This window comes from Triticum aestivum, chromosome 7A, assembly GCF_018294505.1.
Source record: "Triticum aestivum cultivar Chinese Spring chromosome 7A, IWGSC CS RefSeq v2.1, whole genome shotgun sequence".
NCBI classification, from domain to species: Eukaryota; Viridiplantae; Streptophyta; class Magnoliopsida; order Poales; family Poaceae; genus Triticum; species Triticum aestivum.
The window spans coordinates 66,343,725-66,414,332 of NC_057812.1; the positions used below are offsets into that span (position 1 = coordinate 66,343,725).

Sequence of the window (70,608 nt, forward strand, 5' to 3'; positions counted from 1 at the left end):
AGGCCGCTTCCTCGCGCCTCACCGCCCCTCTCCTCGGCAAGGAACGTGAGCCGCGCCTCCTCCCTCTTTCCCCCTCGGTCGCTTTGCCGCTCCCTGCGCCGCATCGCCCGCTGCCCCGCTACGTGACCACTGCCGCTGTTTAGCTCCTCCCCGCGTCGCCCCCCTTGCTGCTTGTTGCGGCCCCGCTTCCCCTGGCCGGCGCCCCACAGAGCCCGGTGGCCATCACCGTCCACGGCTTCGCCGCTGCCACCTCAGGCGACCGGCCTCGCCGTACCGATGGCCGCCCATGTTGACCTGGGCATATGCCCAATCGGGCTGGGTGCCCGCGCCCGTTAGCGCTAACCCAGCGCCCGCAAGGCCCCTCTGGCCTATGACATGTGGGGCCCTACCCCCCCACAGAACGTTTAAATAAAAATAAAAATAAAAAATAGAAATTAATTAATTAATTAATTAACTAATTAAAGAATTAATTAACTTAATTAATTTTGATTATTTAAACTAATCAAATAACTAAACTAATTAAGCTGTTAGTCAATTAATTAATTAGTATGACAGTGGCCCCCCCACCTAATTAATACTAATTAGGTTAATTAATATGTCTAATTAAAATGTGTCACTGACCAGTGGGACTCATTGGTCAGGTTGACCAGTCAACCCTATTGACTGCTGACATCAGCATGACATCATGCTCATGTCATAACTCCTTTTTCGAATTAAATTAAATAATTAATTAAATTCCAAAAATTAATAAAATCTTTAGAAAATCATATCTTTTAATCCGTGACTCGGATTAAATTATTTTTAACATGAAAGTTGCTCAGAACGACGAGACGAATCCGGATACGCAACCCGTTCGTCCACCACACACCCCTAACATATCCAACTCGCAACTTTCCCCCTCCGGTTCAGCTGTCCGAAAACGCAAAACACCGGGAATACTTTCTCAGATGTTTCCCCCTTCGCCGGTATCACCTAATACCGCGTTAGGGCATACCTAGCACCGCGTATTGCCTCATTATGCTTTGTGATACCTTGATTGCTCTATTATTTATTGTATTCCCCCTCCGTTACTTCTTTCCAGTAGACCCCGAGGCTGACGGCGACCCCAGTTCGACTACGGTGTTGACGACCCCCCTCTCTTGCTAGAGCAACCAGGCAAGCCCCCCCCCCTGATCACCAGATATCGCCTACTCTTCTCTCTACTTCTTGCATTAGAGTAGTGTAGCATGTTACTGCTTTCCGTTCATCCTATCCAGATGCATAGCCTGTCCTTGCTACTATTGTTGTTACCTTTACCTGCAATCCTAATGCTTAGTATAGGATGCTAGTTTATCATCAGTGGCCCTACATTCTTGTCCGTCTGCCATGCTATAATATCGGGCCGTGATCACTCGGGAGGTGATCACGGGTATATACTATATACTTTATACATGATACATGTGATGACCAAAGTCGGGTTGGCTCAAGGAGTACCCGCAGTTGATTTACGAATTGGGGGCTGGAAGGACATACTTTCCCGACGGCCCTCTGTGTGGATCTTTGTGGCGAAGCGACAGGGCAGGTTGAGACCACCTAGGAGAGAGGTGGGCCTGGCCCTGGTCGGCGTTCGCGGTTATTTCAAAATAACACGCTTAACGAGATCTTGGTATTTGATCTGAGTCTGGCCACTGGCCTATATGCACTAACCATCTACGCGGGGACAGTTATGGGCACTCGACGTTGTGGTATCAGCCGAAGCCTTCGTGACGTCAGCGACTGAGTGGCGCGCGCCGGATTGGACCATAAGCCTGCTCTTGTATTAAGGGGGCTAGTTCTGCTTCCGGCCGCGTATGCAACGTGCAGGTGTGCAATGGGCGATGGGCCCAGACCCCTGCGCCATAGGATTTAGACTGGCGTGCTGAACTCTCTATTGTGCCTAGGTAGGGTTGCGACGTGTTGATCTTCCGAGGCCGGGCATGACCCAGGAAAGTGTGTCCGGCCAAATGGGATCGAGCGTGTTGGGATATGTGGTGCACCCCTGCAGGGAAGTTAATCTATTCGAATAGCCGTGATCTTCGGTAACAGGACGACTTGGAGTTGTACCTTGACCTTATGACAACTAGAACCGGATACTTAATAAAACACACCCTTCCAAGTGCTAGATACAACCGGTGATCGCTCTCTCACAGGGCGACGAGGGGAGGATCATCGGTTAGGGTTATGCTATGCGATGCTACTTGGAGGACTTCAGTCTACTCTCTTCTACATGCTGCAAGACGGAGGCTGCCAAAAGCGTAGTCTTCGAAAGGACTAGCTATCCCCCCCCCTTATCTCGGCTTTCTGCAGTTCAGTCCACATATAATAGCCTTATTCCAGTTGATACCAATGCATACATATGTAGTATAGCTCCTTGCTTGCGAGTACTTTGGATGAGTACTCACGGTTGCTTTCTCCCTCTTTCCCCCTATCCCTTCTACCTGGTTGTCGCAACCAGATGTTGGAGCCCAGGAGCCAGACGCCACCTTCGACGATGACTCCTACTACACCGGAGGTGCCTACTACTACGTGCTGCCCGCTGACGACGACCAGGAGTAGTTTAGGAGGATCCCAGACAGGAGGCCTGCGCCTCTTTCGATCTGTATCCCAGTTTGTGCTAGCCTTCTTAAGGCATACTTGTTTAACTTATGTCTGTACTCAGATATTGTTGCTTCCACTGACTCGTCTGTGATCGAGACCTTGTATTTGAGCCCTCGAGGCCCCTGGCTTGTAATATGATGCTTGTATGACTTATTTTATTTGTAGAGTTGTGTTGTGATATCTATCCGTGAGTCCTTGATTTTGATCGTACACATTTGCGTGCATGATTAGTGTACGATTGAATCGGGGGCGTCACAAGTTGGTATCAGAGCCGACTGTCTGTAGGAATCCCCCTTCCACACTCCTTGGCCGAAGTTGAGTCTAGTCGATGAAAATTGTTTTACTAACTTGGCTGTGCGGCCCTTGGGCCCACGTCGCCATCGGGTGTTATTAGGATCTTTTATTCCTCGATCTATAATCTGGGACTCTGATCTCTCTTCTATTCGGGTTAAATGATTTTGCTAAAATCTAACTCTAGGTTCTCGTTACCACTTCCTGCCGGAGAACCCTTTCATTACGGATGATCGACTGCTTCAACAGAAGATTCTAACAATACTCTCCGAAATTTTCTCGATACCTTGTGCCTGTTGCTTTTGCAATTCCCTACCACCGAAAAATCCCTATGGATAAATACTTACACCTGTCGTTCTTACTTTTATTCCCAGTTGGTCTTGTTATTACAAGATACTCCGAAATACTCGTCGTTGTTTCGATAATCCTTTGAGCTTACTGCCTTGCTGTTCTTTGTCACCTGAATACCCCTACGGATAATTCTCGCACTTATCGAGTATCCGCTCATTCCCCAGTTGTTCATGTGTTTCACAATGGTCATCGAAATACTATTCGATCCTCCAAAAATCCTTAGTAGCTTATTGCTCTACAATACTTGTCTGCTTGCATGATGGATGCTTTCCATATGTCTGGCAATATTCATTAGTATCCTTAGGCACCATCATTTTGATCCTTCTGATTCAACATGAGTGTGAATGCACGCAATCATCGGTTGATCCTTTTAAATTATCTTTCCGGCTCAGATGTCATTTTGAACATGAGCTGGTTATCGACCAATCAAATTGCTGTCGAATGTACCCCTAAGTATATTCAACTTATCCATTCTTAATCAGACCGTTGGCTTCTGATCCCTTGATTTGGAAATCATAATACCTCTAATTCTAAGCATCGAATCAGTCAGTTGTTTCTATAACCCAATGTCTTTGCATTGATTCTTCCTCTGGTTGTGAGCCGATACTCACATCAGATCCTTTATGGACCATCAGAACCTTGTTGGATTTTATCCGACAACGTCCTTCATATTCAATCACTCTGGAAGTTCTTTCCCTGTTACATAATTCCTTTGGTAAATCTTATTTCTTGATTTGGCCAACCATGCTCTACTTTCGAGCTGGTGATATTTAGTATTGAAGCTTGTGATATATGTTTCCACGATCCCTCGATGGGTTGAACCAACGCCTTCCCTAATCTATGTGAACCTGAAAGATTTCACGGGTCATACTTGTCTGGTATTGCACCAGGTAAAACTCCCAACAACTAATGTCATTTTCGAAATACGAGGAGGTGAATGGAAGGTTATGCATTGAGGAAGTGGGAGTCGACCTTGAACCTTTGTGTTCATGCCCATGGACATGATGTAGATCCTAGCATGGAAGCTTCTTGTAATAATAACTATTTCCTTGATATAATATCCTTGGTATCGGTGAATTGATCCTTTGCAATCGTGGTTCCGACCATATGTTCTTCTTTGATCCCATTTCTCGGGCAAGTTTAAGCACTTGTCTTCCGTGGATCAATACACCTGTCCAACCTATACTTTGATCTTTCATCGAGTACTACACCCTGGTATCTCGAGATCATCACGGGACTGCATAACTTCTTATGGGTTCTTCATCAACTGTCATTTCTCACCGATTTCAATTTTTCTGGGTTCTGGGTTGTCTTCAACCGAGAACACCGATATGTGAACCGATGCCTCATTCCGGTTCGATAACCCTAATTAATTTTCGTTGCTTATGAGTTTAATAATCCTTCCCGTCATTCCTAGCCTGATCGGCTATACCATTATTGGGCTAAATTTTTAACTGTGCTACCTGGTCCTTATCTCCGGAGCACCACTTTTGACGATGAGCTAAGCTTACGTCGATTTTCCTAGTCATATCATTCGCCTTGAACAACAAGCTTGATTTCGAGTTTGTGTCGTACTCGTGGTTCCAATAATTTTCGCTTCATCATTCCGTTGACTTGATGTCATCGCCGACCGGTTACATCTTCTTGAAACCTCTCGACAACTGTGTTGTGATCATCATCAACATTTTGAGGTCTTCCAAGATATCGGTCGAATTCATGGTGAGAAGTACCATCCTTGCCCCTCGATGATTCGTGTTATCACCGACAACATTATTGCTTTCCCTCCAACACAAACTTGTTCATGTTTTGTGTTATACCTGGAGATCCGTGCTATTCAGTAATTATTCTTCTTTACCTTGGAGTATTACCATCTTTGATGTCAAGGATGTTGTGAGAATTTCACCACCTCTTGAGAATTCTTGATATAAGTGATACTTCACCATCACCATTAATTCTTGGTCCCCGTGTCGATTCTAATCGGAATACCGGCAATTGAACTTTGAGGTGTGAATTCAAAACTTCTAGCAACCCTATTGCTTGAAGTGAATGATCGACAGTTTCATTCTAATTCTTTTGTTCATTAAGTCACCATTTTAACATTGTTCGTGCGACCCAGCCCATATTTTGGGTGCACCTTTCAACCAATGTTTAAATGGGTATGTTTCCTCGAGCATACCTCATTGTATCATTTTAACTGACAATTGTCATCCCCTTGTTCACCTAATTGTGGAAATCCATCCTTTGGAAAATATCAATGAATTGTCGCTGAGTTCATTAGCCACCCCTTCATCCTCTCCTTGGTTAAATGGTGAACTCATGATTCAGGACTTGCCTTCATAGTTCATTTCACGAGAATCTTGCAACGCCATCCCGTCAATGTGTTGCACCTCTTCTTCTCATCCCGAGTCTGAGGTATCCTGACACCAATCAGATCTGAACCCCGATCAGATATGATGGTTGGAACATATTTCAAAGAGTTTTCTACATTATATCATGTCATGGATATTATGCTCTGCTTGTCCTTGGGAAGGATATACCCTTGAAATATGTCTGTATACACATTTTCCTTTCCATTGTTCTGTTTAAACCTAATAAATACTTTTCCTTTCCATGGGTTTGTTTAAACCTCCTTGTGATCTATATTATATAAGCAGTAATATTTCCCTGCTTATGTAAACACCTCGTTGTACCACTCTGTCAGTAAGACCCTGTTGCTATTGTTGACGACATTTCGGTAGCCACCGATGAACGAGAACTTTGCCTATTGGTCCGCCTCGATCCACGAGCAGGAAAAATGGTTCTCTTCGTCCCTCGCCCTTGGTACCGACGTTGTTGCCGACATAACTCACGTGCCACGCTCTGACATGCCTTGCTATCATGACCGTGCAAGATGTCACTGCTCCTATTAAAAAAAAGAACCAGATGGTGGGCCCATAACCCACAGTTTCACAGGATCGAAACCTGACACTCCTGTACACCACCTGTTCCCAAGGTTGTTCCTCGCGCTTGACTTCGTATGTAATTCACGGACCACTTGTCTAGTGATCTATTCTGGTATGTGGCACAATACCTATTCTCGTTGCCCTGAAACCCTTTCACCTTCTGATTAGGCATCGAACGATTGCCTATTAGTTTGAAACTTCTCATGGTACCTTCTTACTTTGCTCTCGATATCTTCTTAAGTTTCAATTCGAGAGATACTTATGCTTCTTCCCTGAGTTAACCGTCTGTTGCTCGATCTTGTTAGAATCCATCCATATAGAGTTTTCCCTTCTTACCATTTTGTAAGTACGATGGAGTTCCCGAAGAAAGGACGACAACTTCATCATGATGCATTGATGCATAGGAATGAAGACATCGACGCTATGGATTGACCTGTTCGAGAAGAGCAACCAAGACCGAGAAGATCCATTAGGTTTTTCGTAACCCAATCCCTCCCCCTTACTCCCTCCTAAATCTCAGGACGAGATTTCTTATAGTGGAGGAGAATTGTGACGCCCGGATAATATTGCTACAGTAATCCCACGCTAATCGTGCCATGACACCTCAGTTACTGTTGCTATCCTCGCAAAATTCGAAACCGTTCAAAATTCAAATTCAAATTAGTGACAACAATAAAAGTTTTCAAAAATTGAAACAAAAATGTTTAGTGGTTGCCAAATATTACCAGGGCAATTATGATGCAACAAGCACATTTTTTTTTAAAATGGCTAGATGGTTTTAAGTTAAATAAAACAGAAAGAAAATAAATAAAAGAAAGAAAATACAAAAGGAGAAAACAGAGAACAAAAATAGAAGGAGAACACCCCCTTCCCTGGGCCGTGGCCCAACTGGGCCAACCCACCTAGCCCAGCCGGCCCACCCCCAGCTATAACCCCCCCCCCCACTACCAGAAACCCTAACCCCATCCACCCCACTCTCCCCACGACACCCCCACTCCCCCCCGCAAAAACATCTCCCTTCCCCCCCATCTCTCCCGATTGGATCGGGAGGAGACGGTCGCCCCGACGCCCGTCGTTGCCGGCCCCGCCAATCGCCGCCGCGCCCGACGCAAGCCACCACTCCGCTACGGCCACCGCAGCCGGCGCCGGTGCCGCCCCCAGTGCCTCCTATGCGCCCCTGCGTCCCCATCGCCAACCCCGCCGACCTCATCGCCTCCCCATCGAGAATGGCGCATCGGTCCTGTCGCCAACGTCGCCCGTCACCGAACCTCCTCGCCGGATCACCGCCGTCCTCCTCGTCCTCCTCCCCAGGCCGCTTCCTCGTGCCTCACCGCCCCTCTCCTCAGCAACGAACGTGAGCCGCGCCCCCTCCCTCTTTCCCCCTCGGTCGCTATGCCGCTCCCCGCGCCGCATCGCCCGCTGCCCCGCTACGTGACCACCGCCGCTGTTTAGCTCCTCCCCGCGTCGCCCCCCTTGCTGCTTGCTGCGGCCCCGCTTCCCCTGGCCGGCGCCCCACAGCGCCCGGTGGCCATCACCGTCCACGGCCTCGCCGCTGCCACCTCAGGCGACCGGCCTCGCCGTACTGATGGTCGCCCCTGTTGACCCGGGCATATGCCCAATCGGGCTGGGTGCCCGCGCCCGTTAGCGCTAACCCAGCGCCCGCAAGGCCCCTCTGGCCTATGACATGTGGGGCCCTACCCCCCACAGAACGTTTAAATAAAAATAAAAATAGAAAATAGAAAATAATTAATTAATTAATTAACTTAATTAACTTAATTAATTTTGATTATTTAAACTAATCAAATAACTAAACTAATTAAGTTGTTAGTCAATTAATTAAGTAGTATGACAGTGCCCCTCACCTAATTAATACTAATTAGGTTAATTAATATGTCTAATTAAAATGTGTCACTGACCAGTGGGACCCACTGGTCAGGTTGACCAGTCAACCCTGTTGACTGCTGACATCAGCATGACATCATGCTGATGTCATAAATCCTTTTTCGAATTAAATTAAATAATTAATTAAATTCCAAAAATTAATAAAATCTTTAGAAATCATATCTTTTAATCCGTGACTCGAATTAAATTATTTTCAACATGAAAGTTGCTCAGAACGACGAGACGAATCCGGATACGCAACCCGTTCGTCCACCACACACCCCTAACATATCCAACTCGCAACTTTCCCCCTCCGGTTCAGCTGTCCGAAAACGCAAAACACCGGGAATACTTTCTCAGATGTTTCCCCCTTCGCCGGTATCACCTAATACTGCGTTAGGGCATACCTAGCACCGCGTATTGCCTCATTATGCTTTGTGATACCTTGATTGCTCTATTATTTATTGTATTCCCCCTCCGTTACTTCTTTCCGGTAGACCCCGAGGCTGACGGCGACCCCAGTTCGACTACGGTGTTGACGACCCCCTCTCTTGCCAGAGCAACCAGGCAAGCCCCCCCCCCCTGATCACCAGATATCGCCTACTCTTCTCTCTACTTCTTGCATTAGAGTAGTGTAGCATGTTACTGCTTTCCGTTCATCCTATCCTGATGCATAGCCTGTCCTTGCTACTACTGTTGTTACCTCTACCTACAATCCTAATGCTTAGTATAGGATGCTAGTTTATCATCAGTGGCCCTACATTCTTGTCCGTCTGCCATGCTATACTATCGGGTCGTGATCACTCGGGAGGTGATCACGGGTATATACTATATACTTTATACATGATACATGTGATGACCAAAGTCGGGTTGGCTCAAGGAGTACCCGAGTTGATTTACGAATTGGGGGCTGGAAGGACATACTTTCCCGACGGCCCTCTGTGTGGATCTTTGTGGCGAAGCGACAGGGCAAGTTGAGACCACCTAGGAGAGAGGTGGGCCTGGCCCTGGTCGGCGTTCGTGGTTATTTCAAAATAACACGCTTAACGAGATCTTGGTATTTGATCTGAGTCTGGCCACTGGCCTATACGCACTAACCATCTACGCGGGGATAGTTATGGGCACTCGACGTCGTGGTATCAGCCGAAGCCTTCGTGACGTCAGCGACTGAGTGGCGTGCGCCGGATTGGACCGTAAGCCTGCTCTTGTATTAAGGGGGCTAGTTCTGCTTCCGGCCGCGTACGCAACGTGCAGGTGTGCAATGGGCGATGGGCCCAGACCCCTACGCCATAGGATTTAGACCGGCGTGCTGACCTCTCTGTTGTGCCTAGGTAGGGCTGCGACGTGTTGATCTTCCGAGACCGGGCATGACCCAGGAAAGTGTGTCCGGCCAAATGGGATCGGGCGTGTTGGGATATGTGGTGCACCCCTGCAGGGAAGTTAATCTATTCGAATAGCCGTGATCTTCGGTAACAGGACGACTTGGAGTTGTACCTTGACCTTATGACAACTAGAACCGGATACTTAATAAAACACACCCTTCCAAGTACCAGATACAACCGGTGATCGCTCTCTCACAGGGCGACGAGGGGAGGATCATCGGTTAGGGTTATGCTATGCGATGCTACTTGAAGGACTTCAGTCTACTCTCTTCTACATGCTGCAAGACGGAGGCTGCCAGAAGCGTAGTCTTCGAAAGGACTAGCTATCCCCCCCTTATCCCGGCTTTCTGTAGTTCAGTCCACATATAATAGCCTTATTCCAGTTGATACCAATGCATACATATGTAGTATAGCTCCTTGCTTGCGAGTACTTTGGATGAGTACTCACGGTTGCTTTCTCCCTCTTTTCCCCTATCCCTTCTACCTGGTTGTCGCAACCAGATGTTGGAGCCCAGGAGCCAGACGCCACCTTCGACGATGACTCCTACTACACCGGAGGTGCCTACTACTACCTGTTGCCCGCTGACGACGACCAGGAGTAGTTTAGGAGGATCCCAGACAGGAGGCCTGCGCCTTTTTCGATCTGTATCCCAGTTTGTGCTAGCCTTCTTAAGGCATACTTGTTTAACTTATGTCTGTACTCAGATATTGTTGCTTCCGCTGACTCGTCTGTGATCGAGCCCTTGTATTCGAGCCCTCGAGGCCCCTGGCTTGTAATATGATGCTTGTATGACTTATTTTATTTGTAGAGTTGTGTTGTGATATCTACCCGTGAGTCCTTGATTTTGATCATACACATTTGCGTGCATGATTAGTGTACGATTGAATCGGGGGCGTCACACCCGTGGAGTCCATCGGTGTCCATGCTACCTCTTGAGAACTGCGTTGGTTTTCCCTTGAAGAGGAAAGGGTGATGCAGCAAAGTAGCGTAAGTATTTCCCTCAGTTTTTGAGAACCAAGGTATCAATCCAGTAGTAGGTTACACGCAAGTCGCCTTGTACCTACACAAACAAATAAGAACCTTGCAACCAACGCGATAAAGGGGTTGTCAATCCCTTCACGGCCACTTGCAAAAGTGAGATCTGATAGAAATAATAAGATAAATATTTTTGGTATTTTAATGATATAGATTGGAAAGTAAAGATTGCAAAATAAAATAGATTGGAAACTTATGTGATGGAAGATAGACCCGGGGGGCATAGGTTTCACTAGTGGCTTCTCTCAAGATAGCATATTCTACAGTGGGTGAACAAATTACTGTCGAGCAATTGATAGAAAAGCGCATAGTTATGAGAATATCTAGGCATGATCATGTATATAGGCATCACGTCCACGACAAGTAGACCGAAACGATTCTGCATCTACTAATATTACTCCACACATCGACCGCTATCCAGCATGCATCTAGAGTATTAAGTTCATAAGAACAGAGTAACGCATTAGGCAAGATGACATGATGTAGAGGGATAAACTCAAGCAATATGATATAAACCCCATCTTTTTATCCTCGATGGCAACAATACAATACATGTCGTTTCCCTTTCTGTCACTGGGATTGAGCACCGCATGATTGAACCCAAAGCTAAGCACTTCTCCCATTGCAAGAAAGATCAATCTAGTAGGCCAAACCAAACTGATAATTCGAAGAGACTTGCAAAGATATCAAATCATACATAAAAGAATTCAGAGAAGATTCAAATATTGTTCATAGATAATCTTGATCATAAACCCAGAATTCATCGGATCTCGACAAACACACCGCAAAAAGTATTACATCGAATAGATCTCCAAGAGAATCAAGGAGAACTTTGTATTGAGATCCAAAGAGAGAGAAGAAGCCATCAAGCTAATAACTATGGACCCGAAGGTCTGAGGTAAACTACTCACACATCATCGGAGAGGCTATGGTGTTGATGTAGAAGCCCTCAGTGATCGATTCCCCCTCCGGCGGAGCACCGGAAAAGGCCCCAAGATGGGATCTCACGGGTACAGAAGGTTGCGGCGGTGGAAATAGGGTTTCGTGGTGCTCCTGGATGTTTTCGGGGTATATGAGTATATATATAGGTGAAAGAAGTCGGCCAGGGGAGCCATGAGGGGCCCATGAGGGTGGGGGCGCGCCTCCCTGCCTCATGGCCGCCTCGTTGCTTCCTTGACGTCCACTCCAAGTCTCCTGGACTTCGTTTGTTTCAAAAATAACTCTCCCAAAGGTTTCATTCCGTTTGGACTCCGTTTGATATTCCTTTTCTGCGAAACATTGAAATAGGCAAAAAAAATAGCAATTTGCACTAGGCCTCCGGTTAGTAGGTTAGTCCCAAAAATAATATAAAAGTGCATAATAAAGCCCATTAAACATCCAAAACAGATAATATAATAGCATGAAACAATAAAAAATTATAGATACATTGGAGACGTATCAGTCCACGAGAGCACCCACGCGAGACTGGCCGCCGCGCCGAAGCGCTCGAGGAGCCGCCGCTGGTATCACTCGGGACGAAGGTATGATAGTGTGAGGGGCAAAAACCACCCCGCCGCCACCATCCCGGAGCTCGGCAGCGTGGCGGGAGGAGAGGGGGCGGGGACGTGTGGAGGCGGTCGGTGTTTTCCCTTGACTTGCCAAATGCGGGCGACGCGGGGGCGGCGACGGTGTTCCTTTTACCGACGGCTTTCGTGCATCGTGTACAACTGCTACTACGAGTTACTCAACTAGAATTCATCTTAAGTACCAACACAAAATTAAACATATCAAACTAGTTAAGAGGGCCTTAGTAAAGGATCACATATAGTAGATTTAAGCACTTTTCGAGTGGGGTTCACAAATGTAGCTCGATAAACTACTAGTTTCCTAATAGCTCCCTACAAATGCAATTTTACAAATGGAAACATCAAGAAAAGTAGATTATGCAAAGCAGAAAAAGGGAGAGCAAAGGGGAATGCAAACACAACGATGTAGTTCCCCAAGTTCGGATTGTTTGCATGATGTATTCATTTAGAGAGGTTTGAATACCAGTTTGTAAGATCACCAAGGTCTTGGCCACCAAGGCATTTGTATCTCCTTGAGATAGCTTACCATGGGGGGGCCCAATTTCGTAAACTAGATAAATGTGTGGTTACATGTAATATTCATCTTTTTTGAGAAAGGACGCCTTATTACTTAAAAGGTTTAAGCATTATACTCGGCCTCTGCATATCTGAGATGCATGCAGTCATAACCAAGTCCAAGTTGCAAATAAACCAAAAAAGGTGAAATAAACGTAATCATATGGAGATTGTATAACGCCTAAGACGTAGGAGGGCCAATCCGAAGATCATTCTACCATCCATGTCGAGTAAAAGTATCCCTTGACGTGGCCTCCAAGCATGTACATACCTTCATAAATAGGTCTCGATTCTCCACATATTGTAGAGACGACCATAAACGAAGTGTACCGATACATCTCTAGATAACCAGCATAAGATAAGTACTTTTATTGTCAACAACCTTATCATTTCTACATAGTCAAAGTGACCAAATAACGGCAAGCGCTCCCACCCTAAGGGGAATTATAAGCCTGTAATCAATCTCATGTAACTAGTTGTCGAAAATATTAGCAACACTACGTGGAGGATACAAGCCAGAAGCTACTTGGATGACTGACAATATAGAACGAGCCAATTTGCATTGAAAAAAGTGTTTCATTTTCTCATCGTGATGACAAAACACACATTCCGTACTTCCATGTCAATTCCTCTTAATAATATTATCTTTGGTAAGAATACTCCTCGAGAAGATACCATACAAAGATTTTATTCTTAAGCGGTATCTTCATCTTCTGAATCTTCTTATTGTTATCAACTGGCACCTCTGGCTGGATCAGAGCACTATACATAGAGTCTACCGTGAATTTATCATTCACTTGTAGACTCCATTATATTGCCGAGGAGGGTAGTATTTTTAACCTCAAGGTCATGAATACCCAGCCCTCCTTGGTTTGGGACGGCAAACCACACTCCATTTAGCCAGTCAATGTTTCTTTCCTTCACTATCTCTTTGCCAAAAGAATCTTGATCGGAAATAATCCCATCTATGCAAGACTCCTTTGGGTAGTTGCAAGAAAGAAATCATATATAGTACCATATTATTTAGCACTGAATTTATGAGCACCAATTTTCCACACGGAGATACAGTTTACCTTTCCAACCACTTAACCTTTTTTGCAGCCTCTCCTCGACGTGTTTTCATTAAACATTTGTGAGTCTCTGGCACGTATCGGCATCCCCAAATAACTGATTGGAAACTGGCCTATCCCGCAGCCAAACAATTCAGCGTACAGGTGGGCCTCTTCTTGGGCCTTGCCAAAACAAAATTAATTTCATATTCCTCGCTTTTCTATAGGTCATGATCCATAAAGAGAATTGTATCGTTGGCATATTGAAGGATAGAAAGTCCACCATCAACGAGATGATTAACTACCCCTTCAATTTAACCATCAACCTTTGCCTGCTCAATCATGATAGCTATATTAGCCACTATATTAAATAGCATGGATGATAATGAGTCACTTTGTCTCAATCATTTCTTCATTTGGAAGTAGCAGTCAACGTCATCATTGACTTTAACGGCCACACTACCTCCGGAAACAGAGCTATGGATCAAAGCGCGCCACTCCGTGGAGAAAGCTTTCATTCTGATAGTTTCTTGGAGAAAAGACAACTTGACTTTATCATAAGCTTTCTCAAAGTCAATTTTGAGGACTATCCCATTCAACTTCTTCCAGTGTAGTTCGTGAACCATTTCATGAAGGATTACCACCCCATCTAGGATGTTTCTACCTTGCATGAAAGCAGTTTGGGAAGGGCGAACCACATGGTCAGCCACCGAGTTTAGCCTAATCATCACAACTATCGTGAAGATTTTAAAACTAACATTAAGGAGGCAGATAGGCGAAAATCGAATTCGGTGCCCGGGTCCAGATGAACACGGTGAACAGTAACATCATAAAAAAAGGAAAATAAGTAAAAAATAAATCTTTTTTTTGCTTGGAAGATGTTTGAGTGCATGATGTGGGTGCAAAATTTTATCCCGTTTGGACATCTGTGGAGCTCGTGGCAAAAAAGAGAAAACTGGCAAAAACAGTGCATGAACAGTAACCTTACTCAAAGAGCCAAATTTTGTCTTTTTTGTCGCGCACTCCTCGAGTGTTGAAACTCCACCAAATTTTGCACGAACATCATGCACACAAGCATCTTGCTTGCAAAAAATTCGAATTTTATTTTATTTTATTTTCTATTTTTTGTGAATTTTTTACTTTGCCCGGGCTCATGTGAGCCCAAGCACTGAAACGCCGCTCTCGCAGATAGGTCTATATTGTTGTATCCTTACCGCCTCATTAACCTTAGGTAATAAAATTGACTTGTCGAAGTTTAGACAAAACAAATCTAGTTGTCCAGCATGAAGGTGGCCAAATAAATCTAGAAGGTCTGGTTTGATAACCTCCCATAAGTTTTGATAGAACTCAGCTGGAAAACTATCTGGACCCGGGGACTTGTTGTGTTCCATTTGAAAAACCGCCTTCTTTATCTCCTCCTCAGAGTAAGGAGTTGTCAGAAGGTCATTTTCCTCAACAGGAACCTGGGGAATGTCGTCTATGCGAAACTCCTCCATTGTAATATATTTGATTGGTAGGTAGTTCTTCACATTCAGCTTGATCATCATACCAAATAACAATGAAATAATAATATAAATGGACCCTTTAGGACATGTACTGCATACCATCTTAATTAGCTTGGGAGAGACCATATAAGTAACAACATTAGAAAACAACAATGAAGAAGTATACCAGTTCAACATGTCTAACCATAGAAATTTGACTTGTAGATCAGGCTTTATGGACCAAGCGATTCCCCGTCGTGAGATCCATGATCAACAACTGCAACATCTCGAACATATTGATCGATGAAGGTTGCTCTCTTTGGTTGGTGTGTGGCTAGAGTTGCTCCGAAATAAATACCTTCACTCCAAAAAAAATTGTCTTAAGCGAAAACACAACCGACGGACCATCTTTTTGAAGCGTCTGATGAGAGTAAAGCCCACATTCTTTACTAGAAGGTTTGAAGGACGGGGTGGTTGTACTTGTACCATGAGATTCTGGGAGGGTATCTAACTAGAACACACACCCTTGGCCTTATAGTACCTGAACCTCGCCACAAGCACATCGCAGACGATAGGAACGTCGACTCCCACTAAACGAACATCACCAGCATGCCTGAAATAAATCTAAAAAATATGCGAGCACCCGTGCCAAGTATAGAACTTGAACTTGGGTGGACTGATTCCACTACAAGAATCCTAAGCATCTGAGTTACGCTCGGTGAAACCAATTTTCTAAGAGCATCTCCAACAACAGATAAAAAATGCAATCAAGACAAAAAGACTAATTTTTTGGCAAAAGATTTCTCTAACAATAGACCAAAACCTGCATGGCCACCAAATACTTTTTTGTTCCGGACCAAATAATTGCTATATGTGTGGCATACTAGCAAAAGAGCCCGTGCAACGGAAGAAAAAATACCACACTCCACTAACCCAATAACTATGACTCAAGATCCCAACAAGCAACATCCTTCATAACACATGACATCTCATCTATGTTGCCACTTATTCTTCTTCCCACCTTCGCCGGCAGTGGCCTCACACTGCTCACACAATCCAAACACGTTTGAACGTTGTCAATCCTAAGACGTCTCTCTCCCGGTATAAGATGAGACATGCATGCGTTGTTATAGATGATTTCTTTTGTCTCCAATCCTGGTTTTGCTTAGGTGTTCATTTCCAATATGAATCGGCACCGGTATGAAAGAAAGATGGATACCGTACTCTTGATTAAGCTTCCACCCTAAATAGTATTTAAAAATAACATCATATTCAGATTTTACTTATTTTTCTACTCAAATTCCACATATAACATTAGATATTATTGCGGGTTGATTAAACTAAATATCAGGGGGTTTCCTACAAAAATAAAAATCTGGCTTAAAACCGACTTGCGGGTTGATTACTAGAAATGTCAAGGGGGTTTATGTAAAAGCAAAAAACTGACTTAAAATTGAGCTGCGGTTTGACTGCCAGAAACATCAGTATTTTTTTGTGAAATAGCATGACGGATCAAGAATATCACCTCCCTAGGTATAGATTTGTTCTCCACTAGTACAAGGCCAAAAACAAAAACCTTAGTCGCGGGAACCCCAATGGTCCGATCTTAAATTTCCCGACGCCGAATCGCCTCCCGCAGCAACCGCTAGCCTCGCGGTCGTGCCTCCTACCATCGGGGGTAAGAGCAAGTACAATATCAGGCTTATAGCTTGCCTACATGGCAATTTTGCCTATATGGAGGAGAGAGATATGAAAAAGTGAGGGGAATGGGCTTTCACGCAAGAGTCTAGCTATATGCGGATTCCTAGGCTGATACAATAAATATGAAGAAAGAGATAGAGAGAAGATGAGAAAAGGTAGTACTCTTATAGCAAGGCTTATAGCTAACCTTATTGTATGAGTGGCTATAAATGATGGCTTTATATAACATGGCAACATTATATAGCAACAGTTGGCTGAGTGGGGCGTTTTAGAGGCCGAGCTACCTGACTCCCGTTATCTGGGCCGAAGGTTGTTACATTGTGATGGGTGCTGCTCATTTTTCCAGTCCTTATACGAAGTTGGAATACATCGGTGCCATGGGCTGGGTGCTACCTTTGTACATGGGCCTCCCCCATGGGTGCGTGATGCGGGGACATGATGTGCCTCCTGGGCTAATGTTACAGATCGATTTGCATTTACCTCGTTAGAGTTAGACCTGTCATCACCTTCTTCCTGGCGCACTGGACATGGGACGGGGCCCCATGGATGGGATGGAGTTCTTCTTCGAAGATGACGATTCGGGGTAATCTTCTGACATATCTTGCAATTTTTGTTCTATTCTGGTACTGGGAATCGATTGGGTGTGTGCGGGGTGTTTGTTCTGGTAGGTTTTTTTAAATCTGAGTCGTCTCCTAAAAATTAGATCTAACTCGGTGTTCGTCTGGATTGGGTTGCACTTTCATTCCTAGGGCGGATGCAGGGTCTATCTTACAAGGGGAAGTAGCTGCAGTGGAATTGGCTGTTGCTTCTATTCATGGGGCTCGCACACGCAATGGAGATTAGATTTCTTCCCATGCAAACAGTGAAGGAATGGAGTCCGGAGAGAACGGAGGAGGACGGCACCCAGAAGAGACAATCATGACAGAGGAGATTATCGATTCATACATCTGTGGTAGCGAGGTGGTGGCCGATTCAATGTCCCTTGAAAATATGAGCGGCCAAAGAAGATGAGATGCAGAGGGAGTGGTCGTCTCAAAATCACAGGGCTCCTACTGGACACGAAAGGAAGTTTACTTGTGATCTAATCTATTATTTTGTGACTCTGTATAATGGTAGCACATAATGGAGTAAACGAGTCTTCATGTGAAATTGACAAGTGATTATGACATGCAAAGCATCAGATATCTTCATTTTTCTGGTTCAGGATCCCATGTGTGATTCAACAATTAATTGGTGTCCATGTTAAAATTTGCAGAATTAGGATCAGTTAGGATGCAGATGAGAGGGAGAACAATCCCAACAGAGTGCCTCCTGCGCTTGAGGCTTCGATACATTCTTATGCTGATAACAAGGCAGGTACTGTTGTTAATCCAGCTAGCTTCGCTTCCGTCGAAGAAGTATATGAGTTTTACAACTTGTACTCTTTGGGAGACTGACTTTGGTGTCCGGTATGCAAAGAGCCAGACTCAATGTCCATGGGATAAAGTGCATGCATGCGCGGTGAGTCAGAGCTAAACTGGTTATTAAGTCCTTGTGCCCCAAGATTCTTTTTTTTATTTGCCTGTGTTTCAATGTGCTTATGCGGTCTGGTTCGAGATCATTTGCAGGGTAAACCACTGCAGTCCAATAGCAGATCAAAACGGTGTGGCTGCACTGCTATGATGTGGCTACTGAGATCGGATGATAACGGTTCGTACGGGTGCGAGCATAGGTCAGAAATGATCATGAACTCTCTGTTAACTGTATGGAGAAGTTACATTTTTTTTTTGCGTGGAAATGGAGAAGTTACATTGAAAGTCGCATCGACACATGTACACCGGGGACATGGTAAAAGAACAAAGAATGAAAGCACATGCAAAGTTTACAGCATCGTGGCCAGTTTTTTTGGTGTCAGTGAAGGAGGTCCCGTTCACAAAATCTGCCATATTGGATATTTTTTGAATTTCTTTATCGGTTGATTATCTGAATATTTGTTCTTATCTGCACGCAGGATTGCGTCGCTGTGGGTCATGATCTTGAAGAGGGTTGCGGCCACTTCGACCCCTTGTTGGCGTTAATCCCACCGAGCCATGCAGCAAGTTATGAATCAGAGCACATGTTCGACGATATTTGACGGCGCTGCGGCAACTGATGGTGCATGCTCTGAAGACGAAGAAGTCACGAACAAGCCTGCCAAAAAAGCCAGGATAGTTTGACCGCCTAGTGTAGATTTTAGAGCAGGATTGGTTAGCCCTGTTTCATATCTTGTGCACGATATACTGGTGTGTGACTTGTCCTAGTAATTGCCTATGTAATTGCGTTTATCACTCTGCGCTTGGATTCATGTGTCTTTAAAACCGTTTGTCGTTTGATTATTCACCACTTGAAAGAGTGGTTAAGGTCGATGCATGGGGCCTCCGGATCCCTTGTTCTGCTTTCTAGGTCCAAGCATAGTGATGGCACTTGTGCCAGCGCTGCTGGATAGACTCGTCTCCATGGGATACTACTGTTCATTAATTGAGAATACAGTAGCTTGTAAATGACTCGTACCTGAAATACAGGAGAGGAATACCTGCCTGCGGCTGATCCCAATAAAGACAAACGGATGTGATACCGGCCACCAGGTAGCTCGGCCTCCAAAGAGCATTTCCGCAGTTGGCTATACTATTAACCATGCTCTAAGAAGTCAAAGGTCGTCCACCACATAGGGCTTGGGACGCCACCTTTCGCAAGGGAAGTGTCACAGGACCCGCTGACGCCGCCAAGGCTCCCTTGCATGTGAAGAGGCCACCACATGACCCATCGGTCGGGGCTACACCCCGCACGAAGAAGGCAACTATTGTGCCGAGGACCCCGCTGCCGGCTATCCCTCCCATCACACCATCGGCTCTTCGAACACCGCTTGTTGTCTCGTCAACTCACCTCCCACCGGCCGCCGCACGAGCATGAGCCAGCTTCACCCGTCGCCACAACCGTCGGCATCTCCAATGTGTTCGCTGAAATGATCGGAAGGTAAGCAAATTTTGTTTTTCAGTTTTCTCATTGATTTTCTTTTCTTTTTTTGCAGGAAAACATCCAATCTATACATCTCCAATCATTGCGGTACAATAAACACTAAAAATAATAAAAATTACATCCAAATCCGTAGACCATCTAGCGATGACTACACGCACTGAAACGAGCCGAAGATGCGCCGCCGTCATCGCCCCTCCCTCACCGGAGCCGGGCAAAACTTGTTAAATATAATATTGTTTAGATCACTAAATTATCATGTCATGGTTTGTTTGGATATCAGTCATGGAGTGAAGAAGAAAGAAGTCTAATTTCTACTCTCCAGGTTTTGGTCTGCTGTGAAATCGGAAATTTTTCTGAAGACCTCGTTCTTCAATTTATTGGTTTGCCGTTGGAGATGCTCTAAGCACCTGCGTGTGACGCCGGTTTAGAATAGGAGTACTTTGATCGATGGGAAGCAACAAATAAACACACACACACTCTCTCTCTCTTCCCTAAAAAAACTCTCTCTCTCTCCAAACACCCGATGAATATGACATGTCAAAAATGAAAGAAAAAATAGATGTTTTATAGCATGTACAATGATGCTATCTTAGCAGTGTCACATAGGATAATTGGTGAGGTGGAAGAGAGAGAAAACATAAAAAAAAAGGTTTGCCTTCTCTTAATTAAGAGATGATCTCTTAGCAACAATTATCTCACCACATATTTATGGATATCTAGTTATTGGAGGCGAGACTAAAAATCATCCATTGTACATCACGTTTTATTGTCTTATCTAGACTAAGATTAAGGCAGCCTTATCAATCATTGTACATGAGCATTTGTCTTAAGCACCTGCATTGTCCACATGCTCTGAGGTTGCGACTCGGTAGCTATCACAAAGCCTGACACTGGACAGAAAATCCCTCGTTCTCCGGTGAACAGTCAACTGTATAGGATTGGGTTGGTACGCAGATGCAACGGGGGGCCAAATGGCGGCAAAAAAAGGACACATTCTTGATCTTTAAATTAACAACCATGGGGTCGGAGCGGAGCGGAGACTGGTCTGCGCAGGTCCAGGTACCAAAGCTCAAAAACAAATACTCCCCTGTCTCCTCCTTGATCCTTGAGTACCACCAATTTGGCGATTTGCAGGACCAATTCATGAGTTGTTGTCTGCGCTAGCTAGCTGCCCTGTCTCTTCGCTCCCGCGAGAAGCCAAGAAACAGGGGAGCGCCGCCCGCGGCGCAGCAGCAGCAGCTTCATTCATGGCGACGGGGGAGGGGGCGGACGGGACTGGCAGGAGAGGGGTCCCTTCCTTGCTCCAGGACGGCGGGACCGGGCAGGACGAGCACATCGCGTCCGACGTCACCCAGGCAAGCCTCGACCCCTTCCCCTGTACATCGACTCTGACGGAGGTTGAGGTGGGCTGGGATTTAGGGGAGGCTCATGCGGAGCGGTTGGTTTGGTTCAGCTGATAGGGTGGACGCCGCTGATCGAGCTGAGGCGGATCGCCGGGAAGGAGGGGGTGGGTGCGCGCATCGTCGGCAAGATCGAGGCCTATCAGCCCCTCTGCTCCGTCAAGGACCGCAGCGCTCTCAGGTACTGTTAGCTCGTTCTAACCAGGCTCGTTCACTTTTACAAATCTTGGGATGGTATCAGTTTACAGAGCTAGTTTCATTTCTGCTAGTTGAGCAATTTGTGAAAAGTCAACGGGGGCTAAAAGGAGCTAAATTTCCACTTATGCTAAGATTAAGGCTTCCTGTAAAGTGTAAACCATCATTTTCATTGTTTGGCTGTAGGGATTGGTGTGATAAGGTGGTGATTTCAAGAATATCTTCTTGCACTTCCCAGAATTGATCTTGCAAGTGCTGGGAAATTATGAGCTTATGTTGTGCTATCTCTTCATGTTTTCTTCAGGATGATCGAGGATGCTGAAGAGAAAGGGCTGATTTCACCAGGTGTCACGACTCTAGTCGAGCCGACCAGCGGTAATTTGGGCCTGGGATTGGTTCTGATTGCCCTAAGCAAAGGCTACAGGTTCGTCGCGGTGATGCCGGGCCAATACTCGCTTGATAAGCAGATCTTGTTGAGATACATGGGTGCTGAGTTGTTCATAACTGGTGAGATGGATAGATAGCATCAGCATAGTTGCTTCCCGGCTCAAGGAAGCACAGATGTTTGCTTGCTTGATTAGGTCTGATTGATTTTCCTTGCAACCGCTGTGATTTGTATCTGTAACCTTGTTTCTTTTGTGTAACCACATGACAGATCCAACACTTGGGTTCCCAGGAATAACCGACAAGGTTGAACAGCTCAAGAAAGAATTACCGAATGTACACGTTCTTGATCAGTTCTCAAATCCAGCAAATCCTGATGCACACATCAGAATGACTGGTACTGTCCAAGATGACTTGACCTATGATATTCAGAAGAAAGGAGTACTTTCTTTTGATCTGTTTTTACAAAAGAAGATTTATGCTGTTTTCAGGACCTGAGATTTGGAAGGATACTGCTGGCAAGGTGGACATATTTGTTGCTGGTTCAGGCTCAGGAGGCACGGTATCTGGTGTCGGAAAGTATCTGAAGATGCAAAACCCAAATGTGAAGATCATTTGTGTGGAACCTACAGAGAGTTCAGTTATTTCAGGTAATAAAAAATCTGATGTTGAACTTCAAAACTGATGGAGTGCTTACCACGTATCCCTTGGAAATCATCAGTAATGGCTAATTAAGGTTAGATAAATATTTTGTAGTGCTTTTATACTTCAAAGTACCATACTTTTAATTGAAATGATATTTACTATAGAGAATCTGCAAAATGATTTGGTATCTTATATTTGTTGCAGAATATCCTAAAAAAAACGTTACAGAATGGAGTACTTTTCTTTGTGCAGTTGTAGCTCTGCTTGCTGCTTAGTTGTCAGTCCATTAGTTCCACTCGTTGTCATCTTTTTTTTTTTTTGAGAAAATGTTTCACTTGTCATCTTGAAAGGATGCTTTCATTTGTTAGGCAGCAGATAAGTATCAATGTGTCACGCTTTCATCGTATCTTCATGATTGATTGAAACATGCGGTCCAGATAATTCTCTGGCTACACGATTGCTTCAGATTGTGTGGTACCATTGCTTCAGATTGCTCCATTAGTGACAGTGACACTCTGTTGACTTACGTGTTGGTATTGTTCAGGTGGGGAACCAGGAAAACATAAAATCCAGGGAATAGGACCAGGATTCTTACCTGAGATCTTGGACACCTCGGTCATTGATGAAACGGTCACCGTGACCACCGAGGACGCAATGGTGAATGCGAGGAGGTTGGCAATGGAAGAAGGCCTGCTTGTGGGCATATCTTCTGGGGCAAACCTGGCAGCTTGCTTGAAGGTTCACATCTCATATCTAATTCGACCTTTTTTTGTATTAATGGAAAATGGAGAAACATGGTTTCAGTTTTTCTTTGCATTTAAATAAATAAAAAAATGGGCTATTAACTTTGTTTTCGGTTCTCTTGACTTTACTTCTTTCATATTTAACAACTCTTCCAAGTCAATGTATCTTCAGGTTGCAGCGAGAGAAGAGAACAAGGGGAAGATGATTGTGACCATGTTCCCGAGCGGGGGCGAGAGATACATGAACTCGGACCTCTTTGCAGCTGTAAGAGAAGAGTGTATTGCCATGACCTTTTGATCTCACATCTTATAAACTCGAAAGAGTTGTATGTGAAGGGTATATGTAGTCGGTTACCTTAATGTGTTGCAGTGGACAACATTCCTACGGAGTTTACCTGCAAGGGATCATGAATTGTTATTAGTCACTGAATGAATGCCCAGGAATGTGTTACTAGATAATCATGCCATAGCGTCACTAAGAAAGAACATATATTTTTCAATTAGCTATACAGAGCATAATTAGCATACATCCGGCCCCTGCATGATTAGGATATACACACGACAACAAAATTAAAAAAACACCAGCAATAACAAGGTCATATGGGACCAAAAGCATGCCTCAGACGAGGGGGTGGAGGGCTATCCGTAGACTGTGCCGCCACCCATGTGGGATAAAAGCATTTACAATGTGATTTGTTAGTATGATTTGGTGCTACAATATTATGAATGTTTCTTCGTGAAACACCATTTTCGATCTTGGAAACTAGCGGTCATCCCTTCATAATGGACATAAAGGATATTAACGGTAGCCTCGTACTCGAATGAACTAAGTGCCACTTAAATTCTCTAAACTTATCTTCGTAACTATACAAAGTAAACAAACAAAGATCCTCGACAAAAAAAACTAGATACCCACTTGAGCCTAGTTCTATTTTTCTTTGCTGAAATTTTAAGACCAGGGGATCTGGATAGCCAATTGTCCCTTCACATATTTATACTCGAACCATTGACCACCCTCCAAATAATACCAGTTTTCAGCAGATCCAGTCCATGCATAATTCCATGCCAAGTAGATGACACTGACTGCGGGAAAACATTTTATTGGTTCTGTTGGATCAACTCGGTTCTTCACTGCGTGAGCAAATTTTGTTCTTGTTCCGGAGAGCCTGGCATTTGAGGATTGATTTAATTTTTAGTAAAGCTCTGCTAATTTTGTGGATAGCTACTGGAGGTCCTTTTCCTCCTGTCGCGTGAGTTAAGAGTTGGTTTCTTTAAAGGGAAAAGGGGTGGTGGATGAGTTGAGGCAGCCGCCCACGGCTTCTAGGTTTCATGTGGAGTTGAAAACCCTCCTTCTGATTGTATTAGGATTAATGTCGATGCCAACTTTATGGAGAGTACTAAGGCCGCCGGTGTAAGAGTAGTGTCCAGGAATTCGGTTAGATGTGTTATCTCAACGTGGGGTTATATTGGGCGGTGCACCGGTGTGGATGAAGCGGTGCTTAGGGCTTGCCTCGTTGGTCTCTATATCAGTATGACCCTACATATGCCTATTATTTTGGAAACTGAATTTGCGTTTGTGACATCCCTAGCTTAGTCATTGCATAATCATCATGTCCTCATGTTTAAATTCAAATGAATTTGAAATGGGGATTGATAAACCCTAGCACCAGATGAAATTCAACTAGGATAAAAAAATCAATGAACCCACAATGCCCTTCAATATTGTTCATGATTTAGGGAAAAAGGTGAAAGCCCTAACCATAATGGTGCACATTTTTCCGAGACATATATGGGATTTGTAATAATCCATATTGTATTTGAGTTGGAGCAAATAAATGCTATATATGTTTTTATAGCTCCAGTAATTTTGAAACTTGGTGAGGGCCATTGGAATAATTCAGAGAGTGCCCACAAAAAGTTTCAGAATTTATGAAAATGGTTTGGTCTTTGAACTAAATCAAAACAGAACAACAAAAATAGAAAGCAGAGAACAGAATAGGAAAGGCAGAGGGAGAGAGAACTTACCGCAGCCCACTGGCCGGCCCAGTGCCGTGTAGCCCAACTTAATACATGGTGAGGCAGGCATAAAAACACTCTTGAAGTGGAGTAGTAGTAGTAGTAGTAGATGCAGAATCGTTTCGGTCTATTTGTCATGGACGTAATGCCTATGTACCGACCATGCCATGGATAACATTATAACTATGTGTGTTTCTATCAATTTTTCTCAACAGTGATTTGTGTACCCACCGTTGCTATGTTCTTGAGAGAGATGCCTCTAATGAAAGCTATGGCCCCCGGGTCCATTTAAATCATATTGCTAAAACCGTAAAAACCTTGTTGCGATTTATTTACTTTTATTTAGTTTTGCAATTTATACATCTCCCATTACCAGAAGTAATCCTTGCAATTAACGAGTACAAGGGGATTGGCAGCCCTCTTGCCCGCGTTGGGTGCAAGTATTTGTTTGTGTGTGTGTGCAAGTACTACTAAAAGTTGTTCTTAATTGAAGGAAATACTTTGTGCTACTATACTATTTCACCTTCCTCTTCGAGGAAATCCCAACACATATCACAAGTAGCACCATGTGACGGGGTCTTCTCGGGGGGTGGAAAGAGGTGCCTTCCTACCTGTTCCTTCGGTGGGTTATGGCCGAATACTTGGTGGAGTGGGGCTCGAGTTCGTGGATGTCGGGGTGGCGAGTCTGGGAAGTTGTTTGGATGACCGAGTCTCAGATGAGCATCACTGCAGTGGTGCTAGCGGCGCCTCTTGGTCATGTGGATGTCGAGTTGTGCTGTGGCGGTTGATTTTGGTGAGGTTGCCGCTTATGTTGGTGGCCAGATCTTGATGCAGATCTGCGGTCATGGAACTGTCGTCGTGGGTCCCTTGGCATGGTGGACCCGGTGTCTTGAGTCCATTTGGGTGACGATGTCCTCCTATCATTTGTCGAGGGACGACACCCACCTCTCGTCTCAGTGCTCGACATCACGTTTGACCGTTTCATTTACACGTGACATTGTTCGTTTCTCGGTTCTTTCTTCTAGCCGGTAGGACTGACTTTCCTCAGTCTGAGCCAGAGGGCAAAGGATCCTTTTCGGCAACAGTTTCGTGGAGCTATTGTGATGTAATTTTGTGGTTTATTCCAAGTGGCACATGTTAATGGACTACTGTGGTGTCTCATGGTGGTATGACCTCTCCTATACTTTTGTCTGGCATCTTGCTGCCAACGTCTAGTAGTGCGCTCACAGTGTTTGTTATCGTAGATCATCTTGCTCGTTTGTCGTTAACACTCATAATTGTTAGGGTGTGTGTCTTTATTTGTAAACGGGACGAAAACCTGTGTTTCAGAAGATGATCCACTATATTTTCTCTCCTCGTTGGAATTTTAAAATATATGTTTTGCGACTACCACATGAAGGATGGGACATGAATGTCTTCGTCTGAATTTTTGTTACTTCTTGATAACTAACAAAGAGAGAGTATAGAACGAAAGACAATCGTGTGCTATTCTGGAACCGAGCATGTCATTCCTATACATACATTTGCTTTTCCATGACGAAGCACGGGACGCTTAGCTCGTACAATGTGTAATTGTTTATGTCTTCTAAGTGGTCATGAATTTTATAAACAAGAAAAAAAACGCATTTGCGTGCAAAGAGGAAATGTATCTTTTGGATACTCTAAGAAAGAACAACTTAGGGCCCCTTTGATTCGCAGAATTTTCAGAATGCAGAAATATGAAAAATACAAGATCGAAGTGCCATGTCATATTGAACCCTAGTACTAGATTAATGAACCCAAGGAATTTTGAGTATTTGATGTCGCAAAAAACAAAAAAATATTGTATAAAGAGGCTTGAGTGGATAAAAAAATGCCTCCAAAACAAAGCATTCTACTCCCTCTGTTCCGAATTACTTGTCTTGGATTTGTCTAGATACGGATGTATCTAGGCTCATTTTAATGCTAGATACCTCCGTATCTAGACAAATCTAATACAAGTAATTCGGAACGGAGGGAGTAGAAAATTAGTACAAGGATACAAACCCTGCAAAATTCGCATGAAGCTCCTTTGAATCAAAAAAAAAAAAACTCGTATGTGCATTTTTACATCCCACCCACGGATCCACTACACAGCACACCTCACCCCAGCCAATCACGTCACGCCGACCCCCACCCCACGGATCGCCCCCCACGATCCGCGTGCTCACCCCGAAACCCGATCGCAACCGTCCATTCCCCTCCGATCCAACGCCCCAAACTTCGTCTCCCTCCTCCAGCCGCGCCTTCTTCCCCCAAAATTTTCCAGACCCCCGCCCACCCCTCCCCCCCATCTATTTAAACCCGCGCCTCACCACCAGACCACACCACAGCTCAAATCCCACGCAGGCGAAGCACCCACTCAAACCCTAGCCTCCTCCCCACTCCATCTCCGATGGCCCGCACGAAGCAGACGGCGCGCAAGTCCACCGGCGGCAAGGCGCCGAGGAAGCAGCTGGCGACCAAGGCGGCGCGCAAGTCGGCCCCGGCCACCGGCGGCGTGAAGAAGCCCCACCGCTTCCGCCCGGGCACCGTGGCGCTCCGGGAGATCCGCAAGTACCAGAAGAGCACGGAGCTGCTCATCCGCAAGCTCCCCTTCCAGCGCCTGGTGAGGGAGATAGCGCAGGACTTCAAGACCGACCTCAGGTTCCAGTCCTCCGCCGTCTCCGCCCTGCAGGAGGCCGCCGAGGCGTATCTGGTGGGGCTCTTCGAGGACACCAACCTGTGCGCCATCCACGCCAAGCGCGTCACCATCATGCCCAAGGACATCCAGCTCGCCCGCCGCATCCGTGGGGAGCGCGCCTAGGTTTGGCCGTAGCAGTTCGTGTCTTGCGATCTGGTTGTACTAAGGAAATGTGCTGGGTTTCTCTGTAGTGTTGATAAGCTTTCCAGATGTTCTGACGCTGAAATGAAATGGTAATGAAAAGTTCAGTTATCTTTTGATGCAATTTTGTCCCATGTGTGTTATTTGTTTCTCTTGACCCCTGGTAATTAGATGATTGGAGAGCTCTCATGACTTGAGCTAGGAAACATATGACCTGCTACTTAGATAATTGAAAAACACCACATATGGGGTTGAAGAACGGATGCTGTAACTAAATTTGTCCCTTGGATTTGGTGTCTTGGTTCTGCTCTGTTTATTTTGTTTGTGTTGCCCTTAGATTCAGTTATCTTCTGATGGCAAAGGAAAGTTCAGTTATCTTCTGATGCAATTTCGTCCCCTGCTGCCATTTGTTTTTCTTGATCCCTGGTAATTAGATGATCGATAAACTCATGACTTAGATGACTGGAAATTGAAAAACAATTGACTTAACATCGTCCCTTGATTCGGTGATTCTGTTCTGCTCTGTTATTGTGTTTGTGTTGTTGTAAGATTCAGTGCTCTGTTTCCTATCAGGTGAATTTTGTGCAGTGTACTAGGCCGATTGTCAGTCCATTTTCTACCTGCCACTCTGAGAAGCCAATAGCAGCAGAGCTTGGGGGCAGGGTGAGATGGAGATGGTGTGGATTCCGGTTCTGTTCAAACCATTGCCGAGTGCATATGGCAATGAGAGGAGCACATTGCCTCTGATATCACCAAGGTGAAACTTATATCCATTTTTGTTGGTCCTTGCTGTGCAACAAGTGCTTCTCCGCACTAGCAGTTCAGGCAAATATGGGAATGTTCAGAAACCATTTTTGGTTCATAACTTTACCAGCAATGCATGGATTTGAGTCCCATATATGGATTTTGTCTAGTCAAAGGATCATAATAAGTTGAAGTTATTTCTCTTAATACCATCCAGCTTTCCCTTGCTATATTTGCAATATTACCTTACATGTTGCTACGACTTGTTACCGATAGCGTATGCTGCTAGTGCTGTTTCTATACAAGAGCCAGGGCAAATAAAAAAGAAGCCATTGCATGGGAGTTATGAGCTGAAAAATTATTTGGGGGATTCAACACTGAATAGAGACTTTATATTCTATATATGCTGCTGCCATGTTTGCCTACAGCTTTAGAATTAGATGCATGAAACTTTTCATGTGACCTGGACATGCTGCCATGTCTGATCCAAGCTGTTATATTTTGTGAGGCTTGCTAAAATAGTAAAAGTTTCATTTATGTTTGTTAGTTTGTTTTACAACTATAACACTTGCCAGGTTAAGCTGCAGGATCGAACGGTTCTCAAACTCTGTTGGCATTTTTTGTTGTTAGCATGTATAACTGACTTTGTTTGGCCCAACTTCAGACAAGCTACATGATCCATACTGTCCCCATTTCCTAGATTTTTTTGTGCACTCAACCTCTTGTCTTGTTGCTTCCAGTTTGTTCTATATCTTATCAATTATACATGGGGATTTGGGGAATCAGAGTCTATGCATATTTGTTAGATCAGTAGATTGATATTGCAAATAAAAGTCCCACTTTATTCTGTGATTTTTGGCTGCCTCAGAGAACCATCAACCAACATTCATCCGTGTAATAATTCAGAGCCAACATGATGAGATTGGCAAATTTTTTGAAGAACAGACTGCCTTTGAAGCTACCAGAAGCTGTATGAACCATTGTAAACAGAGGTATGCTTAGTCTTCATGATTTATAGCGTTTCAGGTGAATATGTGCGAAGATACATCGGTTCATTCCCTTATGTGTCAATTGTTCTGCTGTTTTGCCTGCTTTCAGAGGTATGATACTGTAAATGGAGTTGAACCGTGCCCTTGAAAAGGATGCCGAGGGGGGAGATTCAGATGGTATAAATTCACAGTTTACAACTGCTCTTAGAGGTTACCATTCTGATGTGTCGTTATACCTTTTTTCAGCTAAAGGAGTCCCAGATTTTTTGTATCACTGCTATGAAAACAAATGAACCATTGGCTTTCAAATGTAAGTATTGATCTTCAAAGTAAAACAAGTAAATTTCAGAAGAAGCTCAATAACAATTGTTCATTTCTCCGACTCCACCACAAACACTTGGAAAGCTGCCCCCGCACTTTAGCAGAAGAACATGCCACTGTTTTTCACATTGTCCTTGATCTCAGGGAATTACAGCTCACCCGTATCCCCTGGTTTGATATAAAGCCAAGCGCGGGATGCCAAAAGATGGGCGTAGTAGACCGGAGGCACTACAGAAACAGAGGAGGTGCACCTCGCGTACCTGCAACATCAGGTACGGCAGTGAGTTCAATGCTTGAAACTTGATATGCACATATATGATATTGATAGGATGTATTACGTGTAGCATAGATGGTTTGTGAGAGATTGGATAGCATTAGCCGTAAAGCTATTCTCGTCCCACAGAACATGATAACGTACAGGCCGGCTAACTCCCTGGGATATTTGAAGAAATATCAACCAATACATCATAGGTACAAAAATTCAGTGTGAATTTTATTTGTATATAATGAGAATAACCAACCTTAGTGCCAGCATGGCTACACAGGTAAAAATCAAAGTCGGTGGGATGGCATATTTCGTTATCAACCACAGTACCTGAGATGAGATGAACAGTTAACACTGATTTCAAAATTCTGTATTTATGATTAGGGTTAATTTGGTAAGCAAGAACATACCAGGCAATACATTTCCACTTCGGAAAACTGTGCTCCCAGTGCCATAGTTACCAGAAAACAAACGTGTGTGATGACGTCTCTGAACCATAATAATGGTAACTTGTGGATTGTAAATTGGATCGACCGAAGCACATGCCTAAATTTATTGTACAAAAATGTCAAACTCAGCAAAAAAAAATGTAATTTAATTGCACAAACTAATGATTCACCTTTTTAATGGCAGAAAGTTCATGCTCAAGAACCTGATTGAGCTTTTCTTTGCTTACAACATCCCTATAAAAATTACAGAAATATAAAAAACACAATCAAAAGAGCAAAGAAAACATAGCCAAAAATCAAGACCAACACCTGTAAAATATGATCCTCCCAGGTATATGTCCGGTCGCCCTCATGAAAGAAATGAGATGTTCTCTGCATAGTTTATATAGTTGTTTCATGCATGCACATAGACGTATCATGTAATAATGTAATATTCATTTATTTAAGAAGGGTAAGATCATACTTGATCATTCTGCCAGGCATACATCCACTTTTAACAGTCATTTTTGTTAAAGAGACACTGTTCTTGTGGCCGGACTGATCCAGCATACTTGGTGACCTCCGGCCAGTCTTGAGAAGCTACAACCTTCACAAAACATGAAATTGTTGAAGATATTACTTACATAGTCTGGCAACTTGAATGATGTTATATGCCCTTATGGCTGCAATGGAAGGACTATAAGGTCCTTCTCGAGGATGAGGATGGCTAACATCGGCACCAAATATAATAGTTGGTGTGTTACCAACACGTGGGAGATTCCTTTCCACAGCATCAACAAGTACAGTATTTCTTCCCCCCTACCTATAAATCAAAGCAATGTGAAGTACTGCACAACCAGCCTGAAAATGCTAATAGAACACAACATACCTTAGCATTAATTTTAAGGGCAATATTTGCAAGATACCGTGGTTTCATCGGTAAAACATGCTTTGCAAGACAACATTGAGAGACCAGCACAATATCCGTCTCACATATTCTTTTGATATCACCTGAGGAGTGAGGAATGATCAACAATATATTAATTAAATCAGTCAATGTTCAAGCATGTTCTGAAGGAACAAAAAGAGTACCATAAAGAGGGCCATTGTTGCCGGGCAGTATTACAATCAGCAGATCAAGTTCTTTTCCCTGTGGTCTGAGTATCTTCATGACACGTTTATGATGTTTCTTGAGAGCTGATTCTACGTACTTAGGTCTAGCATTCACTACAGGGAGCACAGGGTCACCCCTAAAGTTCTAAAAACAGACGCAAAAAAGTGTATGAGTGCCGTGCAACAAAAAAGGCACTTTCAAAAGGAGTAATCTGACAACACTATTTGGATCACAAAGAAACCTACCATTCCAGAGACTAGGCACATCACAGCCAGTTCATCACAAAAAGCCACAGCAGTAGCACGCATGATGTCTGAAGCGAAGTTAATGCATGTCCAGGTGTTAACTGCTCCTCCATCGACCATTTTCTACAACAAAAACATTACCCATTGCACTGTACCATAATTTTGAAGATACAAATTTCCGGAAAATAAAAATGCCATTGAATTACAAAAATTTATGGAGGGATCAAGAAGAATAACAACTATGTTAATTGGTGAAATGACTTCCATACCTTAGACCGCATATTCCACTTGCCAACTTTCGGCCAGAATACCTTCTCCTTGCCTTGGTCACCAAATTTCAGCTAATACAACAGAAAGCTTGTGAAATATAGAGAAACATATGCAGTCGGTAGATATTGACCGAAGCACACTTACCATAGGAGGAGGTAGCACACGACCCTTAATTATTGTGAGTTTGTTCTCAAAAGTTACACCGAATTCCTTTGCATATGGATCCCCATTGTACGGGTCCGCAAGTACCAGAAGAGCACGGAGCTGCTCATCCGCAAGCTCCCCTTCCAGCGCCTCGTCCGCGAGATCGCGCAGGACTTCAAGACCGACCTCAGGTTCCAGAGCTCCGCCGTCTCCGCTCTGCAGGAGGCCGCCGAGGCGTACCTCGTCGGGCTCTTCGAGGACACCAACCTTTGCGCCATCCACGCCAAGCGCGTCACCATCATGCCCAAGGACATCCAGCTCGTCTGCCGCATCCGAGGGGAGCGCGCTTAGGTTTTCGTCCGCCGCCGGTGAAACTGGGTAGTAGCGGCCCGTGTCTTGTGATCTGATTCTTCTGTAGGTAGTGTTGATATGAGGTGGTCATATGGTCCTATGTAGCCTGATGTTGGAGTGAAATGTCAATGGAAAGTTCAGTTACCATCTGATGTTAATTCTGCCTCCAATGCCACTGTTTGCTGCCTGACTGCTCCGTGATTTTGCAATTGTTTTTCCGTCTTATGTATGATCTGCTGCAGTGTCGGCACTGAACAATGTCTGATGCAGTATCCATGGAATTTGTGATTTTGCCTGTGTGCTCTGTTTATTTTCGATTGGTAGCTGTGTGATTCAGTGTTTTTGCATGTTGTATGTACAGGGATTTGATGGACGCATTTGGGATCTCGGCTCTCTTCAAAGTGATTCTGAATCTTGTTTGGGTTGGTTGATGTGGATTATCTAAAGGCGAAGAGGCGACAGAGGTTAGTTCTCTGTACATTTGGTCGTTACTGCAATCAATTTTAGGATAGCCATCACAGTACCGAGTACCGACTCAATGTCTGCCTAACCACTGCTGCTTGCAGTGCAATTAACATGCTAACTGTGTTGTGTTATCTATAATAGCCACATTTACAGAGTTGGGTTTCTTTCAATGATTTCTTGCAGGTTTAACATGCACAATGCAAGCTCAGGTGGTGTGGTATCTGGTCATGTGAAGTACACCTGCTTCACCAGTGAAGATAATTTGTGTGCGGCGGCAGGGAGTGCTATTCCATCAGGTAAATTTTAGGACAGCTTGGAAACAGCAAGTACTAGACAATTTGCAAGACCAGATAGCATATTCTGCCAGTGCCGTTACAGCTTATTGTGCTGATCCTATACGAGAGCAACGATGAACCTATTTAGCTTCAGGCTATGTCTTGAACGAACTTACTTTGTTGATGTTGAAATTTGAAAGAGTTTATATACATCTTGTCTGCACACTAATTCATTTACAATGTGCGCAAATTAAGAACCGATGCCCGACACCTCCGGAGCATGACCACGTATCCAGGGCTGCCCGGGCCGGCGTATCCCCCACCCAGTGCCCAAAGGTCAGAAGAGGACCCGGCCTATCCGGAGAGAGGAGTCGACTATGAAAGTACCTGCAACGGCGTAATCAAGCTACCGTCAGAGCTCTTAGTGGAACTTCCAACAACCAGATTTTCATGATTGATTCCCAAATGTTCTCCCGCGGAACAATACTGCTAATGGTTCCAGTCCTGGTTCCTAAGCATGAGAGGTCATATATAACAACACACGGCTTACACCCCTAATTGTGACCACCGATCCTAAAGAGGCGTTGAAGGCATCCGAAGATTGTCTACCACCGCCGGTCACCATAAGGCTAGTGCCGCCGTGCCGGCAGCATCCCTCATGCCTGCTACGTCGGCTGCTGCTGCCTCCTCTTAGGGGAAGCCTGTACTGCTGAGGTTCATGGCAGGCTAGCTGCATGGATCCCCTTAATGGCCTCTTTCAATCATGGTTAGTCTCTAATCATCAATACTAAAAGGTGTTATAATGGTGAGATTAAGATCCTATTTATGTGATTATGTCAATCTATAGAAATTATGCAAACAAGGAAAAGTGAGAACAGTTGCGTGGGCCGTCCTGCATCTGCATCCCTTGGAGGAATGGAAATTCGATTGAAGAAAACGATGAGAGGCTGAAGCAGGAGGCACACCTTCAATATCGAACATGATACAAGTAAAAAAAATTCATGGAAACACGCCAGCACATATATGATGTCATGCTTACAATACAAAACAACAATGACAAGGTTCACATGGTCAACATGGAGTCAACCTAGATATTGTTCTTCAATGAACTGACAGAAGAATAAACGAAATAGAAAGATAAATGTGGAGAGCATGAGCTTCCTGTTGAGGGAGAAGGAACGAGAATCAACGAGCAGCTCTGCTGCTATATCCATCAATTGGAGAGATGCCTGCATGCATGGTACTTTCTCTATTTATTGCGTGCTTTTCTGATATTCTGGAGACTTTCAGCTATATCTGTCATCTCTGGCCTTTCCTCGACATTATGGTGTAAGCACTTTCTGGCAATCTCAGCAAGAATTTGCAGAAGCTCAAAGTCCTTCTCTTCTTTGATTTTCATGTCATACATGACATTTGCTCTGTTATCTCTTGTGTATGTGCCAAGGTGATTGAGAACAAAGCTGCAATTATCACCACAATTTGCTTTCTTTCCAGTGATGAGCTCAAAGAGCACAAGACCAAAGCTATAAACGTCACTTTTGTCGGTCAACAGGCCAGTTTCTCGATAGACTGGGTCCATGTAATTGTTGTCACCAATGACCTCTTCGCTGTGCTGTGCATCACCTCTGGCAATTAACCTTGATATTCCAAAATCTGATATTTTTGGTGTATAAGTATCATCCAAAAGTATGTTTGCTGGTTTAACATCACCATGTTGGATGTTGGCAGATGTCTTCGAATGCATATAAGCGAGACCTTCTGCAGATTCCGCAGCAATGACTAAACGTTGATCAATTGTGAGAGGAATTCTGCTTTTATCATAGAGGATGTCTTCAAGGCTACCATTGGAGATAAACTCATATACCAAAATAGGAACATCAACCTCTAAACAGCAACCTATGAGTCTCACGATGTTCTTGTGGATAACTCGTGATTGGACAATGACCTCATTTGTAAACTGGTCCTTCTGTGCTTTAGTGATATTTTTGGACTTCTTCACTGCTATATGTCTATCATCAAGAAACCCCTTGTATACCACACCAAAGGCACCACTTCCAAGGACATGGCTATAGTTTTTTGTGATTCTCTTTAGCTCCGCCTCTCTGAAGATCTTGATATTGTTTATTTTCTCCAGTAAAGGACCACCATTTCTTATGAAAGATTGTCTCATCTTTTTCCTCTCACTCATGAAAAGAACAAACAGCACAAGGACAAAAGCGATAGAAATACCACCTACAACGCCTGCACACGTGCAAAGATAATTTTCATTAGTGTGTACTCCTATATCGAGAAGAAAACAAATCTGAACGGGTCCTCATGCATAATTTAGATATCTAATTCGTTATCATGTTGACTTCAATGATAAAATTAGCGATGTTAAACATGGTAGTGTATGATTATGTGATTTTGTCCTAACCTTTCACTCATGAGCACTAATCTGCAGGTTTAATTTATAGTCTAGAGATATGCACTTCATGTACTCCTGCCGTGACAAGCTTAAGTATATTTTGAAGTTATAAATTAAATCATAGGCGTATATTCCGTTCCTGATTACACTATAATGGTTGATGGAAATCCTGTTTCTAATTTATTGCTTTAATTAACACTGCTTTAATTAGTTTCATGACACAATATTTACTTAACATATCATGTTCTGTTCATAAAGAGTTAACGAAAAGGGTTTCAAGCCCTCGGTTCTTTTCCCTCTCGTGAAAATAGACCTCACACCTAGCATAACGCTGTTGCTCAAATGGGCGTGTGCTTACATATAAATTCAACGTTAACACAGAAACCAGATGGTTAGAATGCATGGTACGTAGCTTACCTACAGCCACCTTAGCTGGTAGCGGGAATTTCTCGGTGCAGGTTCCTGTCTTACCGTCGCCTTTCATCCCGGGCTTGCAAGGACAGTCGTAGCCTCCTAACCTGTCCTTGCAGATCCCGCCACTTGAGCATGGGTACAGAGCTTGGAGCTGAGGATGCCGCTCCCGTAGAACACACTCATCGATGTCTGCACTGCCATCCGTTAAATTAGCTAACTATTAATCAGGTGATCAATTAAAGTACCCCCTCTGTTCACTTTTATAAGGCTTTGAAGACATTTCAGACAATGTGCAAATCAGTCTATTTTTAGTTGTCTGAAATGACTTACAAAAGTGAACGGAGGGAGTAGTAGCATGCATGTCACTGTCACGAACCTTGGCATCCACCAGGAACATAAGGGTTGCCATCGTAGTGCTCCCAACATTTGCAGACATAACCGGTCCTGTTGGTAGCGTCGAGGCACGAGCTGTTGCCGCTGAGACACGCATAGCCCTGGGGTGAGGGCTGGCCTTGCGCAGGGCAAGAACCATTCCCGATGGCAAAGTCGAAAACTTGGGGGACGCCCTTGGGGAATTTGTTGGAGAAGTAGGCCTCGCCGCCGTAGACATCCGCCGAGGAGTAGTTGTACCATCCCTTGTGCACCAGCATTGCTGTGGAGCAGTTGGTGCCGGCCCTCCACCACTCTGTCCTCTTCTTGTCAGCCACCGGCGCTATGAATGGCACGTCATTGGGTAGGGCAGCCTCACAGCAGCCTTGACCTCTGCACGGGCCATCTTTGGCGATTACTCTGGTAGGAAGGGAAGTGCACCTGCTTATTTCGGTTCCAAAGGTGCCATGCATCGAGTCGGAGAGCTCAGCCTCGACGTTCAATCCGACGCCGATGAGAACATTGTGGCTTGCTGAGATGAGAAAAGAAGGAGCGGGGGCATATGTTCGACGACGGACGAAGGAGTGGTGGGTTGAGTTTATTTTGCAGTCGGAGCTCACCATGGCATATGCCCGCACGTAAGCTGAAGAGAGCGAGATGTCCATGAGCTCCATCGGTGTATTAACCAGCCCATCATTCAGTACGAAAGTCTCGTTGCCTTGGTCTGGAGGAGTGTAGAACCCCGTCATACTCTGCTGGAATGCTCCGTACGCGATGAAGGCGCGATGAGGAATGAATGTGTCGTTGCAGGTGACCTCGAAGCCCGGGAGGAAGCAGCCAGGTTTCATGCCAAAGGGGTACGGAATGCTCATGTCCCCGCACTGGCTGGGGCAGTCTGGATGAATTGTGATGGGCGGTTCTTGCTCGGCAATTGCTGCCGCCAGCCTTCCTGCGAGGAGCAGTATCACCATCCACATCTGGGTTGGCGATTCCCATAAAAAACACACACATTATAATTAGCGGAAAAAAGCACAGTGGATTGGCGATTTCTGACATAAAATTCCTGAGCAAAAACTACTTCCACTGTTTATTTGACGAAATGCAGTTGGGCTGCTTTCATTGCCATTAGGAGGAGTAAAGGTTACAGATTAAGTAACCAGTAATAAAACAGAAAGAGGGGATATAGGAAGTGAGAATGGAGGGAGTGTTTCTCGCCCTCAATCAGGCTCTATCGGTCTTTCTACCCGGGCTAGCACATGGCGCCTGCCAGCATCTGTCCATGTCTTAGCTTCATCTTGCAAGATGTTTAAAACTACTTCCACTGTTGGGCCCAGTACGTAGTGCATGTATTTTAGGGCTTTGGTGTATTTTGTTTTGTCCGTCGACATCTAGTAGGTAAATGATACCTAACCTAGTAACTATCAAAGTAGATGATTGTATTCAGAAAGTGCCACGGTAAAATTTTGCTATCATTGACAGCCAGTATGGAAAAAAATGACTTTTCTCTAAAATGGAGAAAAGAGAGTAAATTCCATTTTGCACCATGTATTTGCGACAACTTGGACCATGCATTTAAAATTTAGAATTGTGACCGTTTTAACCACACATCTCCAACTTGATATTCCATATTGTACCACATTTGAAATTCTGAGCCACCTGACAAGACCGGTCAACTTCAAAGAGCTGATTTGGAGGGTATACGTGGCAAATGAAGTGAGTAGAGGCCAGAGGGGTTCAACTCAGGTACAACTTGATTCAAAATTTCAAGTGTGGGTTTCAATGTAGAATATCAAGTTGGAAATGTGGCCCAAAATGTCACAAATTAAAATACACGGTCCAAGTTGCCACAATGTCACAAATACATTAGTCCAAATGTCAAAAGTACTGTTAATCATAAATTTTGCTTGGGCGATATGGAATATGGACAATGCCCAACGACCTAATTCGAGTGTCTTCTTCTCCTGAGTAGGTGCTCCGCAAGTCTGTCTCGCTCATTCTTCAGTTGAAGCACCTGCCAAGAAGAAAAGAGGCTCTGCGGTCCATGATTGCTAAGATCCAGGACTTTTGTGTTTTCTGCTGGGAGGGAGCTGGGTGATGCTAGGCAGGGTGCTGGCTGAGGATTTGGCTGGCAGCGTGATGCTTTAAGCATTATACAACTTGCTCTACGGGTGCACTTAAGTCACGGTACTTGCAAACCGAAAAAACCCGTCATAGAACTTGCATTACGGGTGCAGATAGGTCACACAGGTCACCTGAACCGGCCAGCTGCCCGGTTTTTTCCCTCTAACGGTCAAGCGCGATAAATTTGTTCACAACTTTAAAACTATATGTGATTCGTGACTTTAAAAAAATGTTCGTGAACGATAAATTTGAAAACTATTTGTTCACGACTTTAAAAAAATGCTCGCGAAGGTTTCAAAAAATATATTCGTGATCCGCGACTTTAAAAAAATGTTCGCGAACAATAAATTAAAAATGTTTATTAAAAATATTTGTGATTAGTGACTTTAAAAAAGTGTCCAGGAACGAAAAATTTGAAAATGTTTTTGAATGATAAATTTAAAAATGTTTGTGAATGATTAATTTGAAAACTATTTATTCACGGCATTAAAAAAAGGTCGAGAACGATAAATTTGAAAAATATTTTTGATCCGGGAACATTTTTTTAAAGTTGTGAACATTAAAAAAATTGTGATTCACGACTTTAAAAAAAGTTTGCGAACGATAAATAAAAAAATATTTATGATTCGTGACTTTAAAAAAATTTGAAAATGCTTGCGAACGATAAATTTGAAAATGTGGTGAATGATTAATTTGAAAACTATTTTTCCACGACTTTAAAAAAATTGAGAACGATAAATTTGAAAAATATTTGTGATTCGCGAACATTTTTTTTAAGTTGCGAGCATTTAAAAAAATTGTGATTCGCGACTTTGAAAAAAGTTCGCGAATGTTAAATTAAAAAATATTTATTAAAAATATTTGTGATTCGTGAATTTTAATAAATGTCCACGAATGAAAATTTTGAAAATGTTTGCGAACAATAAATTTGAAAATGTTAATGAACGATTAATTTGAAAAATATTTGTTTCACGAATTTAAAAAATGTTCACGAATGATAAATTTGAAAAATATTTGTGATTTGCGAACATTTTTTTAAGTTGTGAACATTTAAAAAAATGTTTGTGATTCGCGACTTTAAAAAAATGTTCTCGGATGATAAATTAAAAAATATTTATTAAAAATATTTGTGATCCGTGACTTTAAAAAAATATCCAGGAACGACAAATTTGAAATGTGACCTATCTGCACCCGCAACGCAAGTTCTATGACGGGTTTTTCTCGAAAATAGGACAGCTGGCCGGTTCAGATGGCATATGTGACTTATCTGCACCCGCAATACAAGTTCTATGACGGATTTTTTCAGTTTACAAGTACCGTGACTTAAGTGCACCCGCAGCGCAAGTTCTCGGACCGCCAGTGCTATTTACTCAGGTTGCAGCTTTTGGCTAAGTTTCTAGATTATTCTGCTTTCATATCTTGGTGGTGTTTGTTTTGCGCTAGGGAAGGACTCGATCTACCGAGTGTGATTCGGGGCAGGAACTACAACTGAACAGAAAAGAAACGGCGAGGATGCGGAATATTGCAGTTCACTGCTAGGTGCGGAGGACTCGTACCAAAAACGGCGCTTGGATCCCAGTGTTTGAAAAAGAAAGAGACTCAAGAAACAACGACACAAATTGGATGTCAACAGAAACTAAGCAAGCCAAAAGCTTCATATCCGTATATGTGTACCTGTTGATGAGGCGACAACCAGATCTCAAGCTCTTGCAGAAGTCCTCAAGCTCTTAGCAGCTTATGAGAAAACGCTCGGCTCAATCCGCAGGCCTTTTATGCCTACACAGTGGATCTAGCCAGCTGCTCGGACCTTTTCAAATCCTTTTGTTGTCCGCAAGAAAGAAAGAAAGAAAGGACAAGTGCACCAACCACCAAGCAGAGAGCAACAATTACATACTCCAGTAGTACTAGGAGGAGCCGAGGAGTACAGACAAAAAAAAGGACACGACTACTCATTGGTCATTCGTTCTTGGTCCTTAGGAGTTACGACAACCAGTACCTACCACTACCATTATTGTATACTCCTACTTAACTTCTTGATCTGCGTAATAAGAATACAAATTAACAATAGCACATACAGGCTGTCTGTTGTAGTACGTAGTGAAGTTGTTCTTGTGCCCATGGGTTGAGTTGAGCCAGAAGGACCAATTTATATTAATGACTGCATGTGCAGGTTTTTCTAATTTTACAGCACAGTCTTCATGGCGCGGCTACTGCATGTAATCCAATATGGTGTTACTAAGTTAAGAACCACAAAGTAGTACTATAATGTTTTTTGCAGGCTACAACATGGTCTCACGCGGCCACACCTAGCTTAGTTCCCAACAAGTACTCGATCTGCTATTCCATTGGTTTCATCTCGTCCAGAAGTCAAAAAAATTACTACGAGTATAGCATTCTAAGATGCCTCAGCTAGGGTACAACAAGTGACATCTTACACCGTGGACGACGCGTACGGCCTGGAGGAAGGTGAAGAGTACATCTATCTATTACAGTATAAAAGAGGCAAATAAGCCCCCATGTTTGTCCACATACTCCAAATAATCTGTATCGTCAATTACATGGTAGGTTATCTGAACGTAAAAATTGTATACGTGTTATGTATGTGATATCATCAGGATGGCGACAAGGTCGATCATAAGAAGTCCGTGTCCGTAATGATACATGCAATGACATCATAGTAGTTGATGTCGTCAGTCGACCAATCGCACGTTTCTGCTTTGGCTACATTATTATGTCCGGACCACCTAGATACAATCAAAACTTCTACATGCATGGTGAAGACTTCCAGGTTATAATTTTATGAGCTTAACTATAGCAAATATATGGTCCAAGGTATTTACAAGCATATTCTTATACACGGACATGACCTCCAAATTATCATTTGGCTGTAGCAAATATAGGGTACTACATAGTAAAAAAAAGGGGTACTAAATTGTCAGCACCTCTGCTCTGTTGGGCGCTGCCGAACAAGGGAAACATAAACTGAAGAAGGCGTACTCTGAACACACTTTTGCCATCGAAACGATGGCAGAAAACCAAATTGACAAGCCATTTCGGTTAATTCAGTGTGGTTCAATGTGGGTTTCCGTGTTTATGTTTAGGCGCTGCACTGGCGCCGGTTCCAACGTGAGCTGATTACGCAACATTCGTCGACGTCGGTTCCAGCACATGGTGAACCACCCCCCCCCCCCCCGCACTTGTAGACGCCGTTTGCAGCAAAACGTCTTGCCGGTCCCAACACCCGTGATAGTCGGTTCCAGCAAACGCGACCGCTAGTTCCAGCATGGCTCACAATCAGTCCCAAAATGGGTTGCTCTTGCCGATTAAGCAAAACGTCACGTCGGTCTCATCACCTGTGGTAGAGGGTTCTAGTAAACGCGACCGTCAGTTCCAGCACGGCTCGCGGCCGGTCGCAACATAAGCGCTCGCTGTCACAGTATGCACTGTCTGCGGTCGTAGCATTCGCACCCGACAATCGTCGCATTTGCATCATTTTTGCTCGCTGGTTGTAGCTTGGGTGTAGCTGGTTACAGCCCCAGCCGTACATCGGTTGCAGCTTTTGTGTGCCCCCCGAGGGTCGCATCATCATCATCACCCCCGGGTCACAGCTCCGCCATCCGCCGATCGCGGCTCTGCCGTCTCCATGTTGTAGTTGTGCATGATGTCAATGGCGATGCGGGTGGCGCCTGGCTACCGGCTGCCGACACATGACCCGATTCAGGCGGCAGGGGGAGGACAGAAGTACATATGGCGCATGTTGCAAAAAAAGCAGTGGCGTGTGCCCTGTTGAAGGCAGTGGTGATGGTGAGGAGGAGGGAAGAAGAAGGGGAAAAGAGCAATGTGCGAAGGGATAAGGCTGAGGTGTGGGGCCCATGTGCGACCGACTCCATTTCCATTCGATTAGGAACATTTACCACTAGTGAATGAAAATCACATGTACTTCGGACGAGAGCCATTTTTGTAGGGTCTGGATAACAAAAGATATGATGCACAAATTCACCAACACGACAAATATGCATACTAAACAACCCTTTCACTTGTAGTGAATTTTGAGGATAGCTTCAACCAACAAGGAAGCGGCGGAATAATCTCAAATGACATGCACATGCGACATAGATTTAATGTGGAAAAACCTTCTCAACTTGAGAAGTAAAAAACCACCGCTATGAATCGACCGGTCCACATAACTTTGCTTGAGGATGGTGAATACAAAGTCTTCTCTCGAACATGTAGAGAGGTTTCTAATACACTCTCCGCGTTGTCAACCGGCAAGAACAACAACAACAACAAAGAGGCAAGATTTCTGCAAAGCAGAGTTAATGCAACTCTTGCCTCCTTCTGTATTTTGCAAACTATTTTTAAACCGTTGAACTGAACAACATCAAATTTGGAAGACAAATAGACACACGAGTTCCTAAGATCCCCTTAAAATTTCAGCATAATCCGACACTATTTGACTACCCAATCTGTTCGTTTTTCAAAACTAACATGCGCTGAAACTGAAACAGTCTGACTGCAAAACCACTCTCACATCAGATGCTCCACCGGCCCAATCATCAACGGAACTAACCATATCGAAGTACTTAAGCTAAGGAATGAGTTCACCAAGTTTGATGGCAATCCAAGCATGAGCCTCCAGTCACATGCTTGAACACTGTCTAGTGAGATGCAACAAATCTGGATTGAACCTCTCCCCTTCTTCCTCTTTCTCATGGGTTGTGTGTTCTTTGTTGTGTGCTCTCTCTCATTGTCACAGTGGAAACCTCCACTTTACACGGGTTGAGTGGCTAAGGTTCTCTTCCTCTCCATTCAACAGGAAACACTCTCAACCGTTTGATACAACGAAGACCAACGACTCACGCATGTTGGGATTTTGTGAAATCATGAAGTTTGTCGAAGCCAAATTAATTGACCCAACATATTTCTCCGGTGGAGCTTGATTGCTTGTATCTGTGTTGGTATTTCCCCGAAGAGGAGAGGATGATGCAACACAACAAAGGCTATTTCCCTCAGTTATGAAACCAAGGTTATCAATCCAGTAGTAGAACCAAGCAACACTATGTAAACAGTACCTGCGCACAAATAATAAATACTTGCAACCCGACGCGTAAGAGGGGTTGTCAATCCCTCCTCGGTATTGAGATAGATTAAATTGTATGAGATTGGATAACTAGATCTAGCAAAAACACGAAATAAAATAAATAAAGAAAAAGTGCAGCAAGGTATTTTTGGGGTTTTGGAATAATAGATCTAAAAACAATATGATAGGAAATAGACCCAGGGGCCTAGAGTCTACTAGTGGCTTCTCTCGAGAAAATAGCATACAGTGAGTAAACAAATTACTGTTGCCAATTGATAGAATAGCAAATAATTATGACGATATCCAAGGCAATGATCATGTATATATGCATCACGTCCAAGATTAATAGACCAACTCCTGCCTGCATCTACTACTATTACTCCACACATCAACCGCTATCCAACATGCATCTAGTGTATTAAGTTCATGGAGAAACATAGTAATGCAATAAGAACGATGGCATGATGTAGACAAGATCTATTCATGTAGGAATATACCTTATCTTTTTTATCCTTAATGGCAATGATACATGCATGTCATGTCTCCTTCTGTCACTGAGAATAAGCACCGCAAGATCGAACTCATCACAAATCACCTCTTCCCATTGCAAGAAAATCAATCTAGTTGGCCAAACCAAACCAAAGTTTTGGAGAAGAAATACAAGGCTATAAAGATCATGCACATAAGAGTTCAAAGAAGACTCAAATAATATTCATAGATAGATTTGATCATAAACTCACAATTCATCGGATCCCAACAAACACACCGCAAAAAGTCATTACACCAAATAGATCTCCAAGAACATCGACGATAACATTGTATTGAGAATCAAAAAGAGAGAAGCCATCTAGCTACTGCCTACGGACCCGTAGGTCTGTGGTAAACTACTCACGCATCATCGGAGGAGTGATACGTCCATTTTGCATCATGCTTTTATATCGATATTTATTGTATTATGGGATGTTATTACACATTATGTCACAATACTTATGCCTATTCTCTCTTATTTTACAGGTTTTACATGAAGATGGGGAATGCTGACAGCTGGAATTCTGGGCTGGAAAAAGGAGCAAATATTAGAGACCTATTCTGCACATCTCCAAAAGTCCTGAAACTCCACGGGAGTTATTTCCAGAATATATAAAAAATACTAAGCGAAGAAAATACCAGAGGGAGCCCACACCATGGCCACGAGGGTGGGGGGCACGCCCTACCCCCCTGGGCGCGCCCCCCTGCCTCGTGGGCCCCCTGGTGGCCTCCTGATGCCCATCTTTTGCTATATGAGGTCTTTCGTTCGAGAAAAAAAAATCATAAGCAAGCTCACGAGACGAAACTCCGCCGACACGAGGCAGAACCTTGGCAGAACCAATCTAGGGCTCCGGCGGAGCTATTCCGCCGGGGAAACTTCCCTCCGGGAGGGGGAAAACATCACCATCGTCATCACCAACGATCCTCTCATCAGGAGGGGGTCAATCTCCATCAACATCTTCACCAGAACCATCTCATCTCAAACGCTAGTTCATCTTTTGTATCCAATTTTTGTATCCAAACCTCAGATTGGTACCAATGTTGATTACTCCTTGTAGTTGATGCTAGTTGGTTTATTTGGTGGAAGATCATATGTTCAGATCCATTATGCATATTAATACCCCTCTGATTATGAACATGAATATGCTTTGTGAGTAGTTACGTTTGTTCCTGAGGACATGGGAGAAGTCTTGCTATAAGTAGTCATGTGAATTTGGTATTCGTTCGATATTTTGATGAGATGTATGTTGTTTTTCCTCTAGTGGTGTCATGTGAACGTCGACTACATGACACTTCACCATTGTTTGGGCCTAGAGGAGGGCATTGGGAAGTAATAAGTATTTGATGGGTTGCTAGAGTGACAGAAGCTTAAACCCTAGTTTATGCGTTGCTTCGTAAGGGGCTGATTTGGATCCATATGTTTCATGCTATGGTTAGGTTTACCTTAATACTTCTGTTGTAGTTGCGGATGCTTGCAATAGGGGTTAATCATGAGTGGGATGCTTGTCCAAGTAAGGACAGCACCCAAGCACCGGTCCACCCACATATCAAATTATCAAAGTACCAAACGCGAATCATATGATCGTGATGAAAACTAGCTTGACGATAATTCCCATGTTTTCCTCGGGAGCGCTTTCCTTCATATAAGAGTTTTTCCAGGCTTGTCCTTTGCTACAAAAGGATTGGGCCATCTTGCTGCACCTTATTTACTTTTATTACTTGTTACTCGTTACAAATTACCTTATCACAAAACTATCTATTACCAATAATTTCAGTGCTTGCAGAGAATACCTTAGTGAAAACTGCTTATCATTTCCTTCTGCTCCTTGTTGGGTTCGACACTCTTACTTGTCGAAAATTCTAAGATAGATCCCCTATACTTGTGGGTCATCAAAACTAGATTGATCTGAGTCAACCTCTTCTTTTCTACGGGGATTAAGAACTAGGCCTTCTCATCTATCTATTAGGATGACGTGTTACTAATCCATAGACTTATAGGATTGTTGGTTCCAGGCCTCAATTCAGTTTCTACTAATTTTAGTATGTTGTTAGCTGAAGCAGAACCTTGTTATGATGTTGTTAAGTGACTATGCAAATCCTTGTGAATGTCTCAAATCCTTTTATGAGCATTTACATGAAGGAAATATGCCCTAGAGGCAATAATAAAGTTATTATTTATTTCCTTATATCATGATAAATGTTTATTATTCATGCTAGAATTGTATTAACCGGAAACATAATACATGTGTGAATACATAGACAAACAGAGTGTCACTAGTATGCCTCTACTTGACTAGCTCGTTGATCAAAGATGGTTATGTTTCCTAACCATAGACATGAATTGTCATTTGACTAACGGGATCACATCATTAGGAGAATGATGTGATTGACTTGACCCATTCCGTTAGCATAGCACTTGATCGTTTAGTTTGTTGCTATTGCTTTCTTCATGACTTATACATGTTCCTATGACCATGAGATTATGCAACTCCCGTTTACTGGAGGAACACTTTGTGTGCCACCAAACGTCACAACATAACTGGGTGATTATAAAGGTGCTCTACAGGTGTCTCCGAAGGTACTTGTTGGGTTGGCGTATTTCGAGATTAGGATTTGTCACTCCGATTGTCCGAGAGGTATCTCTGGGCCCTCTCGGTAATGCACATCACTTAAGCCTTGCAAGCATTGCAACTAATGAGTTAGTTGCAGGATGATGTATTACGGAACGAGTAAAGAGACTTGCCAGTAACGAGATTGAACTAGGTATTGAGATACCGACAATCGAATCTCGAGCAAGTAACTTACCGATGACAAAGGGAACAACGTATGTTGTTATGCGGTCTGACCGATAAAGATCTTCATAGAATATGTGGGAGCCAATATGAGCATCCAGGTTCCGCTATTGGTTATTGACCGGAGACGTGTCTCGGTCATGTCTACATTGTTCTCGAACCCGTAGGGTCCGCACGCTTAAGGTTTCGATGACAGTTTCATTATGAGTTTATATATTTTGCTGTACCGAAGGTTGTTTGGAGTCCCGTATGTGATCACGGACTTGACGAGGAGTCTCGAAATGGTCGAGACATAAAGATCAATATATTGGACGACTATATTTGGACACCGGAAAGGTTCCGGGTGAGATTGGGACAATACCGGATCACCGGGAGGTTATCGGAACCCCCCGGGAGGTATATGGGCCTTATTGGGCCTTAGTGGAAAGGAGGGGAAAGGAGCAAGGGAGGGGGTGCCCCCCCAAGTCCAATCCGAATTGGGAGGGGGGCCGACCCCCCTTTTGCTTCCTCCCTCCATCCTCTTCCTTCCCTCTCCTACTCCTAATAGGAAAAAGGGGAGTCCTACTCCCGGTGGGAGTTGGACTCCCCCCTTGGGCGCGCCACCCTCCTTGGCCGGCCCCTCCCCCCTCCTTTATATACGGGGGCAGGGGGGCACCCCAGAGACACGTGATCTCTTAGCCGTGTGCGGTGCCCCCCTCCACCATAATCCTTGATAATATTGTAGCGGTGCTTAGGCGAAGCCCTGCGACGGTAGAACATCAAGATCGTCACCACGCCGTTGTGCTGACGGAACTCATCCCCGACACTTTGCTGGATCGGAGTCCGGGGATCGTCATCGAGCTGAACATGTGCGAAAACTCGGAGGTGCCGTAGTTTTGGTGCTTGATCGGTCGGGCCGTGAAGACGTACGACTACATCAACCGCGTTGTTATAACGCTTCCGCTTCCGGTCTACGAGGGTACGTAGACAACACTCTCCCCTCTCGTTTCTGTGCATCACCATGATCTTGCGTGTGCGTAGGAATTTTTTCGAAATTATTGCGTTCCCCAACAGTGGCATCCGAGCCTAGGTTTTATGTGTTGATGTTATATGCACGAGTGGAACACAAGTGAGTTGTGGGCGATATAAGTCATACCGCTTACCAGTATGTCATACTTTGGTTCGGCGGTATTGTTGGATGAAGCGGCCCGGACCGACATTATGCGTACGCTTACACGAGACTGGTTCTACCGACGTGCTTTGCACACAGGTGGCTGGCGGGTGTCAGTTTCTCCAACTATAGTTGAACCGAGTGTGGCTACGCCCGGTCCTTGCGAAGGTTAAAACAACACCAACTTGACAAACTATCATTGTGGTTTTGATGTGTAGGTAAGAATGGTTCTTGCTAAGCCTGTAGCAGCCACGTAAAACTTGCAACAACAAAGTAGAGGACGTCTAACTTGTTTTTGCAGGGCATGTTGTGATGTGATATGGTCAAGACATGATGCTAAATTTTATTGTATGAGATGATCATGTTTTGTAATCGAGTTATCGGCAACTGGAAGGAGCCATATGGTTGTCTCTTTATTGTATGCAATGCAATTGCGCTGTAATGCTTTACTTTATCACTAAGCGGTAGCGATAGTCGTGGAAGCATAAGATCGGCGAGACGACAACGATGCTACGATGGTGATCAAGGTGTCGCGCTGGTGACGATGGTGATCATGACGGTGCTTCGGAGATGGAGATCACAAGCACAAGATGATGATGGCCATATCATATCACTTATATTGATTGCATGTGATGTTTATCTTTTATGCTTCTTATCTTGGTTTGATTGACGGTAGCATTATAAGATGATCTCTCACTAAATTTCAAGATAAAAGTGTTCTCCCTGAGTATGCACCGTTGCCAAAGTCCGTCGTGCCCAGACACCACGTGATGATCGGGTGTGATAAGCTCTACGTCCATCTACAACGGGTGCAAGCCAGTTTTGCACATGCAGAATACTCGGGTTAAACTTGACGAGCCTAGCATATGCAGATATGGCCTCGGAACACTGAGACTGAAAGGTCGAGCGTGAATCATATAGTAGATATGATCAACATATTGATGTTCACCATTGAAAGCTACTCCATTTCACGTGATGATCGGTTATGGTTTAGTTGATATGGATCACGTGATCACTTAGAAGATTAGAGGGATGTCTGTCTAAGTGGGAGTTCTTAAGTAATATGATTAATTGAACTTTAATTTATCATGAATTTAGTCCTGGTAGTATTAGCATATCCATGTTGTAGATCAATAGCTCGCGATGTTGTTCCCAGTTTATTGTGTTCCTAGAGAAAAATTATGTTGAAAAATGTTAGTAGCAATGATGAGGATTGGATCCGTGATATGAGGATTATCCTCATTGCTGCACAGAAGAATTATGTCTTTGATGCACCGCTAGGTGACAGACCTATTGCAGGAGTAGATGCAGACGTTATGAACGTTTGGCTAGCTCAATATGATGACTACTTAATAGTTTAGTGCACCATGCTTAACGGCTTAGAATCGGGACTTCAAAGACGTTTTGAATGTCATGGACCATATGAGATGTTCCAGGAGTTGAAGTTAATATTTCAAGTAAATACCCGAGTTGAGAGATATGAAGTCTCCAACAAGTTCTATAGCTAAAAGATGGAGGAGAATAACTCAAGCAGTGAGCATGTGCTCAGATTGTCTGGGTACTACAATCGCTTGAATCAAGTGGGAGTTAATCTTCCAGATAAAATAGTGATTGACAGAATTCTCTAGTCACCATCACCAAGTTAGTAGAACTTCGTGATGAACTATAATATGCAAGGGATAACGGAAACAATTCCCAAGCTCTTCGTGATGCTGAAATCGATGAAGGTAGAAATCAAGAAAAGCATCAAGTGTTGATGGTAGACAAGACCACTAGTTTCAAGAAATGGGCAAAGGGAAGAAGGGGAACTTCAAGAAGAACGACAAGCAAGTTGCTGCTCAAGTGAAGAAGCCCAAGTCTGGCCCTAAGCCTGAGACTAAGTGCTTCTACTTGAAAGTGCAACTATCCCTAGGTGGTTTTGGTAATTCATAACAACATATAGCTCATTGAGCTAATGCTATTCCAAGATGATTATTTCAGGAAAGCTCAATGATTGGCATGGCATGGATGTGAAAGTGGAACCCTCAAAATGCTAAGGACAAAGGATTGGCTCAAGCTCAAAAGCTCAAGACTCTTCATTTTATATTTTAGTGATCCAAGATCACATTGAGTCTTTAGGAAAAGCCAATACTATCAAGGAGGGATGAGGTGTTGCTTAATGAGCCTCTTGCTTCATGTGCTTAGTGATATGCTCCAAACCCTCAACTACTTTCCCATATCCACATATGACCTAAACCCTAAGCCAAACTCGGTCCTACCGATTCTTCCTATCCGGCGCCACCGAGTTTCACTTGTCATAAGCCACTGCCAAACCCTAGCATTTCGGTTCTACCGATAGGGATCTCGGTCTCACCGAGATGGGGTTGCAAACTCTCTGTTTCCCTTTCGTAACTTTTCGGTCTCACCGAAAGAGCGAATCGGTCCCACCGAGATTGCAATGTAAATTCAGTGTTTCCCCTTTGTAACTTTCGGTCTCACCGAAAGAGCAAATCGGTCCCACCGAGTTTGCCTGACCAACTCTCTGGTTAGCTAATTACCAAATTCGGTCTCACCGAGTTTGTGTAATCGGTCTCACCGAGATTACGTTATGCCCAAACCCTAACCATATCGGTTCCACCGAGTTGCATGTCAGTCCCACCGAAAATCTCTAACGGTCACTAGGTTTACATTTTCGGTCCGACCGAGTTTGTTGATTCGGTCCCACCGAGATTGGAAAACTGTGTGTAACGGTTGGATTTTGTGTGGAGGCTATATATACCCCTCCACCTCCTCTTCATTCGTGGAGAGCCATGGAGAGAGCTATCAGAACACATACACCATTCCAACTCATATGTTCTGAGAGAGAACCACCTACTCATGTGTTGAGACCAAGACATTCCATTCCTACCATATGAATCTTGATCTCTAGCCTCTCCAAGTTGCTTTCCACTCAAATCTTCTTTCTACCAAATCCAATCCTATGAGAGAGAGTTGAGTGTTGGGGAGACTATCATTTGAAGCACAAGAGCAAGGAGTTCATTACCTACACACCATTTGTTACTTCTTGGAGAGTGGTGTCTCCTAGATTGGCTAGGTGTCACTTGGGAGCCTCCGACAAGATTGTGGAGTTGAACCAAGGAGTTTGTAAGGGCAAGGAGATCGCCTACTTCGTGAAGATCTACCGCTAGTGAGGCAAGTCCTGTGTGGGCGATGGCCATGGTGGGATAGACAAGGTTGCTTCTTCGTGGACCCTTTGTGGGTGGTTGCTTCTTCGTGGACCCTTCGTGGGTGGAGCCCTGTGTGGACTCGCGCAACCGTTACCCTTGGGTGGAGCCCTGTGTGGACTCCCGCAACCGTTACCCTTCGTGGGTTGAAGTCTCCATCAACGTGGATGTAGGATAGCACCACCTATCCGAACCACGGGAAAAACATCCGTGTCTCCAATTGCGTTTGAAATCTCCAAACCCTTCCCTTTACATTCTTGCAAGTTGCATGCTTTACTTTCCGCTGCCAATATACTCTTTGCATGCTTGCTTGAATTGTGTGATGATTGCTTGACTTGTCCTAAAATAGCTAAAATCTGCCAAGAACTAAAATTGGGAAAAGGTTAAGTTTTTATTTGGTCAAGTAGTCTAATCACCCCCCCTCTAGACATACTTTCGATCCTACAAGTGGTATCAGAGCTTTGGTCTCCATTTGCTTTGATCTCCATAGCTTTTGGTGGTCATAGCCTTGGTTTCACAACCTAGGAGAGTATGGCGTCTAGCGAGGGAAATTATCACCGTAGAGGTCCTTACTTTGATGGTACTAATTTTGCTAGTTGGAAGCATAAAATGAAAATGCATATTCTTGGACATAACCCCGCCGTTTGGGCTATTGTGTGTGTTGGTTTGCAAGGTGACTTCTTTGATGGGAGAGAACCAAACCGTGAAGCTACCGCGGATGAGTTGAAGATGTTGCAATACAATGCTCAAGCTTGTGATATTCTCTTCAACGGATTGTGCCCCGAAGAATTCAACAAAATCAGCCGTCTTGAGAATGCAAAGGAAATTTGGGACACTTTGATTGATATGCACGAAGGTACCGACTCCGTCAAGGAATCCAAGTTGGATGTGCTCCAAAGCCAACTTGACAAGTTCAAGATGAAGGATGGTGAAGGTGTCGCTGAAATGTACTCTAGGCTTGCTCTCATCACAAATGAGATTGCCGGCTTAGGAAGTGAAGAGATGACCGATAGATTCATCATCAAGAAGATTCTAAGAGCCTTGGATGGAAAATATGATACCGTGTGCACATTGATCCAAATGATGCCCAATTACAAAGATCTCAAGCCAACGGAGGTGATTGGAAGAATTGTTGCTCATGAGATGTCACTTAAGGATAAAGAGGAACTTCACAACAAATCAAGTGGTGCCTATAAAGCCTCATGTGAAGCCCCTACATCGTCGAGTGAGAAACAAGACTTCAATGAAGAATTGAGCTTAATGGTGAAGAACTTCAACAAGTTCTACAAGAGTAGAAGCAAAGATAGAAGCTTCAAGTCAAGGTCCTACAATGACAAAAGATCTTCTAGTCGAGAGCGAAACTGCTACAACTGTGGAAGACCCGGACACTTCTCCAATGAGTGTACGGCTCCCTACAAGAGAAGAGAAGATTCTCCAAAAAGAAGAAGCAAAGAATCATCACCAAGAGAGAGAAGGAGTAGAGATGATCGTTATGAACGAAGATACTCACGGAGAAGCAAGGATTCGGAAAGGAAGGAAAAATCATCAAGAAGCTACACAAGACGAAGACATCAAGCTCATGTTGGTGAATGGGTATCCGGCTCCGACTCCGACAGCCACTCCGAGAGAAGTTATCACTCCGACTCCGAAGATACTCAAGATGAAGGTGTTGCCGGTCTAGCACTTGTGTCAACCAACTCCTACGACATATTTGACTCACCAAATGAAGGAATTGGAAGATGCTTCATGGCCAAAGGTCCTAAGGTAACACACCCCGAGTATGTTGATTTCAATAGTGATGAAGATGACTTGTTAGGAGATGATTTGCTTGTTGACAACTCTAGTGATGAATACTATGATGAAACGTCAATTAAACATGCTAATCAAGATAAAACGAATGACAATGATAAGGAGAAGATTGAGGCTCTAACTAAAGAACTAAACACTCTTAAGTTAGCTCATGAAACCATCTTCGAAGATCATCGAGAACTTTTAAGAGCTCATGAGAAATTACGCTTTGAAAAGCTCAATCTTGAGCAAGAGCATGAGTTCTTAAAAGCAATCAATGATGATCTCCGTAAGAAAAGTTCTTCTTACATTGCCAAGCGTTTACTCTTATCTACTTACATGCCTCAAGTCAAGTCTAGTAACAAGAACAAGAAAGATTCTTCCTCTAGTAGTAACAATGATCATGCTAAATCCAATATTGTTGCTTCTAGTAGTTCTCTTGATTTCACTAATGATTCTCTTAGCCAAGTTACACTTGAGCAAGAAAATAGTTTATTGAAGGGAATTATAGAGAAAGGAGTGTACAAAAGCCTTGCCGGGGGTAAGCAATTCGAGGAAATTGTGTGCAAGCAAGGAATGCACCGAAAGAATCAAGGTGTGGGTTTTGAACGAAAGGTCAATGCCAATGGAGTTGAGTGGGAAGAAGATCAATACCCCAAGACAAAGTTTGTCCCTCAACAAGAGAAGTATGATACTTCTTTCAAGGGGACACAAGCTCAAGATGATCTTCCACCACAAGACTACAAGCAAAAAGGCAAGGACAAGCTTCAAGAGGAAATCGACGCATTTGAAGAAGCTCCTAAGACCTTAGTCAAGTGGATTCCCAAGACTACTTCAAGTTCCACTTCATCAAGTACGACTACAACTCCAAGGATTCCCATCAAGATGATGTGGATCCAAAAGAAGAAGAACTAGAGAGTTCTTGAGGGTGACTCCGCCAACATACTTCACTCTTATCATTTTGGCAAGAACAAGTGCAATCAACTTCCACATCTTGCACTAGTTCAAGGAGTCACAAACCCTCTTGTTGGTAAGACAAGGGACAAGGTAACCTAAAAGTCTTCATGGACATCATCTTGTGTGTGCATCACTCTATGTCTATGGATATCCTTGTTTGTTCCTTGTGGGACTAACCCATGTAGGTATTGAAAGTGCAATTCACTCAAATGGATAGCTCCAAGTGATCTACATCAACATTGAGCATCCACATCTTCAACATCTACATGAAGTCATCATCGACAAAACCCAAGGTTAGTTCATCCCTCTTAGGGGGGATATCACATCTAGGGGGAGCTTTACTCTAAGACTTGAGCTAAAGCAACTCTAAAGATGTGAACACAACAATGCTTTATGTAAAAGTGGTAACCCCACTTGAGCTTAAACGATGAGTATGACCTATGATCAAGTGTTCTCACTTGACTCCTAAGTCAATATACTCATATATAGATGACCTAGTCATCGCAAATTGCTTGATAGATGCTAGAATTGGTTGTGCATGCCTTGCCACATATTTCATTTGCCATCTTATTGTGTGAGCATGCTGGTTGCATATTTTACTCATTCGAGGACATCCACTTGTTGTTTTGATTGTTCGGTTTTATTTCTTTTTGCCAAGTGGATGGACAAGAATGCCTAAGAACCTCCTCTAGCTATCTATGCTTTTCTCGTCTCAAATTCTATTCATGCTGCATCACAAAATTTGATCAAGTCAGATTCGAACCACTCTGTGTGAGGAGCGCTCGGAGTCCCCGATTCGTCATAGACTTAAACTTCCAAAACCTCTTTATGATTCTCGGTCTGACCGATACCCTACTTTCGGTCCTACCGAGATCATTAAGTTGATCTAGGTTTTCGATCTCGGTGCAACCGATTTGAACATTTCGGTCACACCGAGTTTCAGTAACTGCACGCAGTTATGAATCTCGGTGCCACCGAGTTGTTCCACTCGGTCACACCGACAGGGTCGGGCTATATATAGCCACGGGCAAAATTTTGGAAATTTCTCCGAACCCCTTCGCCCGCGCGATAGCCTGCTCTGCCTTCGTGGTCTCCGGATCGTCTTCTCGCCGCCAGCCGCCTCCAGTCGCTGGTCTCCATCGCCGTCAACGGGAATTCTGCCCCGCCGTTGCCGCCGTAGCGAGTCTCCGCCGAACTAGGGTATGGACTCGATCTTTGTGCTATTCCCCAATCTGATTCCTAGCACATTGTGATCATATTGATTCTAGCCACGTTTGATAAACTTCTATCCAGTCAATGAACCCATAGATTAGGTTTGATTCGAAAATTCCAGGTTTAGGTTTCCGCCGAAACCATCTTGGACCCACCGAGTTGAAAAACTCGGTCCCACCGATTTGGCTTATGCCATTGCACAAGTGAGACTCGGTCTGACCGAGAATTACTTATCGGTGTGACCGATTTTGGAACTCAGTGAAACCCTAGCAGTCTCGGTGCCACCGAACTGTGACTCGGTCCTACCGAGTTCACTAGTTTAGGTTCCAAAACTGCTTCGGTATCACCGAGTTTGAAAATCGGTAGATCCGAGATGATTTCAGTGGGAAACTAAAACTAAGTTTTTGGATCATTCTTTTGCAAAAATCTCTGCATTTTGTGATGCTCATCCACTCTATCTCATCTATAATCTGTTCATAGGGTCAGCAGTCAGTTTGCAGCATGTCTGATCAAAGTGATAGCCAAAACATGTCAGAGCAGCAGGTGCACATGAGTGAGGGCACTAGTCCCTCAAGTTCTTCAGATGAAGGCAGCAGGAGCACCCCTAGCAACTTGCCAAAGGCTGCCACCAGACAGAGGAAGAAGAGGACTTCAGACTCTGAAGATGAAGACTATGTGGCAGAGGAAGAGGCCACTTCCAAGAGAGTTGAGCCAGCTCAAGGCACAAAGCCAGGCCTAAAGATCAAAAGGCCAGCAGGCAGGCAGCCCATGTCAAAGGCAAGAGCTTCAACTGAGAAGCCCACTCCCAAAGAGCCAATTGCTGCTGAGGGAAAGAAAAGAAAGGAAAGGGTCAAGAAGACCGTGGCCAGAGTACTAGGAAAGGCTTCCATCATGGAAGAGGAAGAGGAAGAAGAGGTAGCTGCACCAGCACCCAAGGCACCCAAGCTGATGGGTGATGCCATAAGGTTAGGGGCTACTGCATCTAAGCCCAAAGCTGCCTCCAAGCCAAAACCCAAGAGGAATACAAGGAGCATTCCTGCAGCTGAGAAGAACAAGGCTCCAGTGCCTGAGATTGTTGCTAAAGAAGAGGATGAGGAGCAAGTTCTGAGAAAGCTCAAGCCCAAGATCCCAGACCACAACGATGCTCATCCCATGGCTGAGGACATGAAGCTCAGGAGAGATTCAGGGCTGAGGAAGTGGAGAGAAGCAGATCCGTATGCTTCAAGGAGAAGGACTGCCGTGGATTACAGATTTCACACCAAGGAGCAGCAAGATTTTTATGAGACAATTTTGCTTGATAAGAAGCCCATAGTCTGTGATATGAGATGGGTCGACTGGACCTACATGAAGGAGAATGAGGAGCACTACCCTGGAGTATTTGACAGCTTTAGTGCTTGTGGAGTTGCTGACTTTGTTGGGCAGAAGCTCACAAAGTGGAACGAGGAGCTGATCATGCAATTCTACTCCACAACACATTTTTATTCAGATGGGAGGATCATATGGATGTCTGAGGGTACAAGGTACCAATCCACAGTTGCTGAGTGGGCACAGATCATTAATGCCCCAGAGGAGCATGATTATGACTTGGATATATATGCCAAGAAGAAGATGGACCATAACTCCATGTCCAATATGTACAAGGAAATTCCCAATGAGGCACTTGACACGTTCAAATTTGGCTCAGTGCACTACCTTCTGTCAGGACTGCCAACGATCAATTGGATATTGAGGCACACCTTATTGCCCAAGTCTGGAGATCACAAGATGATCAGAGGCCATGCTATCAACCTGCTTCATGTATTTGATGTACCTCAGAAGTTCAAGGTGATGAGCCTAATAGTGGAAACAATCAAGAGGACTGCAGCAGACCAGAAGAGGAGTTGCGGATATGCCCCTCAGATCCAGGAGCTCATCAACTCCAAGATGGGCACGGGCATATATTTATTGGACAAGGAACACCTGCCCATCCGTCCAGATTTTGAGGACAATGAAGTTGTCATGACTGAAAATGAACCGTCATCTGCCCAAGCATTTGCAAAGAAGGAGAAGGCAAGGAAGGAGAAAGCTGCCAAGATGCCAACTCAAGAGGAGGCATCTGAGTACTTCTTGAAGACCAAACAAGAGCAGCTTGGTTACCTCATTGCATCCACCCTGCGGATTGAGAAAGGACTAGCCACCCTAACTCAAAACCAGGCAAGCCTAGAGAGAATCATGGAACAAAAGTTCTATGACTTGGATGTCAAGGTAACGGAGATTCAGACTGCAGTGGAGCAGCTCCAAGATGATATGCAGGAGAGGAGAGGCAGGACTACCACTCATGCCTTTGCCAGAGTGCCCAGAGGTCCAAGGTCGTCTGCCGTGCCAGTTGCTGACACAAGAGCCACCACCTCAGCACCAGCCACAGCCTCAGTTCCACCAGCTCCAGCATCTACCTCAGCTCCAACTCCAGCGTCTACTTCAGCATCTACCGAAGCCTTCGTCCTTGGAGTGATCCGGACTCCACCACCACCAGAAGATCAAGCCTGAGCGTCGATCTAGTGCTATGCATTTTCTAGGAACTTTTTGGTAACTTGTTGCCAAAGGGGGAGAAGATGTATAGATCATAGGCTTCGAGAGAGAGAGTGTTGCTTTTCTCTCTTGCTTTATTTGGTGGTTTTTCAAACTTGTTTGCTTTTGAGTGCTTGAGATACTACGTCATTATTGTGAGACATTGATGATCATGTGTTTGATCATAAGCTACACTTAATGCTTGATGAATGCTATTATCTTATCTATCTTATGTGATCATTCACTATTCTTGGTGATGAGTGCATGTATTTCATTCTTATCATTTTAAGCGCTCCACCAAGATGTATGTGACATGGAAGAGTAACCCATGATTCTAACTCCCTATGCATTTGCAGTCCAAAGCAAATTTTAAATATGCACAAATTTAGGGGGAGCTCTTACTTATCACATACTTCTCAAAGCGACGATATATTTCATGCTTATTATCATTTGTCGAAGCTTTGATCTATATGTTGTCATCAATTACCAAAAAGGGGGAGATTGAAAGTGCAACTATCCCTAGGTGGTTTTGGTAATTCATAACAACATATAGCTCATTGAGCTAATGCTATTCCAAGATGATTATTTTAGGAAAGCTCAATGATTGGCATGGCATGGATGTGAAAGTGGAACCCTCAAAATGCTAAGGACAAAGGATTGGCTCAAGCTCAAAAGCTCAAGACTCTTCATTTTATATTTTAGTGATCCAAGATCACATTGAGTCTTTAGGAAAAGCCAATACTATCAAGGAGGGATGAGGTGTTGCTTAATGAGCCTCTTGCTTCATGTGCTTAGTGATATGCTCCAAAACCCTCAACTACTTTCCCATATCCACATATGACCTAAACCCTAAGCCAAACTCGGTCCTACCGATTCTTCCTATCCGGCGCCACCGAGTTTCACTTGTCATAAGCCACTGCCAAACCCTAGCATTTCGGTTCTACCGATAGGGATCTCGGTCTCACCGAGATGGGGTTGCAAACTCTCTGTTTCCCTTTCGTAACTTTTCGGTCTCACCGAAAGAGCGAATCGGTCCCACCGAGATTGCAATGTAAATTCAGTGTTTCCCCTTTGTAACTTTCGGTCTCACCGAAAGAGCAAATCGGTCCCACCGAGTTTGCCTGACCAACTCTCTGGTTAGCTAATTACCAAATTCGGTCTCACCGAGTTTGTGTAATCGGTCTCACCGAGATTACGTTATGCCCAAACCCTAACCATATCGGTTCCTACCGAGTTGCATGTCAGTCCCACCGAAAATCTCTAACGGTCACTAGGTTTACATTTTCGGTCCGACCGAGTTTGTTGATTCGGTCCCACCGAGATTGGAAAACTGTGTGTAACGGTTGGATTTTGTGTGGAGGCTATATATACCCCTCCACCTCCTCTTCATTCGGGAGCAGGAGAGAGCTATCAGAACACATACACCATTCCAACTCATATGTTCTGAGAGAGAACCACCTACTCATGTGTTGAGACCAAGACATTCCATTCCTACCATATGAATCTTGATCTCTAGCCTTCCCAAGTTGCTTTCCACTCAAATCTTCTTTCCACCAAATCCAAATCCTATGAGAGAGAGTTGAGTGTTGGGGAGACTATCATTTGAAGCACAAGAGCAAGGAGTTCATTACCTACACACCATTTGTTACTTCTTGGAGAGTGGTGTCTCCTAGATTGGCTAGGTGTCACTTGGGAGCCTCCGACAAGATTGTGGAGTTGAACCAAGAGTTTGTAAGGGCAAGGAGATCGCCTACTTCGTGAAGATCTACCGCTAGTGAGGCAAGTCCTGTGTGGGCGATGGCCATGGTGGGATAGACAAGGTTGCTTCTTCGTGGACCCTTTGTGGGTGGTTGCTTCTTCGTGGACCCTTCGTGGGTGGAGCCCTGTGTGGACTCGCGCAACCGTTACCCTTGGGTGGAGCCCTGTGTGGACTCGCGCAACCGTTACCCTTCGTGGGTTGAAGTCTCCATCAACGTGGATGTAGGATAGCACCACCTATCGGAACCACGGGAAAAACATCCGTGTCTCCAATTGCGTTTGAAATCTCCAAACCCTTCCCTTTACATTCTTGCAAGTTGCATGCTTTACTTTCTGCTGCCAATATACTCTTTGCATGCTTGCTTGAATTGTGTGATGATTGCTTGACTTGTCCTAAAATAGCTAAAATCTGCCAAGAACTAAAATTGGGAAAAGGTTAAGTTTTTATTTGGTCAAGTAGTCTAATCACCCCCCCTCTAGACATACTTTCGATCCTACACTACTGCAAAGGGACTGGTCACTGGAAGCAGAACTGCCCCAAGTATTTAGCAGATAAGAAGGATGGCAAAGTGAACAAAGGTATATTTGATATACAGATTATTGATGTGTATTTTACTAGTGTTCATAGCAACCCCTCGGTATTTGATACTGGTTTAGTTGCTAAGAGTAGTAACTCAAAACGGGAGTTGCAGAATGAACAGAGACTAGTTAAGGGTGAAGTGACGATGTGTGTTGGAAGTGGTTCCAAGATTGATATGATCATCATCGCACACTCCCTATACTTTCAGGATTAGTGTTGGACCTAAATAAGTGTTATTTGGTGTTTGCGTTGAGCATGAATATGATTTGATCATGTTTATTGCAATACGGTTATTCATTTAAGTAAGAGAATAAATTGTTGTTCTGTTTACATGAATAAAACCTTACACACCCAATGAAAATGGTTCGTTGGATCTCGATCATAGTGATACACATATTCATAATATTGAAACCAAAAGATGCAAAGTTAATAATGATAGTGCAACTTATTTGTGGCGCTGCCGTTTAGGTCATATTGGTGTAAAGCGCATGAAGAAAATCCATGCTGATGGGCTTTTGGAATCACTTGATTATGAATCAGTTGGTGCTTGCGTACCGTGCCTCATGGGCAAGATGACTAAGACTCCGTTCTCCGAAACAATGCAGCAAGCAACAGATTTGTTGGAAATCATGCATACTGATGTATATGGTCCGATGAATATTGAAGCTCGCGGCAGGTATCATTATTTTATGATCTTCATAGATGATTTGAGCAGATATGAGTATATCTACTGATGAAACACAAGTCTGAAATATTTGAAAAGTTCAAAGAATTTCAGAGTGAAGTGGAGAATCATCGTAACAAAAATAAAAGTTTCTACGATATGATCGCAGAAGTAAAATATTTGAGTTACGAGTTTGGCCTTCAGTTAAAACAATGTGAAATAGTTTCACTACTCATGCCACCGGGAACACCACAGTGTAATGGTGTGTCCGAACGTCATAACCATACTTTATTAGATATAGTGCGATCTATGATGTCTCTTACCGATCTACCACTATCGTTTTGGGGTTACGCATTAGAGACAGCCACATTCACGTTAAAAAGGGCACCATCTAAATCCGTTGAGACGACACCGTATGAACTGTGGTTTGGCGAGAAACCTAAGCTGTCGTTTATTAAAGTTTGAGGTTGCAATGCTTATGTGAAAAAGTTTCAACCTGATAAGCTCTAACCCAAATCAGAGAAGTGCGTCTTCATAGGATACCCAAAAGAAAATGTTGGGTACACCTTCTATCACAGATCCGAAGGCAATATATTTGTTGCTCTGAATTGATCCTTTCTAGAAAAGGAGTTTCTCTCGAAAGAAGTGAGTGGGAGGAAAGTAGAACTTGATGAGGTAACTGTACCTGCTCCCTTATTGGAAAGTAGTTCATCACAGAAATCTGTTCCTGTGACTACTACACCGATTAGTGAGGAATCTAATGATGATGATCATGTAACTTCAGATCAAGTTACTACCGAACCTCGTAGGTAAACCAGAGTGAGATCCGCACTAGAGTGGTACGATAATCCTGCTCTAGAGGTCATGTTACTTGACCATGACGAGCCTATGAACTATGAGGAAGCGATGATGAGCCCAGATTCCGCGAAATGGCTTGAGGCCATGAAATCTGAGATGAGATCCATGTATGAGAACAAAGTATGGACTTTGATTGACTTGCCCAATGATCGGCGAGCCATTGAGATTAAATGGATCTTCAAGAGGAAGACGGACGCTGATAGTAGTGTTACTATCTACAAAGCTAGAATTGTCGCAAAAAGGTTTTCGACAAGTTCAAGGTGTTGACTACGATGAGAGTTTCTCACTCGTATCTATGCTTAAGTCTGTCCGAATCATGTTAGCAATTGCCACATTTTATGAAATCTGGCAAATGGATAAACAAAACTGCATTCCTTAATGGATTTATTAAAGAAGAGTTGTATATGATGCAACCAGAAGGTTTTGTCAATCCTAAAGGTACTAACAAAATATGCAAGCTCCAGCGATCCATCTATGGACTGGTGCAAGCATCTCGGAATTGGAATATACGCTTTGATAAGTTGATCAAAGCATATAGTTTTATACAGACTTGCGGTGAAGCCTGGATTTACAAGAAAGTGAGTGGGAGCACTACAACATTTCTGATAAGTATATGCGAAAAACATATTGTTGATCGGAGATAATGTAGAATTATTCTACAAAGCATAAAGGAATGTTTGAAAGGAGGTTTTTCAAAGAAATACCTCGGTGAAGCTACTTACATATTGAGCATCAAGATCTATAGAGATAGATCAAGACGCTTGATAAGTTTTTCAATGAGTACATACCTTGACAAGATTTTGAAGTAGTTCAAAATGGAATAGTCAAAGAAGGAGTTCTTGCCTGTGTTACAAAGGTGTGAAGTTGAGTAAGACTCAAAACCCGACCACGGCAGAAGATAGAGAGAGAATGGAAGTCATTCCCTATGCCTCAGCCATAGGTTCTATAAAGTATGCCATGCTGTGTACCAGACCTATTGTATACCTTGCCCTGAGTTTGGCAAGGGAGTACAATAGTGATCTAGGAGTAGATCACTGGACATTGGTCAAAATTATCCTTAGTGGAATAAGGATATGTTTCTCGATTATGGAGGTGAAAAAAGGTTCGTCGTAAAGGGTTACGTCGATGCAAGTTTTGACACTGATCCAGATGACTCTAAGTCTCAATCTGGATACATATTGAAAGTGGGAGCAATTAGCTAGAGTAGCTCCATGCAGAGCATTGTTGACATAGAAATTTGCAAAATACTTACGGATCTGAATGTGGCAGACCCGCTGACTAAACTTCTCTCACAAGCAAAACATGATCACACCTCAGTACTCTTTGGGTGTTAATCACATAGCGATGTGAACTAGATTATTGACTCTAGTAAACCCTTTGGCTGTTGGTCACATGTCGATGTGAACTATGGGTGTTAATCACATGGTGATGTGAACCATTGATGTTAAATCACATGGCAATGTGAACTAAATTATTGACTCTAGTGCAAGTGGGAGACTGAAGGAAATATGCCCTAGAGGCAATAATAAAGTTATTATTCATTTCCTTATATCATGATAAATGTTTATTATTCATGCTAGAATTGTATTAACCGGAAACATAATACATGTGCGAATACATAGACAAACAGAGTGTCACTAGTATGCCTCTACTTGACTAGCTCGTTGATCAAAGATGGTTATGTTTCCTAACCATAGACATGAGTTGTCATTTGATTAACGGGATCACATCATTAGGAGAATGATGTGATTGACTTGACCCATTCCGTTAGCATAGCACTTGATCGTTTAGTTTGTTGCTATTGCTTTCTTCATGACTTATACATGTTCCTATGACTATGAGATTATGCAACTCCCGTTTACCAGAGGAACACTTTGTGTGCCACCAAATGTCACAACGTAACTGGGTGATTATAAAGGTGCTCTACAGGTGTCTCCGAAGGTACTTGTTGGGTTGGCGTATTTCGAGATTAGGATTTGTCACTCCGATTGTCGGAGAGGTATCTCTGGGCCCTCTCGGCAATGCACATCACTTAAGCCTTGCAAGCATTGCAACTAATGAGTTAGTTGCAGGATGATGTATTCGGAACGAGTAAAGAGACTTGCCGGTAACGAGATTGAACTAGGTATTGAGATACCGACGATCGAATCTCGGGCAAGTAACATACCGATGACAAAGGGAACAACGTATGTTGTTATGCGGTCTGACCGATAAAGATCTTCGTAGAATATGTGGGAGCCAATATGAGCATCCAGGTTCCGCTATTGGTTATTGACCGGAGACGTGTCTCGGTCATGTCTACATTGTTCTCGAACCCGTAGGGTCCGCATGCTTAAGGTTTCGATGACAGTTTCATTATGAGTTTATATATTTTGATGTACCGAAGGTTGTTCGGAGTCCCGGATGTGATCACGGACTTGACGAGGAGTCTCGAAATGGTCGAGACATAAATATTGATATATTGGACGACTATATTTGGACACCGGAAAGGTTCCGGGTGAGATTGGGACAATACCGGATCACCGCGAGGTTATCGGAACCCCCCGGGAGGTATATGGGCCTTATTGGGCCTTAGTGGAAAGGAGGGGAAAGGAGCAAGGGAGGGCCCCCCAAGCTCAATCCGAATTGGGAGGGGGGCCGGCCCCCCCTTTCCTTCCTCCCTCCTTCCTCTTCCTTGCTTCTCCTACTCCTAATAGGAAAAAGGGGAGTCCTACACCCAGTGGGAGTTGGACTCCCCCCTTGGGCGCGCCACCCTCCTTGGTCGGCCCCCTCCTCGACTCCTTTATATACGGGGCAGGGGGCACCCCAGAGACACAACAATTGATCATTGATCTCTTAGCCGTGTGCGGTGCCCCCCTCCACCATAATCCTCGATAATATTGTAGCAGTGCTTAGACGAAGCCCTGCGACGGTAGAACATCAAGATCGTCACCACACCGTCGTGCTGACGGAACTCATCCCTGACACTTTGCTGGATCGGAGTCCGGGGATCGTCATCGAGCTGAACGTGTGCGAAAACTCGGAGGTGCCGTAGTTTTGGTGCTTGATCGGTCAGGCCGTGAAGACGTACGACTACATCAACCGCGTTGTTATAACGCTTCCGCTTCCGGTCTACGAGGGTACGTAGATAACACTCTCCCCTCTCGTTGCTGTGCATCACCATGATCTTGCATGTGCATAGGATTTTTTTTTTGAAATTACCGCGTTCCCCAACATTAGAGCCATTATGCTGTCCGAGTCATCCCAGGTTTCTAATTAGTCTGATGCATTTGCAAATCCCTTCTTCCCATTCCGTTGATCCTTTGGGCTAGATTAGGCACACTAATCGATGTGTTGAGGTACTCCATTGTCTCGACGTATATGTTGGACCTATTATTATGACCCTAGGCATTCTAGCGAACCACCCACTAATCTAGCAATGCTTTATATCCCAGTGTGAAAATTCTGGCCACCTTCTTGAAAGCATCCCGTGATGTTATTTAGTTAGTAGGTATTCTACTACTGGGTTTTGAACCCGAGATTCACCCTACTTCATGTTGTTAGTATTTGCTAGTACCCTTAAGATATTAGTAACCTTGCGATAGTCCTCGAGGTCCGTGGTATTTCCTTCTGCCAAATACCATGAACCATTAAGGCAGAAGTTCTTTGAACCAAAAGATCACCATTAGAGTACTCATGAGGAGTTCTCCATTCATAATTGTGATTCCGCCAGTTCTACCTTTCTGCATGGGTTATTCGGAAGAAATATGTTGAGCTCGTTCGACATACTAATCTATGCATCCACAACTCAGAAAGTTATATGTTCCTTTGAGTTGTCCCCCTTCAGTTATATTCCGACCTTCATCTATCAATTGATAGTCAAGAGTATGTGAGCATTCGTTCATCGGTGCCTATCATTCTTGTGGTCTGTCAAACCATTATAGTTCAGAATGACTAGGAGAAACAAACTCCAGTACCTCATCCATTTCTAGGATTGGGTCAAAGCAGTTATATTTCGCAGATCAAATGCAATCAAGCTATTGGTCTGTTCTACCCTGTAGTACTATCCACTTTATGTCAGGAATGTCATGAGAATTGCACCTTACCTTATGAATTCTTGACGTAGTGATACTTCTCGCCATCATTATTCATTCCTCAGTGTCGTGTTGTCGCAACCGGAATACCGACAAGTGAATCGTGATGTGTGAAATCAATACTCCTAGCAACCCTTTGCTTGGTAGTTAATGGACATTAATATCATTCTTAGTGTGCTGATTATTGAATCATCACCCTAAGGTTGATCGTGCTACCTAGTCCTTATTTCTGATGCAATTTTTGATCAATGAGTTAGGATAGTGTCAATCCTTGCTTATTTGATCATATCGTCTTCCCTGAAAAGCAAGATGGTTCTCGAGCTTAGTGACATATCGGTGGTTCGTGATTTCCCATATATCTTCATGGAAGTATCACCAGGTCATCCCCTGGCCGCTATGTTGGGCTCATGATCAAGTTGGTTTTCTTATAAATCACCCCTTCTCCAAGAATCTGTGTTGGATATCCCTGAGCTAGTTGGTTGAGCTAGACAGCAACTTGGAGAGTTGGAAGATAAAAGCTTGTCCGACTTAGTTCATCACTAAGGGATATCCTTGTGAGTGTGTGTGTTGAAGAAAGATGACATCTCCATCGATTGGTCCTCATGATCAGTTGTTGGATCTATTGCCTTGTCAAAACCTTGACTTGAGTATGGGCTATTGTCAAGTCAAATTAGAACCAACGATGTTCATAATGTTGTCTTACTCGCGGTTGATCCCTCGAGCATACTGTCGGTGTTCTGGGAACGGGGGTCCCCAGACTTGCCTGCCTGCGGCCTGCGGCGTGGCTCAAATGGGGGCTCAGCGCGGCCCACCTTCATCAACACAAGACTCAAGACCCTCACGAGGGGCCAGGCCTCACGAGGCGGACGACACGGCGCATCCTCAGGCGCAGCCTCATCAGGCTGGCTCGCGAGGAGGCGGAGATATCAAGGCGGGGTACCTCGCGAGGTGCTCATGACATAAGCCATGACGGCTCAGGGCGTCAGGCAGGCGCCAGCGCGCGCAGCGTCCTTCTTTCCTCTTTGGTGCAAAGGGGGCAAGCGCAGCCGCGGAGTACCGAGGCATCAGGCAAAGGTTGCCATTTCGGTGCAACGAGACCAAGACCAGGAGGACTACGAGACGGAGGTCACCATGGAGCCCAGCACGGCGTCATCACCAGAGCCTTTGGCAGGCGAAGACTGCTTTTGTCAGGATAAGTGTACTCGCTTTCCCCCTTCAAATTAGCCCGCCATTGTTGGCTCCCTTCCCGCTCAATATTTGGGAAGAGGACCAGGGCCTCTATAAATAGGACTAGCCACCCACATAGCAAGGGGTTCGATCAGTTCTAGACTGGTAGGAAGCAGAGCGAGAGAGAGAGAGAGAAAGGTGACTGAACTCCTCCTAGTAGTTCATCATCCCAGCCAAGAACAGACCCTCGCGAGGCTGTTCGTCCTTGTACTGTTCATCCTCATCAGCCCCTAGAGGCAATCCACCAACCACACACTGGAGTAGGGTATTACACCACAACGGTGGCCCGAACCAGTATAAATCTTGTGTCTCTTGTGCATTTCTTTTAGTAGTTTTAGATCCTTGCGAGGCGGTGAGGTGGAAGGCGTGATCTCCGCGCGCACCCCAGTGTTCGAACCTTAAGTGTCTGCCGGAACCCACGAATCCGACATCTTGGCGCGCCAGGTAGGGGTGCGCCGGAATTCGTCTTCCACCACTCCGCTCTCCTCCGACCGCAGCATCCATGTCTGACGCTCGTCGGGCCCGCGCCGAGCGCAGGGCCGCCATCGCTTCTCGCGTCGCCCAGATGGCCCCCGTCGGTGGGCGTCCTCGTCGTTCCCCGTCGCCCGCCGTCAACGCCGCCACCGGCCCGGCAGGGGGCGAGAAGCAAGCGTCGTCCCAGCACCCGTCCGTGCGGCAAGACAGCCGCACCGCTACTCCATCGCTCGCACCGGCTGGATCTTCGTCCCGCGCGCTCCGCGCACCCTTGGAGGCTCGAGCTACGCTTATTGCGGCAAACGAGCTCCTACGCTACCGCCCCATCAACGATGTCTACGAGGAGTGGCTCGACCGCGTCGCTGAGCTCGTCCGCGCCGCGGGGGGCTCTCCTGCGCCGTCCGCTCCGCTGCACCGCACTCCGCCCCGCGCGGGCAACGAAGCTCCGGGGGCGTACCAGCCGCCTCCTCTCCAAGAAGACGCCATGGCTCCAAGGCGCGTGGCCCCTGGGCGGAACCCGCTCCGCCAGGTGCCAGCACAGCCAGAACGGAGCTGCCAAGAAATCCCTCGCCCGCAAGGGGTTGCTTGGGCGGTCCCTGCTCTAGCTCCGGCACGCCAAGACCCCGCTCTGCTCCTAGCTGCAGCGCGTGGGGACCCTCAAGACCAAGCTCTCCACCAGCCGAAGCCTTTCGTGGCCACCGCAGGCTGCCGCGCCTACACCACCGAGCTGTGCAGCGTCACGTGGCCTGGCAAGTTCAAGCCGGACCTGCCCCCTCGCTACGACGGCACAACTGATCCCGCAGAGTTCCTCCAGCTCTACGAGCTGGGCATCGAGGCTGCCAGCGGGGACAAGAAGGTTATGGCGAACTGGTTCCCCATGGTGCTGAAGGAAGGAGCTCGCACCTGGCTCCTGAACCTGGCTCCAGGCACGATCTCTTCCTGGGACCAGATGCGCACCCGCTTCATCGCCAACTTCCAAGGTACTCGCGACCGGCCACCCGCTGTGAGCGACATGCGCCGCATCAAGCAACAACCTGGAGAGACCCCGCAAAAGTACATCCAGCGCTTCAACAGCGCGCGCCTCAAGATCCCCAAGGTGTCCGAGGAGGCCATCATCTCGGCCTTCTCCGATGGCGTGCGCGACGTCAAGATGAAGGAGGAGCTGGCGATGCATGAAGACCTCTGCACCTCCCTGGAGCTGTTCCACTTGGCGAACAAGTGCGCCAGGGCTGAGGAGGGGCGTCTCTCCCTCCTCGAGCTGCCTGCCGCAGACCCATAAGAGAAGAAGCCCAAGGCCAAGGACGTGAAGCGCAAGGGGGCTGACATACTCGCAGCCGAACCAGACACCAAGCGGGGCAAGGATCTGCCCGACTCCTCCAGGGGCAGCCGGTACTGTGTGTACCATGACCTCCACACCCACAACACCAACGAATGTCAAGAACTCCGCGCCGTGCGAGAAGGAAGGATTGGCCGTCGCCCTGACCGTGCTGACCGGGGCTACGACCGAGGAGGAGGAAGAAACCCAGGGCGCTGGGAAGATCGCGGCCCGCGCCAGGGGTGGCGCGACCAACCTCGCGAGGACCGCTGGCGGGACCTGCCTCGCGAGGGGGACTAGAGGGATCAGCCTCGTGAGGATCGCCCTCACGGCAACGCAGGCCTACCTCCTCTGCCGCCTCCACCAAGAAGGAACGAAGACCGCCACCAGGACGAGGGGGCTGGGGGCTTCCAGGAGCCGCGCGCAATCGCCTGCATCCTGGGCGGAGCTCAAGCCCCAGCCTCCCAACGTATCTTCAAGCAGTTCGCCCGCGAGGTGAATGCAGTTCTCCCCAAGCTCGAAGCGACGCGCCCCCTCAGGTGGTCGGCATGCGCCATCACGTTCAGCTCAGCAGACCAACTCAAGTGCTCGGCCACAGCCGGAGTCCTCCAGATGCTTTGCTCCCTGGTCATTAGCAACGTGCTGGTCACCAAGACCCTCATCGACGGAGGGGCAGGGCTCAACGTCCTGTCCGTGGAAACCTTCAACAACCTCCAGGTGCCCTACGACCAGCTTCAGCCAACCAGGCCTTTCTCCGGAGTCACCGATGGCTCCACAGTCCCGATCGGGCAGGTCTGCCTCCCTGTCACCTTCGAGGCCCGCAGCAACTACCGCATCGAGCTCATCGACTTCGACGTCGCCCACATCCGCCTGCCGTACAACGCCATCCTCGGGTACCCAGCGCTGGCCAAGTTCATGGCCGTGACTCACCACGGCTACAACGTCCTCACGATGCCAGGAAGTGGCGGCATCAGCACGGTGCCCTATGAAGAGAAGGATGCAGTGTGTTCCCTGTAGGGAGCCTTTCAGGCCGCGTCACTAGAAGACCCAGATCACGGAAGCAGGAGGCTTCCTGAGACCACCCCCAAGAAGAAGAAGATGTCATCAGGATCAGCCCCTCAGGGCCCGTGTCTGCCCGGGAGGACCCTCCTTCTATTGCATAGGGAAGCGCGCCCGGCGCCCTCCTCAGGCAGGGCTCGGGGGCTCTCACCTGGAGGGCCACCGACCTAGCCAGGGTCACGAGGGAGGCGCTTGGGCACCATGTGGAGGCGTGCTTCGAAGCACGTTTCCCTCGAGAAGGAGCCAGGCAAGGAAGGCCAGACCAGCAGGAGTTCGTCAACAAGGCCATTCAAGAACTACATGAGTCAAGGATCATGAGAGGTTGTCGTTGTCCACCCGCTGTGGCCCC

At 44.9% G+C, this 70,608-nt stretch overlaps 5 protein-coding genes and 1 long non-coding RNA gene across 15 annotated transcripts; 4 read left to right on the plus strand and 2 right to left on the minus strand.

Moving 5' to 3' along the window:
• The first annotated feature begins 17,223 nt into the window (after positions 1-17,223).
• Positions 17,224-19,156, plus strand: LOC123148972 (uncharacterized). Of its 7 annotated transcripts, none has more exons than XR_006474297.1 (5): positions 17,224-17,436; positions 17,603-18,353; positions 18,461-18,564; positions 18,688-18,755; positions 18,844-19,156. XR_006474297.1 is itself a non-coding variant. In XM_044568509.1 (5 exons), the coding sequence occupies exons 2-5, from the start codon at positions 18,093-18,095 to the stop codon at positions 18,964-18,966; spliced, it is 519 nt and encodes a 172-aa protein (XP_044424444.1). In that variant the 5' UTR covers positions 17,224-17,436; positions 17,603-18,092; the 3' UTR covers positions 18,967-19,156. The 7 variants fall into 7 exon arrangements, 1 of the variants encoding a protein (XP_044424444.1); XR_006474295.1 differs by having other exon boundaries at positions 17,603-18,209; positions 18,318-18,353; positions 18,461-18,755; XM_044568509.1 differs by having other exon boundaries at positions 17,603-18,209; positions 18,312-18,353; positions 18,461-18,697.
• Positions 19,157-20,666: 1,510 nt separating this feature from the next.
• LOC123148974 (cysteine synthase) lies at positions 20,667-23,676 on the plus strand. Its single transcript, XM_044568510.1, has 8 exons — positions 20,667-20,906; positions 20,982-21,202; positions 21,301-21,428; positions 21,747-21,949; positions 22,098-22,223; positions 22,318-22,476; positions 23,016-23,209; positions 23,387-23,676. Exons 2-8 carry the CDS (start codon positions 21,095-21,097, stop codon positions 23,510-23,512), a joined length of 1,044 nt encoding a protein of 347 aa, XP_044424445.1. The 5' UTR covers positions 20,667-20,906; positions 20,982-21,094; the 3' UTR covers positions 23,513-23,676.
• Positions 23,677-27,559: 3,883 nt separating this feature from the next.
• Positions 27,560-28,196, plus strand: LOC123150186 (histone H3.2). The gene has a single exon (XM_044570015.1). It carries the CDS (start codon positions 27,644-27,646, stop codon positions 28,052-28,054), a length of 411 nt encoding a protein of 136 aa, XP_044425950.1. The 5' UTR covers positions 27,560-27,643; the 3' UTR covers positions 28,055-28,196.
• Positions 28,197-30,184: 1,988 nt separating this feature from the next.
• LOC123150185 (protein argonaute 1C) lies at positions 30,185-33,078 on the minus strand. 4 transcript variants are annotated; one of them, XM_044570012.1, is made up of 11 exons: positions 32,593-33,078; positions 32,448-32,519; positions 32,179-32,301; positions 31,912-32,077; positions 31,304-31,830; positions 31,150-31,212; positions 31,011-31,074; positions 30,802-30,937; positions 30,648-30,721; positions 30,465-30,559; positions 30,185-30,386 (listed from the first exon to the last, which is right to left on the minus strand). In XM_044570012.1, exons 5-11 carry the CDS (start codon positions 31,387-31,389, stop codon positions 30,275-30,277), a joined length of 630 nt encoding a protein of 209 aa, XP_044425947.1. In that variant the 5' UTR covers positions 31,390-31,830; positions 31,912-32,077; positions 32,179-32,301; positions 32,448-32,519; positions 32,593-33,078; the 3' UTR covers positions 30,185-30,274. The 4 variants fall into 4 exon arrangements, with proteins under 4 accessions (XP_044425947.1, XP_044425948.1, XP_044425946.1 ...); XM_044570013.1 differs by having other exon boundaries at positions 31,304-31,642; positions 31,709-31,830; positions 32,448-32,677; XM_044570011.1 differs by having other exon boundaries at positions 32,448-32,677.
• Positions 30,271-33,893, plus strand: LOC123150187 (uncharacterized). The gene is made up of 3 exons (XR_006474994.1): positions 30,271-30,398; positions 33,305-33,407; positions 33,592-33,893. It is a non-coding gene; the product is annotated as an uncharacterized lncRNA (long non-coding RNA).
• Positions 33,894-34,703: 810 nt separating this feature from the next.
• Positions 34,704-37,847, minus strand: LOC123150184 (wall-associated receptor kinase 1). The gene is made up of 3 exons (XM_044570009.1): positions 36,881-37,847; positions 36,508-36,693; positions 34,704-35,924 (listed from the first exon to the last, which is right to left on the minus strand). Exons 1-3 carry the CDS (start codon positions 37,842-37,844, stop codon positions 34,933-34,935), a joined length of 2,142 nt encoding a protein of 713 aa, XP_044425944.1. The 5' UTR covers positions 37,845-37,847; the 3' UTR covers positions 34,704-34,932.
• Between the last annotated feature and the right edge of the window lie 32,761 nt (positions 37,848-70,608).

Bases quoted from the DNA above. Each gene is read 5' to 3' on its own strand.
- LOC123148972 (XM_044568509.1), top strand. From the start codon at position 18,093: ATGTTAAAATTTGCAGAATTAGGATCAGTTAGGATGCAGATGAGAGGG. The intron at 18,210-18,311 runs GTACTGTTGTTA...CGGTATGCAAAG, and splicing joins TTATGCTGATAACAAGGCAG to AGCCAGACTCAATGTCCATG. The intron at 18,698-18,843 runs GAAAGCACATGC...ATCTGCACGCAG, and splicing joins ATGGTAAAAGAACAAAGAAT to GATTGCGTCGCTGTGGGTCA.
- LOC123148974 (XM_044568510.1), top strand. From the start codon at position 21,095: ATGGCGACGGGGGAGGGGGCGGACGGGACTGGCAGGAGAGGGGTCCCT. The intron at 21,203-21,300 runs GCAAGCCTCGAC...GGTTTGGTTCAG, and splicing joins TCGCGTCCGACGTCACCCAG to CTGATAGGGTGGACGCCGCT. The intron at 22,224-22,317 runs GTACTGTCCAAG...TGCTGTTTTCAG, and splicing joins TGCACACATCAGAATGACTG to GACCTGAGATTTGGAAGGAT.
- LOC123150186 (XM_044570015.1), top strand. From the start codon at position 27,644: ATGGCCCGCACGAAGCAGACGGCGCGCAAGTCCACCGGCGGCAAGGCG.
- LOC123150185 (XM_044570012.1), bottom strand. From the start codon at position 31,389: ATGCTGGATCAGTCCGGCCACAAGAACAGTGTCTCTTTAACAAAAATG. The intron at 31,075-31,149 runs GTGTTGGTCTTG...TAATTTTTATAG, and splicing joins GGGAGGATCATATTTTACAG to GGATGTTGTAAGCAAAGAAA. The intron at 30,387-30,464 runs GTAATACATCCT...CTGATGTTGCAG, and splicing joins ACAAACCATCTATGCTACAC to GTACGCGAGGTGCACCTCCT.
- LOC123150184 (XM_044570009.1), bottom strand. From the start codon at position 37,844: ATGGTGATACTGCTCCTCGCAGGAAGGCTGGCGGCAGCAATTGCCGAG. The intron at 36,694-36,880 runs GTTCGTGACAGT...ATGGCAGTGCAG, and splicing joins TGTTCCTGGTGGATGCCAAG to ACATCGATGAGTGTGTTCTA. The intron at 35,925-36,507 runs GTAAGCTACGTA...GCACGTGTGCAG, and splicing joins ACCAGCTAAGGTGGCTGTAG to GCGTTGTAGGTGGTATTTCT.